The sequence below is a fragment of the Opisthorchis viverrini genome (assembly GCF_000715545.1).
Source record: "Opisthorchis viverrini unplaced genomic scaffold opera_v5_61, whole genome shotgun sequence".
Lineage (NCBI taxonomy): Eukaryota > Metazoa > Platyhelminthes > Trematoda > Opisthorchiida > Opisthorchiidae > Opisthorchis > Opisthorchis viverrini.
Genome location: NW_008751717.1, coordinates 1,553,381 through 1,625,469, shown reverse-complemented (window position 1 = coordinate 1,625,469; position 72,089 = coordinate 1,553,381). Strand labels below are relative to the sequence as shown.

At 41.2% G+C, this 72,089-nt stretch overlaps 3 protein-coding genes across 3 annotated transcripts; all 3 read right to left on the bottom strand.

Annotated features, from left to right (window-relative positions):
* Positions 1 to 228: 228 nt before the first annotated feature.
* On the bottom strand, positions 229 to 17,571 carry T265_13373 (hypothetical protein; the record flags this gene model as incomplete). Its single annotated transcript, XM_009168607.1, has 8 exons — positions 229 to 443; positions 1,534 to 1,601; positions 1,695 to 1,888; positions 7,586 to 7,682; positions 10,956 to 11,039; positions 13,647 to 13,801; positions 17,105 to 17,207; positions 17,483 to 17,571. 8 exons carry the CDS (start codon positions 17,551 to 17,553, stop codon positions 229 to 231), a joined length of 987 nt encoding a protein of 328 aa, XP_009166871.1.
* Positions 17,572 to 34,094: 16,523 nt separating this feature from the next.
* T265_03985 (hypothetical protein) lies at positions 34,095 to 48,335 on the bottom strand (the record flags this gene model as incomplete). Its single annotated transcript, XM_009168592.1, has 3 exons — positions 34,095 to 35,154; positions 47,066 to 48,225; positions 48,255 to 48,335. 3 exons carry the CDS (start codon positions 48,333 to 48,335, stop codon positions 34,095 to 34,097), a joined length of 2,301 nt encoding a protein of 766 aa, XP_009166856.1.
* Positions 48,336 to 59,467: 11,132 nt separating this feature from the next.
* Positions 59,468 to 68,234, bottom strand: T265_03984 (hypothetical protein; the record flags this gene model as incomplete). The annotated part of the gene is made up of 2 exons (XM_009168591.1): positions 59,468 to 59,624; positions 67,414 to 68,234. The coding sequence occupies 2 exons, from the start codon at positions 68,232 to 68,234 to the stop codon at positions 59,468 to 59,470; spliced, it is 978 nt and encodes a 325-aa protein (XP_009166855.1).
* Between the last annotated feature and the right edge of the window lie 3,855 nt (positions 68,235 to 72,089).

Genomic DNA, 72,089 nt, shown 5'->3' with positions numbered 1-72,089 from the left:
GCGAAAGCAGTAACAGGAAAGACATGAACAGCAGCTCTGGACTCGATTTAATGGATTTGGCGTTTCGAAACCGGGGTGTTCGTGTTTTTCCTAGCAAGCTACACATTAATCCTGTCCAGGTCTTTTGTGTTCGTTGTAAAGCCTCATCATCAAATTTCCAGATTTTTATAAAATTTTTACCTGTAAGATTCAGCTCCTTGGTCACAAGTGAATCAGTTGCACCAGATATCAAAGATAACATGGGACCTTCACAGTGTCAGCAAGATGTGACTCTTTCCCAGCCAGCTCCCAGGCCGCTTGGGCGTTTGCAGTCAGAGGTTTACACAAGGAAGTCATGATATAATTTGGCATACCGAAGGTATTAGGTAAGAAGTCAAAGATGAGTTTGTGAACCAGCACAATCAGGAGATAAATTAAAATTCGCATCGGAAAGTGAATACTCCCTATGAGAAGATTTATAGCACATCAGTTGCGTTTAGAAAAGGATTTAGTTCACAATAATATCCCCCTTTGAAGAACCATTTTTCGAAGTTCTTGGCTTGATGCAATAAAACTGTTTGAGTAATAATATGAATAGGACAATGGTGTTGATAACTGATCTGTTGTTTCAAAAGCAAGCCGGAATAAAGATGAACATGATGTCGGACGATTACGAATTGCAAAGCTTTCGTAGAACACTGGGTCATCACGTCATTTGTTGACGTTTTAGAGACAGTGAGAGTGATGGGAAGTGAAAATTTACACACCGTAGGATTCACAGGAGCGCTTTATTCTGACCTCGTCAGTGAGACCTCTTACATGTGCAAAATGACGTATTACACCAGTTTAAGTGCTTTTTCATTTCAGGGGTACTTCAAAAGAAGTAATCCACAGCAGAATGCTCTTTTGACCGTTAGAACCAGATCAAACTGGATTAACTTTTAAGGATTATGGTTTGGTTTAAAAACGCAAGAGCTGGGAAGTGTGAATTAAATCAAATCAGGAGAGCGACACTCTTGTTAGATGCAGGTAGATTTCAATTCTAAGTTCTCGCTCTGATATTCCCCCAAGACTTCTGTTGGCAAGCATTCTCTCTTAAGGCCGTATAAACTTCTATCACAAGCCTTACCGTTTAGAAACAGAAGTATTCTGAATACAAGATGGGATACTCCGAAAGCTGAACTCTTTCGTCCACACTACCCAAAAAGTCAAGCTTAAATTTGAACCGGTTCCCACCCAGACAGGTTGCTGTTTTGAAAGGTTAAGGACAGCAATCAAACCAGTTATTTTTCACAAGTTTGCCTCCATGTAATAATTCTTCTAAAAGCTTACATGGATGAAATTACTAATTATCTCTTCGTAAGCTTTCCATATCGTTTCGTGCTCACAACTAAGGCAACAATATTTGCAACTTACTGAAAATATGTAAATGCCTGTTTCGCTCCCAATTACGACCTTCTTTCGTCCAGCTCCTCTCTTAGTTGCTTTATTTCATCCTCGTACGCCTGAACAAGGTCCTTCTGTGACAAAGATTATCGAATTGGTAGGTCTAACTCACCAGGAGTGTTTGCCACGTTTTGGAGAAGTTTTCAAGGGTATTTTTAACTCTTGTAGATTCTACCCTGAAACGGACAAAATTGTGTGCCGATGATTCTGATTGTGTCGAAATAACGAGAGATGTCAGAAGTAAGCAAAAATATTGGGTCTCTACTCACTGAGATATCAAGTCTGATATGTTAGCCTCAAGGTGTGACTGACGTTCACTTGTCCGGAACCCAATTTCCACCTTCCTCGTTTCTTGTGTAGAGGTTGAAGGTCCCTGATACTGAGATGCTGATGAGCTTCGCGAAGGCCTAGGACCTCCACCAGAACCATATAAACGTCGTCTGGCGGCGTCTTTCATGAACATCTAAAAAAAGCGAGGATACTGACGTTAGGTTAGCAACATTGTAACTTAATGATCGTAATCCTTGAATGGATTTTCGATCACTATATATGGTAACCTAGTCACACAACAGAATTAGTTTTTCGACGGGTTTCAGGAGTTATTGGTCATCAATATCAAAATAACTTTATGACAATCTACGCATCTTTGCGGTCCCATTGATTACAGTTTTCATGAAAGAATGAACTTGTGAGCGAGCTTTTCATGTGCTTCATCCTGCCATGCAAGTTTTGTTAACAGGTCTGGGGTGGCAGTTGGAAAATTCGTGTTTTTGCTGGGGAAGTTTACTTTTAAATTCGGAGTGAAAAAAAATGAATGTATGGTAACTAACCAAGCATAGCACTTGTCCGGAACCCAATTTCCACCTTCCTCGTTTCTTGTGTAGAGGTTGAAGGTCCCTGATACTGAGATGCTGATGAGCTTCGCGAAGGCCTAGGACCTCCACCAGAACCATATAAACGTCGTCTGGCGGCGTCTTTCATGAACATCTAAAAAAAGCGAGGATACTGACGTTAGGTTAGCAACATTGTAACTTAATGATCGTAATCCTTGAATGGATTTTCGATCACTATATATGGTAACCTAGTCACACAACAGAATTAGTTTTTCGACGGGTTTCAGGAGTTATTGGTCATCAATATCAAAATAACTTTATGACAATCTACGCATCTTTGCGGTCCCATTGATTACAGTTTTCATGAAAGAATGAACTTGTGAGCGAGCTTTTCATGTGCTTCATCCTGCCATGCAAGTTTTGTTAACAGGGCTGGGGTGGCAGTTGGAAAATTCATGCTTTTACTCGGGAAGTTTACTTTTAAATCCGGAGTGAAAAAACTGAAGGCATGGTAACTAAACCAAGCATAGCGTCTAAACTGTATCCCATCATACAGAGGGTCACGCATAGGAGTAGAGACTAGTTTTTTCTATTGGCATCTGATCTGAAGTTTCCGCTTCCATCTTGAACCAACTTCAAACGTGTACGAACTAGTTCAAACAAGTGATCATCTTTGTAGGGGGTTTTTAAGACAAAAATTACACCCTATTACAAAATGATTGAGCTTTCTGAGATTACACAAAGTTTCAACTAGTAAGAAGGTCCTTCTAAAAATAAACGACGGACTAAAGTAGACCATAAAAGAACAAAAAAATGCTCGACAGGCTTTGACAGTCTTTTGAGCCTATTTGAATGCACTGCATGCTCGTGTGTTCCTCAGTCAGTGGACAGATAAGCATGGCAGCTCCGCAGTTAAGTTACCCAATCCCGTGTAGTTTTTGCCTTTTTATGTGCCAAAACAACTCGGAGCGAGATTGCGGGTAATCCAAATCCGTCAGACATATTTTAAGTAGCAAGGCCACCTGAAGAATCTTTTCTTCCATTTCTGACTTATTCAGTGAACAAGTGGTCTATCAGCTGCAAAGCAGCCTGGATCTGGAGTGGCCATACACAACCGTATGGTTGTAGAAGAGGGCGAGTTTTTAAGCCAAAAAATCGCAATTATTTGAAGCATAGTGACAATCCTACATATTTTCTTACTGACTTGAGTAAACCGTTCGAAACCAGACATTAGGCCTGCGTTTAATGCGCACCTTATTTATCTGCTGAACAAGGCATCTCTACGATTAAAATGTAAAGACATACTGCTTTTGATCGTAAAGGAACGCCACCTATGAGATTACTAAAAACAGTTCAACAATGCACGATCGCTTTATCCTTTCTCAGAACTCATTATGTAGAAAAATTCTCTGGTTTTCCATTGATTTTATGTTTGGCTCAAAAGCACTCGTACAAAGATCGTAGAATACACTTTTTTTTAACACCAATTAGGTCACGACAGAATACTAAGCTGAATCCCTCTTTTACAATCACGTCCATATTGTAGAACGTTTTAAAACCGCAAAATTTTCTCAATCAGCCGTGTAAATCATGTATGCATAATATGGCAAGTTACTGGTCGACCATTTTTACCCACGCTCACAGAATGGTGAAAGTTATGTCTATGTGGCTAATCGACCTCACAGATTTTACCTTAGCCATCTAAACTTCAGCATGCTCTTCTTGCTCATGGCTCCCAAAAATGTCTCGACTTTGGTGGTTTTGATACAAAACCTTCGGTTTCTAGAATCCAGGAACCACAATTTTTGCTAAGTGTGGTATGTATCAAGATCATGTTTCCTTGGAAGGTGCTCATGGCTCCCAAAAATGTCTCGACTTCGGTGGTTTTGACACAAAACCTTTGGCTTCATTTTTTAATCAATCTATGATCAGTCTAGAATCCAGGAACCACAATTTTTTGCTACGTGTGGTATGTAACAAGATCATGCTTCCTTGGAAGAGCAACGGTCTCATCATCCAAATGCATACATGGTAGCATGTGGCATTGTACCAGCAGCTCATCATAGATAGCTGAAAGGACAGCTGCAGACTGAGGTCTACAGGAAGGCGACCCAAGTGAACCAACTCCTGAGCCATGACAGCAACAATCTAAATTGTCATAAACAGAGCTACATACGGACACTTTTCAAGAGGATTGTAAGCACTGAGGCACAGTAGAATCCAAGAATTAAAAAGAAAAAACAAAAATTGTCCCACGGGATTTTATCTCGATATCACCCAGGAAGCCAAATACGACCGATTCAATAGCGCAGAATGAAAGCAAACAAGATACACCCTGATATATTAAGAAATGGTTGGGCCATTTATCTCAATATAAAACAAAAAACACAGTCATGATGTACTCATACTCATCCCCGTCTCATCGGTATAATGGCAATAACTCAGTGAATCCGTGTTCGCAAAGCTGGGTATTTTTATAGTTGAAGTTTCTTTAGTCTATCGAAGGTGTCACTAGCAACGTCAGTGTTTACTCTGATTAGCAACTAGTAAAGTTTCGCTTCGCTTCATTCCCTGTTTTTGCCAAAAGACGCAGTTAAGTTGTATCTCTGATAAGTTGCTGCAAAATTCAATAAAAACCATTGCTTTTCTGAGTGTCTGATTGATAAAAGATTTACCATCCTGTGCAGGAAATTAGATGACTTGTTTATCTGTGTGTAGATGTATCCAGCGGAAGCATTTCCTCATATGAAAGCATTTTCACTCGCTCACTGATAACGGATTCGTCTGTTATGTCTGTGTGAACCATAGTTTTGAGTTTACTGAGTAAAACCCACGTAAATAGTGTTCCCATACGTGGCATCCTACAGACTTTGAACTAAAACATTTCCAAAAGTATTGGCCATGCAGCTGAGGGACAGACATATAGTTGGGTATTTTTACCGGATACTATGGACTATTCCTGACCTCAGTCATGTAGCTTTTAACGTATAAATGCAGTACAGCTTTTTATCTATAGTGGATAGGGCTTAAACCAGCGTGGAATATCACAGCTCACATAAAAACGTTGCCATACCAAGATACTAGTGTCCACAAAATGCCATCATGTGGCGTCGATAATCAAGAGGTAGGCTTTTCCAGGTTAGATTATGAACTCACGAAAGAAGGTTTATTCGTATGAGCGGCAGCGGAAGGCGGATTTTTCTTGTATTTTTGCTTCACGCTGCAAGTCACGAAGAGATTTTACGCTACATCTGGTGCAAATAACCCCGAAGCTCGAAAGGCTGCTTTAGACTAGTTTTGTGGAATTCCCATCATATCGACAACATTTGAGGGAGACAGAATCCCCAGGGGAACTTGTTGGAAGCTGCACTTCTATCGACTATTCCTAAGTTTGTTCTAGGAAAAAAATCTGGTCCGTATTATCTGTATATTGATTCCTGGACCGACCAGTGCATCATTTAGACGGTTCGCTTTGCAGAATAATCGTGTATGAAGAATCATCACAAAGTATTTGGTGGATTGCCGAAACACAGATATCCGCAAATAAGTCACTCGCCTTTTGTAAAAAAAACTGTCGCGCATTTAAGTTCGACATGACGTTTTTCATTTTATCTGATTTCCTTTTTTTCTGTGGGATGGGGGGTTTTATCTCACTTTCTAGGCTGTGTTACTCTGGTTATTAGAGCCGGTTTTCCATCTGACGTCCTGATTTCCCGTTGAAAAGTTACTTTGTTATCCTAGAAAGTGTATGGAAGCGTGCGAGTAGGACAATTCGGCAAGTGATTTAATGACTGTTATTCAACTTCGGGACGCCTAAGGTGTTTTGTCTGTAAACTTGAGGGGCTATTTTAGGTTTTTACACCATGTAGATTCCGAGGACCCAAAATTATGGATCTACATTGTGCAGGTGAACCCAAATTTACAAAATGAGAAAGTGCTAATTTCTACAAGTGCAAAACTTCCCGACGTAATTTTCACTGAAATCATAAATAACGAAATAAGGTTTTCAACGCTGCTAAATATAGGTGATTAAAAATATAACAGATCTATTTATAATCAAAACAATGACAGTCATCTCTGGACCCATAATCTACACCGAGTTACTCAATCTGAGAATTTATATGTGTCATCTTTCTGTGCAATCACTTTTCGCACGATGTCGTTTTCATGTACCCTGTATGCCGTCTGTCTGGAGGTTTGTGAAAATGTAAAAGCTGTTTATCCAACTATCATAAACTTGTCAACCCTGACATTTTCAGCTTTACAGTTTGTTTGAGAGACTCTTAGAATGTCCTTGTATTTTAGTATGCTTCTCACCGTTTTACCGGGCCAACAATATTATTCGCATAACAGATTGGCTGTATAACCAATCACTCGTCACCCAAAGACTAAATCATCCCCGTTGTCAGATATTTCTCTTGGGGATACAGCCTGATGGATGTTGGTCCAGTTAAACAGAGCTTGCCAGAGAGGTTTTAACCTAAACGTTATTTTAGTTGAATTTTTCTAGATTTTAGCATTGTACCGATTGGCGGGAGTTGCAGATCGGTCACAACTGAATCGGGGGACTGACAGGAACTAGTGTTACCATGCCTACAGGAACACGTGGCACGAAACGGTTGGTTTGATGGTACGCACTGGTGATGGCCAAGGTGGTAGCTTGACATTCCAAATCATACCTCTGGTGTCTTAGATGGTAAGCAAACACGAGTTAATTTGCCGTTCAGGGCGCGAACCCAATGACTTGAAGGCCCAAACCCGAGCAACTCTGTCGCTCTATTCTGGCCCTGGTCATTCTGGCAGTACATCTCTTCTCGTGAGCCTCTTGGGTATCACGGAAGCTAGGCACCAAAAATGTGTTACAGATGATTGATTATTATCATTATTATTGATTTAAGGGGCGCGCGCAGACTACCGTTACTGTCAGGATGGAAGATTGTTTAGTGGTAAGTATTGACTATTTGAACGCGTCCGATTACTTTGACCAGCCACTCTGCGAAAGGTGATAAGTCAATGCATCACAGACATGTCTGCACCTGTCTTCAGTCCGTTGTACGTAGAGTGGCAAGCAATCAGCATAAACATAAGGTTTACTTTCACAAAACACGAATACCGACTGTTTTACATCCGTCCAGAGAAGGCAGATCACTAAACTTTTATAACTGTGGATATTACATCAACAGAGACATGCAAGGCAAGAGTAGTAGGTTGCGATCCACAAGCATTGAAAGTTGTGTAGGTGTGCTGTTATACAAATCCCCAAGGGAATAAAAGCTTTCCGTGTGACGGTGTCGGTTGTGGCATGCATAGAGACGCATAAAACTGACCTCGGCTTCTGGATGGTCCTCCAGCGCCTCCATTATATCGTCCCTTGATAGCACATATAACTCCGTATAACCAACTGCACGCACATCAGCAGTCCGCCTTAGAAACGTAATAAAACAAAATGACCATTAGGTTGAGCATTATTGGTGCAAAAGAGCCAAAATATCGCTCACTAGGTTCAACATTTCGTGTCATGTTTCAGTCAGGCTAACAGAGCTCACCTGAATCGGTTGATTTTGAAGATTATAGAAGCACAGTGGCTGAATACCGTAAAGGCTGATTAGTCAACAGCCTTCACACACAGCGTTCTTGGCTTGTGTGTGCAAGGATAGTCACAGCAAATGGAGTCACAATGGGTGTACGCCAGGATTACCCTCAGCAAGTTTGAAAGCCCGGTTGCCTGATGCAGACAGAGTGGGGTCAAGCTCTTGAGAAGCTTCACAGTGGGCCTGCAAAGTAATTGCCGCAGCACCCAAACCATTGGGTGTTTGGAGTGGTGATAAATTGAACTAGAGTTGACTACAAGACACCATTCAGATATGAACTGATTCCAACCTATCGCTGACGGTAGCTGCCCAAGCGGAAAACATAGCTGAGGCTTCTCAGTTATCCGAGCATTGGCCTGAAAGTGACAACCCTACAAATTTGTCAGAGGTGTTTTTCGTGATCAGTGCACGGAAAAAGCGCGTCTTGGCCTGTTGCCTATTTTCAGTTGTTTCTGGACAGACTTATTGCCGTCAAATGATAGCTTGGTATTTTAGATTTTTTAAAACTGCCTCCCCTACGGTGTGGCTACTTTGGATTTACAAAGTAGGAAGTTGTATATGTGGCCGCTACTCGCATGTTTCACTACCAGTTGTCCAAGTCTTATCTGATGTGACAGGCCGTTTTTGGAAACGGATGGTTGCTCATTCTCTACGGCTGGTCACAACAGTCTTCGAAAAAATGCGTCTATTACTTGTTGGAGTCAGCCCCATCCGGATGGGGTAAAACTCAACAACGTTATACATTCCTAATATAGTCCGAGTCGAAACTGAGAGACCTGAGACCCATTTTCTTTATTCAATCTGTTATCCACATATATATCTGCGGTGTTTCTCATTACATCTATCGAAATACTTTGCACAATATCTGCATTTTTTAAGGTGATCATCATCGGCAGTAAAGAGTATTTGAACCGCATCTGAAACGGCATACAACAGCATCTAAAACAACCTTTGTTGACACTGTCTCCGATTTGAGTAAGAGTGTGAGTGCCATCCATTGGTCACTTTCCAGACAGTGAGAGTCCAATGGATGACGCAATTTGCACACGGTAAACCACTATATGACTTAAGTTTAGGGCTTGATGGATCACGTACCCAAGTAGTATAAGCTGGACAGGTAACCGGGGATGCGGTGATTGTTGCAACACTGAGGCACTTTATCTTACTACGGCTTGTTTGTGCTGACTTCACGTGATCTACCACACTTTGCTACCACGAAATCTGTTGCCTAACCGAACAAGATGATGATACTTTTGGCCACAGGAGAAATATCACTTCAGCGGGGCCGTACTACCATCCTTTTAAGTATCATTCCATCCAACATCAGTGCCATTGAAAAAACAGAACTCCTTAGTGTTATCATTGTAACCTCAAGTTTCGAGTATGGGCGTTCCTATGCATATAAAAACCACTTTCGGTCACCTTTTTTCAGAGTTTTCATCACTACTGATTGCGTCTTCGCCTTACTAGCTGTAGGCACCGAAATACATAGATATTAATCTACATGACAAGAAAAGCTTGTATCTGAGTTTCAATCGTCCAGGGAGCGGATCATAGTTTGGCTTAGTTAAAATCAAAAGTAACAAAGTAGGTTTCCTTGATGCTATACTAGTGACGTTGGAGTAAACACATTCAAAGATCTGATACCACTTCAATACCTCTCGGAGTTTATTAGATTGACACGCTTCTCAGATTTCTATCGGTCCTAATTGATGTCTTCCACTTTTTAAATTGTGGTGTACCACTTGAAAGTATTCTGAAATTTTGAGAATCAACCCAGATGAACCACGAAATGGTCTTCGATCTGTTCTTTCGCCTTCAACCGAGAGATTCGCCTAATTCTCGCACAAAGCTATTTCTATCGTTCCTTATTTCCACTACCGGTAGTGATAATTTCCTCAGTAGCATCAGCTTTGCGTTTCTTTCGTTTTATAAACAACAATTAACTTGGAAGTATGGGGGTACCGTTTTCTCTGCATGCGTACCATTAGGATACAAGCAATATTCAGCGACAGGAAACCTCCTAGGGTCTCAGTGCAAACTGATTAGTGCTGAACATATGGCTCTTATATTCTAGCTCACTAAGAGTCCTAAGCATTCTCCTAAAAACATTCACAGATATTCCCTGAGGAGACGTAATAAGTTAGATCAGCGACAAAATTCTGCATTAGTGACCTGAGTTGCATACACTCAATTAATGTGGATTCGTCTTTAAAAAAAACCGATTTCGTGATCTTTGGACACCTGTATCTTCCTGACCAAACTTCGTGGGTAAAAATCCAGCCATAAAGATTTTTTAAAAATATTTTAATTGGAAGCAGTCCTCGTCGTCCGTAGAAGTTGTATTACTGATCTATGTGAGGCAAAATTTTTAGTCGAAATGGATTTTATCTCTTTTATACAGGACTTGATATCACACAGTAACAACCAGATAGTGCTACTAGTCAAAGACTGATTCAAGTATCATCGTACAACTTTATGGAGTGATAGAATTGTTCTGAGACCTTTTCTCATTGCAACAATGCTGCGCGGCTCGATAAAGAACTGGTGCGTTTTGAAGAATCCTTTTTCGCACACAATAATTAGATTGCAGTAGGTACTTGTTAGGACGGGTTAACCGCAAAGGATGCTCGTATGGGTATGGTTAAGCTTAGATGAGTAGAGTCGTTCGTTTTAGAACTATTTAACTGGCGTACATTCTATTGTTCCTAACATACCTGTGGATGATCCGCCAGCACTCTAACCAAGAGAAAAACACCAACGCCTAGTGGTCTTGCCTCATTCTAACAGACGTTCCCTTTTCAGACGCATGTTCTTACGTAAAGTGCTGTGTATAATAATCGGTACCCAGCGAAGAAGCAGTTATGATGGGTTTTTCAGCTACAGGCTTGTTTAGAAAACAANAACAGAACGCAACAACAAAATTCACAACTTCCAGTGTTGCCACCATATCTCCCTCCAAATACATCATAATTAAATTGGATTGGATCCTCCTGAATTTACCAGCCAGTGGGTCGAGTGATTAGGATATAACTGTGGACTTCAAATGACAAAAATACAGTTTGTTAGGTTATCCTCAAGATCGATCAAACGGTCACATACTTACTTGTTTTGTCCTTCAATACGAAGTACACCAATTTCACCAAACATATCCCCGCTCGCCATCATCGCCAATACCTCATTGTTGGGGCTGTTCAAACAAAAATAAGAAATAATACACTGCATTGTCAAGCACTGTATTGGTGAATAACTTTGGATAAATGTTCTGGAAGATCTCAGTTTTGGTCGATAAGTCGGTCATCAGTGGATAATCTACGAGCACGAATTTTATGTTTACTGTTCGATATTTTGTCCGGTCACTCTATACCTGGGCTACCGTAGACACTGTAATATTGATAGTATGAGGGATTTGGGAAATCTCGGCAGAAATTTTGCTCTTTAAGTGCGACTAATCCATGCTGAAAGACCAAGGATCATTGCACAGTTGTTCCATCCTTGCTGGAAACCAGAAGCAATGCACAGTGCACAAAATTCGATGAACTTTTGAACCCGAGGCCTCTCAGTTAATAGTATGAACAGGCGGCTGGTCAGTGGCGTGATTAGTTCGCAGTCAGAGAGGATATGCTGCCACTCATCACACTGACCAGTTCCACCAAATACGGGCTAATCACCTTGACAGTCAGCCGCGGGTGGCCTAACCGTTATTTGTTCAAATTTCTGGCCCAGCGGGTTCAAAAATCCTTGCAGAGATTCCCAGTAAGGATAAAACAGATATAGTTATCTAAGTATTCTTCGATTTCTCCATCCTTGGGTCAATCTATTTACATTTAACACAAAGTATTCTGTTTACAACCAATACTTAATTGCAGTTACTTCCTTATGATGGATACATATAGGCAGGATATGATATGGTGGCAGGTTAATCCAAGCACTGTCTACTTCTGTGAGTGAAGGTTTACAAACTGAGATGCATAGTATCTACGAAAAAATATGTAGCAGGAAGAAAGTTGAGGGACACCAATGATCCTCAAAATCATAAAAATAGCAGGGCCGCGTTCTGGGACGCCTTTTTGAATGGAAAAATGATCTTTGTCTCATCGTCAAAGAACAGAATCATTTAAAGTCTATTGACGCCATAGATCGAGGACCCGGTTTGATCATCTCTATATTGTGTGGAGAGTCAAAGTACCAAACGCATTGGTTAGGAATGGAGAGCGGTTGAGCTAAATGTAGATTTGAACATCCTGGTTCACTATAGATGAACGGAAGTATACTATCATAACAAACATTACTCTTATTTCCAAATTTCCGAAAGAGGTAGTCCTAGTGGGGGCTGGCAGCGCCAAAAACAGGCAAAATTCTCTCCTCCGTTTCCGAGGAATCGCACTCAGTCCGCAACTTTAACGTCAAGTTTTGCGAATCCTGGAAGGCTTGGCTCCTAGGTGACAATATCGCAATTGGTTTACTTCTGACGGGTTGTAACTTTCATCAATTTACATTCTTACCGATCTGGTATGAATGACTTTCCTGTTGTTCCGGTACACTTGTTTCATTTGATAACCGGAACTGGGGAAATAAATCGGATCAATTAAAACCCATCCGCTGTGAAGACTTTTGACCGAATTTTGGGTGGTGTTGGTGTCTCACAAGTAATTCACCAGGTCCCCAGCCTCCAAAGACTGATTCAGTAAATGTGTTGGTTGTACCAAACAATTGGTTTGGGTTTGTGGAGTAACTCAGTTAGTCAGGACAAGCCGGCAGTATCCAAATGGATGGTTGGATGCAAGTTCTCAAGCTACTCAGAAGTAGTTTAATGAGATTTTTAAAACAAGTTTCAGTCCACTTTACCTAGACTCTGATAGTGGGGTTGACTGGTCAGCACATATGGGACGGTGACGGGCGGTGCAGGATGTGGCTTTTGGTCATGTAGCTCGAAGTTTGCACACTTTTACTGTCTTGGGTTGCACAGCATGCACTGGTGTGGATTCCAGATCGCGAAATGGCATAAGAATAGCATCACTAACAGGATCTGTAGCAGGGAAGTTGCAGACTCGGACCCCCCCCCACAATAACTGAGACAGAAGGCACACTGTTTAAACGAGAAAATGATATTAATTACCAGTTGACAAAACTGGTTGAGTTTTGATGATCCTGAGTTGCTTTGAGATTCATGTCAACTCAGTGGAATCCACTACGCCCGAAAAGCATCTTTTGGACATTCAGGTCCAGTCCTTTGTTTTTGGCACTCGCATGAAATCCTGGTCTAGTTAGCAAGCATCAGCAAGCAGCTTATTGATGAGTGGTCATACGGCCTAGGTAGGTCGACAGCCTACCACAATATGACATAAATATTCTGGAAAGTTAGATTATTTCCAGTCTTTCAGGTTGATTGTTGACACTCTGAACCATCTTTACGATAGTTCATACTCGCCTGAGTGACACAAGGTTTTAAAACTGCTTATTGTGGCATTGACCTTTACGATCCAAGTGGTCAATTGGGTCACTTAGAGAGGTCTTTTTACAGCCCTGGGAGGGCCTCTTCAAGTGTTGTGCTTTCAAAGGGTGTAATTTGTGACACAGCAAGCCATACAAATGCTGTGTTGTAAGAACTGGCCTTCAACTTGTTTTCCAACTTTGACTGCCTTTTGTTCATTGGCATCACCTGTCTAATCTTGTTCTCACCAAGCAGTCGTAAATGGTGTGAACGAGTCATCCACTTCAACCGATCTGATTGCAACCTAGTAACCAGAAATTGCTGCATGTTATCGTTAAGCAGAAGTGAATTCATCCCACTTACCCCAAGACTTCGAGCACACCGTCAGCAATGATGAACATTTCACGCGCGATTTCTCCTTTGCGGCACACATAATCTCCAGGGGTAAATAAAATAGGCCGCATTTTCAGTACCAAATCATGTAGAAATTCTGGACGGCACTCCTTGAAAATGGCGATCTGTCAAGTGTAGAAGAATGTAACAACTGAGTGAATATAATTGTTTACGTGACAAGATTCACTCGGTTTTCCTCTCCTGCGAATACGAAGTTTATTTGACTAATGACGGGAATCAATCTGGCTTGAGACAAAAACGGCACCAGAAGCAGGACACTGATGTGGTACTTTTTCGAGACAGTCCCTGAGACATGTTGGTCACAACTATCTTAAGCTTAATGAAACAATGAATGCACTTCCAGATTTAGTATATTCTTCTAAGCAAAACATCTAGCGAGATTGCTAGATTAGTTTTTGTAGTTCTGGCTGGATCTGTGAAAGTTACTATGTTTGTTTAACCTTGGAAACGAAGTCATCATTTCTCAGCAGATGCCATGGATATAACCGATTCTGCTAATGCTGTTCAGTTGGTGATTAGTGAGCAGCTGTCACACGAATTTCACTGCTTACAGATGCTGTGTTGGTATCCAGTTGGGTGTGCGCACCCGGATATTTGTGCACCAAGGAAATCCGCGTGGGCGTTGACACCTAACTTCAGACAGCGATTACGAATCAGAGCAGACTTCTATGAATGCCGGCCCTAGATGTGAACGTGCGTGCAGTGTAATGTCATCCATGCACCTTTCTCTCATTCTATCCTTTCAATGATACATTATCCTCCGCAGTAATTTTATAGACACCTCAGGATGACGCTGCGTGTTGAGGCTTGTTTGGTGTTCTTTTATTTTATTTATTCTAACGAAAGTAGCCGTGTTTATGCGGGTTGTAAAACCTGTTGATGATTGCGGTATACTGAAATGGGAAAGACTGGTTGGTAGATTGTGGATCGGTTTGTCTACCCAAACTCAATGCACACGGCTGTCCCGAAGGTCACCTGCAGATCTGTTATGTTATTGTGTAGAGCGAAAGTTCACACGAACTAACTCTCTGCCATTGGATGGCGTAGAGTACTTCAGATGGTAAAAGGTCTGCCTCTCAGGTTCACCGCTAATCAAGGGTGTTTGAACTGACTGAAGACTATTTACTGCTTGCACGGATCAAACCAGGCAGGACATTTCTACACAATAACTATATAATCATAGTGAGTAACAATGAATAATCGCGATTCCCGTTTGCAGCTGCTTCCTCCAAATTTCGGATCCGCCTTTTCCCACTTTCCATCAGACACTATGGTAGCAAATCGTATGCCCCTTTTATTATTTTTACTAACTATCTCACAGTTTTCATCCTTGGATATGATGTCCTTTTCGAAGATTCATGAGGTCCCCGGTGCATAAAACGACCTGGCTGAATGTATCATATATTCGTTGAGCTTGCACAACTGGTGACGGCACTTTTGTCTCTCAAGCGTTGGGAGGAAGCGTTGTATACGTTATATTACTTGAAAACCCATTGCATCGCTTCAGGCTGAAGGCATATAAAAGATATATTCGGACAGCAGTGTTGGAAATACCCTACCGACAATTTAACTAGCAACTTCTGGTATTAATAAGACCATGTTCTATCAGTAATACCTAAAACGTATTAAAAACAATAAAAGGCCAGTCGATTGTCAAACCATTCTTGAAACAAGATATTGTTACTGTAAAAAGCATCTTCTGAGGTATCTGATTGAAATGGAGACGATGCGAAAACACAAATGCATGAGCATTGTAAGTGTTGGGACTTGGGTTTGAAGCACTCGTAACAATTCTGTCACAAAGGACTTATCGGCTCATCCAATTTCAAAGGACTGGTGCTGTTAACCCGGAGTAATTAATGTGAGCAATTTGGGATATGCATTGAATCCGTATGAACATCGAACTGTCCTCTATCTACCCTAGTACGCTTGTTGCCGCGTTTTTCTTTATTAGCTTGCAGCAGTGAAAAGTGTGTGGAAGTCCACGGAATTAGAACTTTGGATGTCCCACACGCGATGCGATCCGCTTATTTCTGCCCTACCAACGAACAACTGACAAAGTTTTTCTCTTCTAAATTGGCAGGCAGTTGTATCTGATAGAGGAACACAGGGCAGTTTTCCTTTCGGGTGATTCAGCAATCAATCAAACCTTTCAAATCAAACGGAGGGTGTTATGCTTTCCACGGTAGTGTCAACACTGCCGTTGCTGTCTTTGATGACGATGACGATGACGATGATGATGATGATGATGATGATGATGATGATGATGATGATGATGATGATGATGATGATGATGATGATGATGATGATGATGATGATGATGATATGCCTTTCTCCCCAGACTCACCCCACAGAAAAGTGAGTTGAAATTTCTACATTATGGTCATTTATGTGAAAAGCAAAGCGATGCTTAGCTGCTCGTAAGGAGCGAACAGGGAAATCAACAGAATGAAGCTGGATTGCTCTGGATAATGATTTTGGCTGTACGGCTTACATCCGTTCAGGCAAATAACAGTTTTGAAAAATTCACCCCATTTGTGAGCAGACGTGACACGATTGCTTCAAAAATATCAACTTTTTGAAGCCAACATAAGCCTCTCCTCCATCCAGTTTCGTGTAGCACATTTCTGCTGATGATGCGCCGAACCGTCAACTAATCGGTACACTTTAGGCCATAAAACGTGGTATTTATTTTGGTAAAAATCCTATATTGTGCTGGATACTGCTTGGCCAGTTTAGTGCTTCACATATGAAAAAAACAATCCATCTCATTGGTGTTTGCCCGGTTGCAGACACTCGGATAATTTTGCAGGACGACCGTAAGTTATTACACTTCCAATTTTTGCTGCATTCATTATGGAGCTGTTTTAGTTTCCCTAATAATAATAACAAATGGTTTACAGGACGTTTAGGTACCTGTGGATTCAACACTAGAGTGAATATGTTATTTTCCTTGGCTTATTTAGCAATGATTTACTTTTAACCCAACGGTGAAAGGCGTATGGCAAGCACACGAAAATATGAACAAATATCTTAATATGATGCATGTCAATCTCGGTCCGGTATATGCTTAGTGAGTTATGGTGATCTCCGTTTCAAGTATCTAGTAAAATTTGATTTTCAGTGACTTTTGTGTCAGGCTCTAATGGGTTTTATTTCCTGTTATCTGATAAAAGAGGCCGTCAGTGTCTGACGGATCCCAAAAGTGTCCAGCAATTGGGCATATCAATTTTGCGTTTAAAGGACAGGCTAGTTTCTTTTACTTCAGATCTAAATATCGGATCTGGCAAGGAAGAGCGCTGTAAGAGCAAGGAATGGATCGGGTCAAATTACTAAAATTCTAGCCGCAATTAATAGTCTACGAAAAAACAAGGTGGTTGAAAAATAGAAAAGTGGTCTTAGCGCACCTTCCTTAGCGTCTCGTAATTGACATCCATAACCAGTTCGGTTTTGAGCTTTTCCGGGAGCATCTCGAGGGAGGCGACATCCAGTACTCCATTCATGCTTTTTCTAGAGAAACGAAAGTAGAGAAGAAAGTTTAACAGTTAAACATAAGAACACAAAAACTCCCGGACTATTCTACTGGTCCCTGGGAAAGTCGTAGTTGTGGGGAAAGGAAACAGCGACTGTCAAAATTGAGGTAAGTTTGAAGGATGAATTCTGGCTGTTCGCTAGAATGGGTTTCCGGAAATAATCACAAGACTTGGTTTATCTCTATTGGATGAACCCATTAAGTAGGTATCATTTCTGATACATTGTTTATGGAAACAGGTACAGTGACTTACTTCTGCCACGCATAATCGTACCACCGGAGAATGCGGCTTTGGAGGTCATCTCTCACAGAATGCAATCGCATATAGTTCTTTACGTTATCCTGTCATTAGGATAGTGGAAAAAATGGCCGTTCACGTGACACTGCGAGGGGCGTGCATATCTTGCTCAAACCAAAGAGAGGAAACATACATTATACTACTGAGTATGTATTCAGCAACATTCCCCAAGATGAGTGAACAGCAGCTATGTCCACTGATTTGCTGCGGAATGTATTTTTTTGCAAAAACCTTTGAAGATGTCCAGTGTGGATGCCAAAATATTAATGATAGTACCAGCTTGGTAGAGTTGTCAAAAGATGGTGAGAGCCTTAATAAGGAGAGCAACTAACTTGATCCGCTGTAAGGCAACTTGGTGCCAGTTGTAGCTTAGAGTATGGGTGATTTTATCGACGCCCAACAAAACAAATGTCTGTGTGAGCAGGAAAATTAAGATTGTTGTGTTATGGTTGTTGTAGAACACGAGACTGAAGCCGGAATTTGACGGTGCTTGCGCCTCTGCTAATGCAATAGAGGAAAAGCGCATAATCATGTATCATCATCACGGATGATTCAAGACCTAAACACAACTGATCGTGGAAGGCCAACACGAGTCATCTCTGGACTAAAATGTTGCACAACAAGCAGCAGAATTAGATTTAGATGTGTCGAAACTGTGTGTGGATACCTGATGCCAATACCAGCATATACGTACTTTCCATCTTGGAAATCTAACTCACATAATGTGGTAACAGGATTTAGAAGATGAGGCAACAAATCTTCGAATGATATCAGTGGAGTTAAAAAATTCAGGGAAGTGACAATTTTGACGAACAACGTGCTATATTCTACCATTAAATCTGTCATAGACTTCATCCTTCTTAGACTTCGTAAGCGGCGCGGCATAGTAGCACGCTGTCCACAGACTTGACAACCGGTACTTAACTAACCCTTTGAGTTCTTAAGTCCTGAATTGTCTTCAGGTTACTATTTTAAAGTGCTTGAAGAAATCAGAACCTGCTGTTAGGCAGTAATGTAACAGTGCATTTGCTGTTGAACTGCCCTTACTATCGTGCAATAGGGGAACGTGCGCACTGCACCGACAGCACAGTAGGCTGCTTGGAAGGTTTGCAACGCCTGCACATAGCACTGCTAGATCAAATCCGGAATACTGAAATTCTCAGCCGAGGAAAATTGACTTAAATCGGCATTTATGGATGATGCCATGACCACATTCGGATACGTGTGAAAAACTGTTGTCATGATTGCAATTCCTGGGAAAATCTGGGACTTTATGGAGTAGCCCGAAGAACTCCCGCGTACTCAAGCTTAAGGATCTTTGAGGCGTAATGCTTCTCAATTCCTGGAAGCAATCCCATTATTGAAAAAGATTCAAATTATGGAGAACAAACACAAACTTCTTGCTCAGTGTAAATTGTGTCGTACGTATCCGATAAGAATCGAAATCACAGTTCACCAACGCATCACATGAAAACTATAGACAAAAAGCAGCCAGTGGCATAAGGAAGCTTGCTGTCATTTCCATGGTATATTTTCCAAGGGTAAAACATCCTTAGTCTCACAGCAAAACCTGTTCGACTTTGGCACCGCGCTACAAAACGCCAGCACCAGTAGTAATATGAGGGCTGGATCGCCATATTACGATCCGTTTCTTCTCAAGTGACACTCATCGAGCGTTTTGGATAGAGTTATATTAAGGTGATTTGTAACAGTGGAATCGCCTGGTACCACTTGCATTTGAAGGAATTAATGTGAGATCATTGAGTTCATTTCGGAGAACCATCGCTAGTGCTCATTCTTTGCCATCATTGTGCTGGTGGATGACTAGTTTGGCATCCACGATTTTACCCGGGTTTATATCGGCATTAGCAGCTTGGAAGTAGTACTATTTTCGGCTTCAAGGAAACCTATTATAATTCAATAATGTGGGCAGACGTTTAATCTATTATCCATTCCTGGCCCGTGGATTCCCCTAGAATTTCAGCGAACCAAAATGCATCAAAAGCAGATTTGACAAGAATAAGCAGGAATACGTCGAAGTAAGTTTCGGTTGTTAATACTTACCAACACTTCCTCAAAAGCCACGCGTGCTGCATTTTGACTGTTGATGATGCTTCCAACCTGACCTGCGGAGGGATTGTGAAGAGTTCGTGATACACAGTTTCGATAAACTGACATTTGATTCAGTTGCGGAACTACTGCTTAGGAATAAGTAGTTTGCTTTTTTGCCGTAATCCGGAAGAGCTAGGAGTCTACAGAATGAAATTAAATGCACTCGTGAACATTCGGAACAAAATTCCATATACTGCTACGAATCTACTCGGGACACATCCGAATAATTAAGTACAAACAGTCGATGTGAAGGCAACCACGACGCTTTCCTCACGTCATCTTCAATCTCAGTACTAAATCCAACCACGTCTGACCAATATTCCACGTCACTTTATTTTAGGATGTGAAAGTGGTCTACTGTCGACCCTTAGGGAAGGAGAGAAACCTCAGTGCATCTGCTCTAGAAATTCTCTCATTGCAATCCAAAAGACAAGTGCTTATCAATATTTAAGGGTGGATGAATCACTGAAGGAATAATAATACCGGTGAAAGCAGGAAACTAAAAAATAGATGGCGTTCTAATTAACATTTCTCCAGGTAAATTATCCTGAAACTCATAAAAGATACTTTACCTCCTTTACTAGTGTCTATAAGCAGAGGGTGCTTCCAAAAACGGATCAAAATTGCTCAGTCAAACATTTTACTATACTATGAGGAATGTATTTCAAGAAAATATTTTAAAAGTATCTTCTGGCATCTGCCAACATTCATTCAATACTGTGATCTTGGTTCATTATGTTATCTGAAACTAACGGATATACACTGTTGATTTGGATGTCGGTACTGCAAATGGTATCGTGAAAACAAGTGGGGGAGCATTTTAGAGACAAATTTCCGTATGATGACCATTAGAGATCGAATCTCAATTTTTAATAAATATACGTATGCCAAGAAATGCAATAACATATGTACAAGGTTATTCCGTTTGGTAAACCCTGTACTATATTTTTATGGCCCCAACCTTAAGTAAGCCATTTCATACGAGTTGTTTTACCCAAGTCTTCCCACGTTTTCCCAAGTCCTATAAAATCCCTCTACGTACGACCTCGATCCAGGAACTGAGTTCCTCATGTTTGAGAAAAAAATATTCTTTAAAATGTGCAAAGCGAGAGCAGCTTTTCAGGTTGTGAACTTCCAGCATTTTCAGAGTAACAATCTATTCTTTGTTCTAAAACACCGGTTTTTGTTCGTACCGGAAAGCAAAATCTTTAAGTCCCAAATATTATCTATTTTCCTCCGTGGTGTCTCATTTGTCTTACGGGTATTTATAAAACAAACCGATTGGGTGCTTCTTTCTAATCTACAATCTTGCAGATTAGAGGCCGAAAGTGATATCTTTTCTCATCACCTAAAGTCCCAATCAATAATTGCGACCTACTCCCAAGTTTCAGCTTGCAAATTATGTGCATGTGGTTTGAAGGTGACAGTGTTGATAGTGCGGCATACCGATTTACTCGGCTCATTAGGAATTTTGTTTTTCGTAAAGTTCGTCGACATGATTAAAGTTGACAAGAGCGGTGAAACTCTACCATGAATCAAAACGTTGCACTTTATCAACATCGTCAACCAATCGACATCAGGTCAGCTGTCTACAATTTGCCCGTGCACAAGGGTTTCGTAAGCCAGCGCTTTGTAAAGCGAAAGGGTGTCCAAAACAGTGTACAAAGCTAATCAAAATAAAGTGTCATCGCGTCTACTAAGCAAATGATTCCAACTCATCACTAGGATAAGTTTCTCGGGGAAAATTACAGTGGGACAGCGAAGCAAAAGTTGCATATGATACCAAGATATAGAATAAAATAAAAATCAGAGTAGACGAAGTTGATATGTCTACATGCCAATCAAAGAAATTCAAATCAAGGTTCAAAGTCGTGTGCCTGGCAGATTGCATGTTTATAGTAGGATTCCTAGGATTCCCGTTTTTTGCTGGCTTTGCGTTTTGACATTCTGAACTTTGTAGAGTCGCATTGGAACAACTGTGACAGATACATACCAAAACAATGAAGGGTGACAGAATATAGATGGTTGAAAGTCCGAAAAATTCATTTCCAGCTATGGAAATTATTCGGTGGCTAAGACCTTTTAATTCAGGAGAAACTCGGCACCTATCCCTATAGCGCATCCCTAAAAAAGGGATTGCAAAAGCTATCCCCGGCGAAATCGTGAAACTCATTCGCGGAGAGGTAAAAATTGAGACTTGGGTCAAACTTGAGGAACCTGACCTCAAATATGGTCTTTCTTCTGCGCCAAACAAACAAACATTTCGATAAGCCATCAAAAACATACAGATTTTATCAAACCTTGGATGGAATAACATATTGCAATACTAGAACCGGGAAAGAATTTTAGAGCTGTGATTTGAAACTCAGTGCATTAGGCGTCAAACAGGATATAACTCCATCAGATGCCTATGAATTTCGGTCTTCATACAAATGGAAAAATGACGTTGGGGAACAAAGTCTTTTGCTGATTTGGGGTGCCTAAACCAAGTAGATTGTACACCACCATTGTAGGGTTTATAAACGACCTGCTAATAAGATTTTCCAAATAGCCCTATTTTTTATACTGTGAAGGGCCGCTTAGCAGCATTTCATGAACCTGTAAAAACTGTCCTCACGGAGGTACTTCTGTCCTTCGAGTTACTACAGTTTTCCTCATCAAGATATAGGGGCATGGTGGTTTTTCGCCACTTGATAGAACGAATGCAGGGCTCATCCTTTGTATTCTTCAGAGAACATTACTTTTAGGTTTGATACTCATACTCTCCTTTGTGATAAAGATGCTCATCAGGTACTACCCGGCAGAACATTCAGCTTATCAATTCACAAAGCTGGCCGAAGCCAGCGATATAGCTGATTTTCGTTTTGGATTCCATGAAAGATGCATAAAAAGATGTCATAAAAACTGGAGTTTTAAGACTCATCACTGATTTGGTAGGCTGAGCCCGTGTTAAAAGCTTAGTTAGATACAAGTGTTTAACATTGAACCAAACACCTAATATTGGACGGCTGAACTTAGGAGACTAACAATTGAAGAGTAATTGCCAACATGTATCCTCATACATAATACCGTACCTCAGAGTTCCCTAAATCGGCTATTGTTTTCATCTGTCAGCTGGACCATTTTTGGTGCATTTTTGTCATCGGTCGAGGTGAAGTCATTGATTCATAGTAGCTTAGGACAGAGGTACTTTGGTATGCAGGCTTACGTACATTTAGCTGTCCCCTGATGGACGCAAAATTCAAATTTACTGCTCTTTGCGTGAAAACCTGGGGCTTTGTTTCAATACCTTGATATAAACACAGCAAAGACGAAGCTCGCACACATTCCAAAAAGAATGCGGAGAAAAATTGTGGTAGACAGATGAAATGGAATGAATTTGCTTTACCACGATTCGGAAGTTGTACGCTGACATGAGTTAGAATATGAGGCCAAATTGATGAGGAGGTCTATAAGGATACATCAAAGTCCTGTCCAGGAAAAGCGTGCACGTTTCTCTACATTGTAGACACGATTGGAAACCTGTTCTTGTACTCTTTCTCTCGTTCAAAGTGACCATCAGCTGCCCTTTAAGTAACAGCCAAACCAGATGTCATAGCAGCATTTATGATGGAAGGAGCTGACCCCGGATAGTCCTGATAATCTGGGTCGTTTCTAAAGGCATGTATGCAATATGGCGTGTATCAAATAATCGTTGAGATATGGGGTTGGTTTTTTCCCCAAATGAGACGAAAAAATGCATTTTTGGGTTCAAATTTCAACAACTGCTGTCTGACTAAGCAAACTTAATCCTCTTCTACTGGTTTAAAAACGTTACAAACGGTTAGCTTTTGATGTCCCGAAAAACATTGCCTTTTAGATCCGCTTTAGGTGCTGTGTCAGTCAAGCGTTGTTTTTTGTCTTCTACAACTCTGTCCCTTGATGAAACATTTTGAGCAAAAATTCAAGACGCAGAATTGGTGTCAGGTTGTAAACTAAGACCCTGAGCTTCATTAGAACTGCTGAAAGTTATGTACAGGTAGAGTTAGGAGGTGGTAACACTGCAATATTGATCGCAGAATGCCACTCAGACTTTTGTTCCAAAAATGGAGATTAACAAGGCATCTGTGGAGTCGGTGGCTTGTTCGGTAAGCTGGGTAATCTGACTGCGCAACATTTTTTCCAATAGCATAAGATGCACACATTACTACTTCTGAACTAAAACCCGGCGATCTGTATCAACACAAGAATTCTGCGCCTTATTTCAAACACATTTTGAACATCACTTTTTGGTTAACTAGAATCAGATTGACGAAAAATATGGTTGACCTCGCTTCCTAAAAAAAGGAGTGACTGAGTTCATTATTTTTGGTCACATTCAATGCAAACTTAAAATGGATTAGGTTTTCCAATAATTTCAACTCACCGACGACTGTTGCAAACACAAACAGTCCAAACAAGTAAGCCAGACATGTGAAGATGAACCTGGAATGTAAGTAAAACGTAACGTCAGTATGCAAAAGCTACTACTTGAATCTGAAGTGTGACAAAAAGATGGTCAAATATTATACCAGTAATTAGCCTTGAGTCATCCAGCAAGTGAAACTTTGATCTGAAAAGTCGTCACTGAAGAAGTCAATCACCGTTTGTGACCACATTATGTCGATCCAGTGATCCAAAGGTGCACATCGCTATACCCTGTCTGATTACTAGCTTATCACAATACTAATCAGCCGCCTGTGGCCGAACGGTTAGGTGTTCAAATAGTCATCCCTGGCATTTCGCGGGTTCAAAAATCCATTGAGTTTCGTGAGATGCACACTGCTGACAATGATGAAACAGCTCCTCGGTTCATCAGCATAGATTGATTTTAAATACAGCGCGCGAAACCGATTGAGAACGTGATTCTACTGAGGAATTCTACTTATTTTATTGATATTTGGCACATTTATCTTTGTTTTCGAGCCAATAAACCTTGACGGGCGAATAATGAATACTCATCAGCGTAGTCTGTCGGTAGCGAATTAAGGGCAGCATGCAGGCTTTAGCGCTTTATCATGAAGGATTTAAAGCAGGGATGTGTTCGGTGAATGCACCGTGGGCTATTCAGTTTCGCTTATCAATGTTTTTCAATAAAATGACACTAAATCTTCCTCTTGGTTCAGCCAGGTCGTTTGACTGCTTTATACTGGAATAAATTAGTTGCTGAAAGTATTGGTACACGGAAAATAAGTGATTTGGGTGCCTGTTAAGCAGGTACAACACGGAAATTCGGATTAGCATTCTCCCTTACACTGTCGAAATTTCTGAGCGTATCAGATATCAATTGAAATTATGTTTCTTTACCGTGGCCTCACCGCACTGCACACTTTACATCCAGTCCTCAGAACCAGTGACTAGGAAAAGCATTAGGACCAAATCCGTTCAATTCTTCCTGGAAATCGTTGTTCTTGGGCAGCCTACACATAAGCTGTTTGTCAACGCTGCCTATAAAGATAATCGAAACCCTAAAACTGCGACCAAAATGTTGCCCAGTGGGTTTCAGGCGTTTCTCGCTACCTGACTGGAAAATCCTGACTGACGGGTCAATCGATCGTCAAAACAGTTACTGGGTCGTCGTTCAATGAGTCGGGCACACCGATCACATCGCTCAAGTGTAAACAGGTTCGCCTGTTCAGAAGTAAAAATTCAGATGCGTTCAACGGGCGTTGGTGGGGTAGTGATTACACGCTCGGCTCGCATGCCAGATGTCCGTGGCCATTAGATATGCACCACTGATGAGGTTGAATAAGAGCGAAACTCGAATCCAGTGCTTCCCTTTGGTGTGGAATCGCCGGAATAATTACGCCAGAATAGGAGGATGGTCGTTGAGGCGAGAGTGGTGTGACATAATCAGATTAAATTTAACCAAAATGCGCTATGGTATTGCGGGTCTTTTATTTTGGTGGTGAAGATGGTTCCGTATTCTATTCGGTTGGTGTAAGTTTAGCCACGCATTGGGAGGCCAGTTTAACCTAAACTGTGTAACACAGGTTACCTGGGTGTTTCGTAAACACCGTTATGCTTTTAAAAATTTAGTCACTTAATTGCAATTTGATGTTCGATAAGAGCATAAAATTGATGAAAACTCGAGGAGTTCAACTACCTGGTGGGCCTCACGAGAAACGAAACCAGTAGTGGGCAGACGATTTTTATTTCAGAAATATCAGTAAAAGTGCGTACTGTCAAGATACTATACGGTGTTGTGTTTAAAAAATTATTTGGCGGAACAAAAGTAACATCTTAAGAACGTGAATGTAGTACTCTTAAAAGGCTGATGTTACCCAGATCGCTCGGCATTGTACCATCTGCGCTACAAGAATACCAAACGTTTTTCAGCAAAGCGCAGTTCCTCGGTTTGATAATCCCAGCAAAAGTTTATATGGAGAAGCATCCGTCTGTAGCTCCTAGGAGATTTTGTGAGTCACACGATCTGATTACGGATTGTAACTCTTGAATTAAGGAGCTGTAATACACAGTACAGATTTAGGAAACTACTGTGATCTCAAATTAAAAAGGGCACTCTGCGTCGGATACTAAATAATATTTTATAGGCCGTAAAATACCAACACATAGTCGCCTCTGATTCATCGACACTTATAAATTAATATTCCAGTCATGGAAGCATTCAACCAACTGGTTATAGTTCCAGGTGCGGGTCAATTTGTCGGCAAACTGGGGTACATAATCCCAACCATCGCATGAAAGGGTGGCACGCTAATAATACAGCAACTTGTTTTGATTACAGCAAAGTCCTTGTAAGAACCCACTACCACTCTTGTTTTATTGAGGGAATTAATTTGTTTCAGATACAGCCGTTGCTGCGTTTGAGGCAGAAATTATGACAACAGACTGGTTGGCGAATCCATCATGCATCAGAATTAGTTTAACACCCATGGGCCTGCTAGGATTTTTGAAGATAGTAAGAACTTACAAATGCATACCGCACGAATAGTGGATCAGTTAAACAGATTAATGATTCCACAGGCTATAGGATTCAGAATATTCAAGTTTGATATCAGTAGAAAGACATGTGAATAAACATATTTTTGGAAATGTGTTTGCGATTTATAGTGTAAAGTTCCACATCGTATAAGTACACAGGAGAGTGCCAAACCCCCAGTTAACAGGGGTGTTTATACTTAAGGACGGAAAAAGTGGAAACTCTTCGGCAGTCCAAGACCCGTTTTGTAAATCTTAGGGCTCATCAGATAGGCACAACCCTCGGGTTTTTACGTTCTAATTCGAAGCTGACTCGTCTTTCTTATTCTTTGGTGTGGCCAAAGAACACCTTATTATCCTAGCCCTATTTTGATCTCAACAGATAATGCAACGGAGTCAAGGAAAACGGTAGATGGCGCTATTGTAAGCAAATGAATTACAGATTCCAACTTTCCTTATGTTGGATTTACTGACTTTATGAATGCAGACATGATGGTCAAAAGGGCTGCTCACCACACTGGCTTTCACGGCAAAATCAACACCAAGAATTTTCCCATTGTCTTGCTCTTGGTACAGTTACTCGAAATTTTTTATGGGTGTTTTTTGTTAGCATTCCAGACGTGGTTTTCTCACGAGTAAAATAGTGTGGAGCTAGGACCCGACGGAGTTTTGAAGCCCGACCATTGGATATGCACTGCTGCTGAGCTTCAATAAGAGCAAAACTCGAGTCCAGTGCTTTCCTTTGGTGTGGACTCACCGGAATAACTACCCCAAAACAAGAGGACGACCGTTCAAATGAGTGATGTGACCATGAACAAAAATACCTATCACGCAAAACCCCAAAACTGCAATAATAAAAAGGTGAGAGTCTAATTCTGCAGAATATGAATATTTTTTTACCAAGGAGGCTGTTGCATAGAATTAGCGCAACATCTTAAAAGTGGGAGCACTTATACATTTCGACACATCTTCGTTTGCTTTGCTGGTACACAGGACTGGCTTGGTAAAAAAAATCGTCCAACTTTGAAAACTCATCGTGATAGTCAATTAGTTCATTTACAAAACAAGATCTCGACATCACCAGGGACAGGTAACAACTAGTTTTATTGTGCCAGATCTTTACTAGTTGATGCTCTATTGATAAACATATTTAAACCCTACATATCAGAACGGTTGATTAACGGCAATCTTTCTTTGGAGTGTATGAGGTCTGAGCTGATTATTTGGGTTAATTTACTGATCAACTCCATAGGAGCAGACTTGGAGCAAAAATGCCCCATATGTTATGTCATATGTTTATGCCTCAGAATTTCCACTTTGATAGAGAATAGGGTTTAGAGAGAGGACATGGCCTAACTCAAACGGATGCAAGTAAAAGTTTATACTTACAATTTTGTGGGCACGGAAGTTTGGCCCACGATTGTTTTACGTTGATGAAGGATTCCATAAAAATCACATGCCTCTTCTAATGTTCTGTCAAGCACCTCGCGAGTTTTCATTTATTCCTCAAACGAGGCTACTGCAGTTGCTTGTAGGGGAAGCTTATCACAGCTCACGACAGGATGAAACTCTTATTGGATGCTTACGATCTAAGCCCTAAACAGCTTCGCTGATGTTTCTCTTCATGTTACCCATAGTTCTTGTGAAGTAAGGTCAATTTTTATAGGTTGCGATCGGTACTAGCTTAATTGTGATAGACAAGTGAGGCAACATATTTTCTAAGGCATATAAAATAAGGGCATCGGAATTAAAGTTCTTGCGAGGGTCAGAAAATTCGCCCATGCAGAATACATTATCTGAAGTCACACAATCGTATTAGTGCTTCACATTTCAACCGCTAGCAACTCAAAAGTTAACAGTACAGTGAGTTTCGAAAGAGAAAAATAAACAATCTGAGTAAACTGAGGCCCAGAGCAGCTAACACTAATGGTGATGACAGCAGTGAGCCTATGAAGATGATATCCATATGTCCAAAATAATCGGCACAGACATAGCCAAAGTATACGTGAATTTTAAACGAAATTATACTGTTAGTGTATAGCTGCGGAAATGTGAATATAATGTCCGCCTGTACCAAGTCTCATAGGTTTTCACTTGCTCGACGTGTTCTGTATCTAACAGAAAAAAGGTCTGGGGCGTAATCAGTCATTATTAGTTGTGTTGAAAGTGTACCCAAAGTGAATGTTCGGATCCATGAGCCTTAGAATACAGCCGCATTGATTTCCAAGGAGTCAAAACTACACCCTAGAAACAATCTATTTAATGCGGGCTAAAGGTGATTGCTCACAGCGACAAGAGAACATCACACTTTATGTTTAACTGAGGCTTCACTGAAAAATCAAACCACAACTGTTTAATTTTCCAGGGATTGTAGATGAGTTTCGGAAGATTTTGTGAAGGTTAATTTGATTCACTTTCCTCTCACGATCAAAACCTTGGTTGAACAAAACTCGAGGAATGATGGTGATGAAATGCTGGTTGCAGCCTGACCATTGTGCGGATTTGGATTATCCGAGATAGCATGAAATGTGTGCTTTTACATCAAAGTTTGAAACGTTTCTATTTCTCAGTTCAACAAACGTAGTTTCGTGAGCATTATTTGCCGACAAAAGCCCTAAAATTATCCAATGATTAGTGATTCTCGATACGTGAAAAAAATCTGGTTCGGTGAATTTGACTTATTTTTTAAATTATCAATGGCTTTTTGATACGCCTGACTTTCAAATATTGGTTGCAAAAATAGCCGCGTCAATTGCCACGCCAATATTGTAAGCTGTTTACTTTTTACAAGGTTAATTTTCTTTAAAGACGGGTACGATAATCGCAGTCCACCTATCATCTACACATTGGCAGGAGGCAGCTGACAAGTATACAGTGGAGGTAATTGGTCTGAATTACGCCAATTTCTTAGGAAGCGCCACGTTCTGCTTCTACTTTACAGACACTACACAAAGCTTACTGATATCCAAACACCATATTCTTCGCAAGGTTCATAGACCTTTAGGAAGTCACATGTATATGCATGTATAGTCAGTTTCTTAACGAATCAATCACATCAGAGAATGTGTGGGGATGAAGTGTACGTTGAAAAGGGAGTATGAAGAAGGCAGTTGAGAATTAGGTCTCTGGTTATGCTTTTTGACTTTTATTTGCTGATCAATTTTACGCCTAGCTGGATAGCAGGGCTGAATGAGGGCTTGATGATATAAGCATGGTTTCTGCTTATGTTTTTGGGGCTTTGATTTGCTGATCTGCTTTCCGCCCAGCTGGATAGCATGAATGATAGTTGTCATGGCTACCATAGTTTCAAATCCCGTGTTGTTTGAATGAGGGCTTGAAGACCTAAGCACCTCAAGATTTTATCGTGGGCTGTCAATAACTCTCTTCTGTCTAATGATTTTGCTTTTAGGCTTTTCAAACTCAAGTTTATTGTCCGACGGTTTTAACACTAATTTTGCTGTCCATAGTGACGATGACTGATATAAATACCGTTGCGGGGGTGGACAAATTATTACGTGACGGATTCATTCTAATATCCCTCGTTCTGTCACAACCAAGGACAAATTTCTGCAATATATTTAAGTAAAGTTATTAAAGCTCTATCGTTAACTCAATGCGTTTTCTTTGGCTTGGAAACATTTGAGTGGTAAAAACAGCTGCGTGTTGCTGATATATCTCAGCGGGAGGCCTGATCCAGAGGTTTGCCAATCTACTTTCCCACGACCGAGGGAACTATTGTATTCATACTTTTGAACTACGTCACTGGTTAATCAGAATCTGTACACCTCAGACTACATAATATTGTAACATGATTTTCAGGGTTACAGCATATCCATTCTGTGGCGTTGAAATTGAAATTAAAACTTTAGGTAATGGATGAAGTTTTATGGATACTTTTAGCTGGTAACTGAAACTAAGCATGGTAAACTTTTGAAGTAAATGAGCATTAAAGCACTATGCAGGATAGGCTCATGTGCGCTAAAAACACAATAGGTGATTTATGACAGATCTTTATTGAAAAAAACACAAGTGTTCATCATCCGTAGCCCAAAAGCAGCGACGTAGCGTGACTGAGGCATACCTGTCATTCTGGATAGAGTTGTTATAAACTCCGCCTCACTGGCCCACAGATATATTGCGTTTCATTTTGTGATCATGAATGAACACACACATCTCCTTAGCCAAACCTCTCTAAGATGCATAATGCTTCACAGCACCATCTATGCATACGACAATCAAACATAGCGTTCGTGCGACCATGCAAATGAGGCCCTCAATAGGCAAGCGAGGTTTTCCAGATTTCTGAGCCCATTTACATATCTTTACGTCTTACGGCACTTGCGAACAAAACTCATACTCACCACCACCATTGTTGCAAACTGTGGAACAACATCGTTTATTTCGAAAGTCACACTGTTGTCATACGTGGCCCCTGCTGAGGCATCCGTAGTTCACAAGTCTTTGATGTTACTGCTCTTGCATACTCCAAACACTTGGTGATTCTTTTAAAAAATATCGACATTCTTCAACAATATTATTAAGCATGTTTGTGAGACACTTCTTTTCTCCATCGATGTCAACTGGTCGCCAGCAACTTCGTGTTTATCACAGATGATCACTTTATTACTGCGACACATCTGAATCTGTGTACATGACTACCAAGATCATTCCACAGAAATGTAGACTGGTAAAATCACGTGCCCAATTTTTACCACTGCGTACATCTGAGATACCACGAAGACAATCTATGGAATGCTTTGTGAACTTCTGGTTAAGGAACATGGAGAACGTTTAGGCGAAAAGCACCGCGACCTCTTTTCTGGCTATAGTCTGTAAGGGAGTACCAGTCTATAAGTTTTGTGAACCCCTGGCTATTTACTGCCATGTTTTTTCACAGACCCGAATAACACATGTTAGTAAATATTTGCTCTCACAAAAGTAATTCGTGAACTAGGTTAGTTTAGGCGGCGAAAAATGCCTGTGGTGTCCAGTTCGTTTGAGAAAATGTTTATGATATTCATTTAGCACAGCTGGCGACCGTCGGCTGAAGAAAGAGTTATGGTAGACCTTGGAATTCTGCTACGTTTTCTCAATATCAGTCCAAACGGATGATCTGTAAAATGCATTGAATTTCTGGGGATGCTCTGTGACGCTTCCTATCAACCGAGTTTGACTTCGCGGAATGTTAGATGATTGTTATTCCCCTGAAAATTTAAGCAGAACGAGTACGCAATTCACATCAGTGTAACTAAATGGGGTAATTTGTTTCAAGACGACATGTCAATTAAAACCTAAAATTCACGAAATCTGCGGTGAGAAACCAACAACTGAAGGTTAAGTGACATAAAACAATGCTAATCTACTCACGGGTCATTCGGTTGCAAGACTCATGAACCATTCGAATCTCATTCAACACCAGAAAATTCTTTCATGGTGCTTCCGTCAGGTATCTGAATCATAACCCGAATGATGACACCACTAGGTTTTCCGCAACCAACACTATTGAAGTCATGAGTGTTTTGCATTCTTTTGCATCCGGTTTAGTAGCAGGCCACACAAGTCCCATCTTTGCCCATGAGCTTTAGGGTAATCTAGAGTATATCTCACAACTGAGGCCTTATATTAGAACTGCTGTGTCCTGAAGCCAATAACTATTACGCGGTTGTCCACCAATGAACCGAGTTAACACTATGGGAAGACCATTTTTCACTGGGGTGGTGCTTACATTCCCTGAATTTTCCTTGGATATAGATTGGGATATCTCCCCGTAGATAGAAACAACCCAACTCTGCTGTATGTTCCGTTCTTTGCATCGACCAGAATATTTTTAACACCATCCGCAACATCTTGTGTAATTGTTTTACTCTACTGTTTATTCTATTTGCTCCAGCCACTGTTCTATACTTCTGTTACTGCCTGCTTAAAATCTATCGATTCTATGATTGCATTTCATTAGTTACGGTGTTAGTAAGGTCGAGCTTTCATGGTTCTGTACTAACACTGAAAACAATCTGGCTCACAGCGACTGATGCCGATGAGTTATGGTTTGAATGAAAACGAAAAACAGCTAGTCTTTTGGCTTAAAATATTGATCTCATGAAACAGTACACCGGAGTCAAAGAGTTGAGGGTTGTAGGCTTTTTTCGGCGTGGCGTAACTAATCGTTTCCTTGAAAAGCAAACTGAATGTCAGTGAGGTGAATAAAACATGGAAGCTGGTTAGAAGTTCATCATCCTGTGCGTAAATTCGACTCATACTGAAGCACTAGGGAGTTATTTATTCTTTTTAGGGATTACCATTAGAGCGCATCTCACGAGTCTTCAGGCAGGCTGATCAGGAATACAATTAACTCACAGTCAGGTAATTTGCAGCGTAACGCGTCCTTTAGTTTAAGATTATTTTGTCACGTAGCAAGGCTTAGGCTAGTTTTTTTCGACGAATTACTTCTTAGATAGAAGTTTCAAGCTTTGTGCGAATCCTTCTTCAACCACAGCTCTTAGGTGACTCCAGTTCCAATGGTCCAAGGTGCTGGGTTTGCCCAAAATGAAGATAGCTAAAACATAGGGATGTAAATAAGCCGTTAGTATCGAGGCGCAGTCCAAATAGGGGTCTCAAGGGGCCTTTTTTGTACGAATATCGTCCTGTTTTTATTAGTTTCCAGAGGGACAAATTTAAAAGTAGAACGGCAAACGTTTTCGCAATTTCAATGAGCACCATTTTATACCAGTCATGTGGAAAAGTTTTGTGAGCTTTTTTCTGTGACAACTAATGCATCTACGTTGATCTAGCTTCATTTATTTTCTCCGTATATTATGAGGGGCGAAAAATCCTTAGCAATAACAGTGAAGTGATTATTGCGTGCGCCTATATCACGACAACCCGTTATTATATATATATACCCCAGTTCTCTTGCAGCCGAAAAGCCTAAAACTTGGATCACGTAGATGTTGGATGCATGGAGGCTTTCAGATAAACTGAACAAACATGTCTTTGCAGCACTCCATGTCACATGAACATATGAAAACTGTTGCTGTTAACTCAGCTTGTGTTTGTTGCGCTTCTCATGCGAGCAAGTGCCAAAAAGTAGAACTCATGCAGAAGCAGCAGTAGCCGTTAACAAACAACTTGGTCATTTGCTGAAAATCATGGCGAATTGCTGTTTATAAATGTAGAGTGGTTTAATTTTAATACTAGATTTAGTTTTTCCTTACTAACTTTCCACACTCCTATTGCATGCTGTATGATTTTTCTACCACGGAATTTCGTGCATATGTGGTAGGCTAGCTTTGTTTGGAATTAGAAGATTCTGGTAAAGAAAGGGCAGATGTGTGTTCGCCTTATTACCATGGAGCTGCAGCTGGTTCAATCCAAACGGCAAGACGAGTGAGTCGTTTCTCCACAAAACCTGCGTTTTCTTCAGCAATCTTCGATAATCCATTTTCTTCAGGACAAATTTTAAGTTTGGAAGAATTGAGAGAAAATACTTTCTAATAACTTACTCGAGAGTAGTAGTTGGTGGTTCATCAATTCCAATTGTGGCGAGCGCTAAGGTGGCCCAGTAGAAGGACACCAAATAAACACGAAAAAGCGTGGTGTTCGAACCGTCTTGGGGAACGAATCCCCACGTACTTTTAAACTGCTCGAAAGCGGACACGTCAAAATAGAGGCAAGCACACCAATGACAACCCAGGAACAACAAATGAAACAAGTGAAACAGGCGCCATATGCATGGAATTCTGCACAAGTGCCCAATTGACATTTTCCACTCCAGGAAACGATAGAACTTGATAAACCGTGGAAAGCGAAGCATAGGCTGTGTTCCAACCTTGATTTGTATTAGATCCAACGGAAGCAACGATAGAAGGTCTAAGCGAAACCCAAAGGTTTTCATGTAATGTTTTACGATTTTACGTCGTTTGAGCACTGGAATTCCGAATTCCAAATAGGTCGTTCCCATTTGCACAAATATGTCCAATAGATAAATAAAGTCCGCTACTGCGTCTAGTACCAGCCAGAATAGGAAATACCTGGTTTGTATTTGGTAGAATGATTGTCGAGCTATTGGTAACCACAAATTGTACAACACTGCGAGGGACACCAATGAAAGCCAGATACGCAAAACTTTGCTGTACGCTGTGAACAGACAAAATTCGCCACACAGGGACTTTTGATTCACCAGCTGTTGAATTTTGATTAGTGTGGGCGAGGGCGGGCTTGCGTCAGCTGGTACCCATTCATCAGCCTGCAGTTCCGGATTGACAGCGGCGATATTCTCGTTCAAGTATGAATCATTTGTTACACTCATTTGCGCAATATCTGATTCTGCCACTCTCCATCCGATTGCCTGTGTAGGAGAGCAGATACATTCCGAATATTCGGTCCCCGGTAAGTGTGATGTTAACGAAACCGAGGTAGTTGTCAAACGGGCTCGAGGATAATAGTTGATCGCCTGTTGATCTGAGTTATGAATAGTTGCAGCTCCATCAAATTGACCATGAGTGCCATCGTGAAGTAAATCAATACACCTCTGTTGAGCAACTCGTTGCTCTACGACACTGTTGCTGTCTGGCATGGCGTGCATGGAATGCGGCTTTGTTTTTCATCTCAGCATTAAACATTTTGCTGGTTTCACCACTACAGAATAAAATCACCCATAGGTTTGTTGTCGATGAAACATACTAAAAGACCTGATTGGTTTGGCGGATTTTGGCTTGTTTTTGGAAACATGGTGTCAACTTGAGAGTCACGTAAGTTGTTTTTCGCATATGGCAAGCTAATGGTTTGGGACAAATTTCGCAGTTTGTTTACACTTTGGAGTGGATAAAAGGGCACAAGTGAACACATTCTTTTGCAAAAAGTCTTTGAAAGCTGGTTTTCAGGGCAAAATAATAGCTTCCAGAGTTTGGAAGTGATGAGATTGGTAATTCATAAGGCTACTTATCACAACGAATCGGAGCTGCGACGAATCGCAGAAAAAGCCTTGAGCAACTGCCAAATGTAATAAGAGCCGGATATTTTTTCACGAAAACATAATTTAGTCCCTCCATGTAGCAAAGCAAATTTACCTCATGTACATAATTTACTGGGTTTATTTCTAGTGATCGTTTACTTCGGGAGCTATTAGAAATGCATTCAGTAGAGATTTCCGTCAACAGTTGCGTTCGTTCGCCCACAAAATCCTTCTGTCAAGAAACAGGCGATATTTGGACACTTCGAACTGCTTAACTGGACCATCACAGCTCACAGGACATTTAATGGAGAAAAAACAACTTGCACAAAGCTTAAACGCACAGGTTTTCTTTGTTACAGAGGAGAAAAAGGTAGAAATGGATAAAATTATCAGTTCCGCAATTGATAAACTCGAATTCATATCTCTTTTCACCTCGATGAGAACCTAGGTTACTTAGTGGTCCTGTAGAATAAGGTAGGTGAGTTTGGATAACAGACCTGATTTAGCCTGATTAGCCTGATTTAGAATTACTAAGTGGATAATGGTAGTTTCCAATCCGAATGTGAACTGAGATTGCTGTAAGTTTTCGGAACATCACGTCATCTTTGATGAGGTTGTGTAAAAATCCGGTCTTGTTTACACGTGACAGCATATGCTGTTACACGATATGGGTGAATGGACTAAAAAAATGCGATTTGGAATGATCCACACGATATATATTAGCATACTATTGTTTTTTTGCCAAAAACATATATTCTCCTAATATTTGTTATTTGGGTTTGGGTTCTGAGAGAGAGAGAGGCAACCGAGACCACCGTCAGTAAGAGAACAAAAACGTCCTTAAAGTCACCAAAGGAAACATTCAGCCGTTTGTTGAAGAAATATTGACCCTGAAAGATTCTAAAATAATATTTAATCTGGGAAATTTAATAATTACCGTATGCTTGGTCATCTGTTCACAGTTCTGCAACTTTTGTGAAATCATTTTCGTCAAAGGATATTCTTATACGACGTTTTAATGTGTGTAATGTGTTTTGGCATAAAAAAGAATGTGCACTTATGAAACTGTTCGAAGAAGGGACAATAATGAGGTGTTGCTAAGTTGCTTCAACCTATACGGGTGCGCTCAGACAGCAGGAGCTGAGTTCAAAGCTTGGATCTTCCGTCTGGGCTATCTGGATTACGGTATTTCTTCCCCAATATGAGATGATGACGGAAAAGTTTCACAGTATTACAGCGACTGACGTCGGGAACGTCTGGTCCGCTGCCACTCCATATAGAAGTTCAGTCACAGTTACTTGCTAAATACTTTCTAATAAATTGGTAATAAATTCCTATGTAATTCCAGAGAGCAACAAAGCTTGATTTCGAGGCAACAGCACCCATTAATGGTCGCATAATAAACCTGCATGCACAACTGCATCCATTATGCAGGTGGCAAGCACAATCATGCCGAATGGAGCACGGTTTTTTGGGTAAGAAAAAATAAGCAGAAGAGATCTTGTAGAGTAATTTGGCTTCCAGAATATTGTCTCACATTTGCCTATGATATAAAAAGAAGCAGAAATTCACAATTGTGGAATTTCAGGGACTCTTTTATTTTAGGGCTAAACCAAGTCAAACAGCCCTTCTACGTGGTTTTTTAAAATGACTTCTATGAAAAAGGTATGCCTTCGCATTCCGTTTCTGTGCCCCATAGACTTGAAAAATTGAAACAGGCATTCTTATTGTATATATGGCTGAAAAGTTTGTATCCATATGGGAGGCACAAAGCAATCTGTAGGATAAATCAAAGCTGGAAAATAATTTTGATTTGTGTATCAGGCGGCATGCTTGTGTTAACCTCAGATAATAAAGGGGTGTTAGAACGGAAATCAAGTCGTGCTTTCTTGATTGAATATCCTTTTTGAATAAAAAGCCTTCTCTGATAGCAGCAGCCTTAGAACACCGTCAAAAGTTGTACGAAGACTCCGTTTACGGGGAATCTTGTACCTGACGAAGCTCTATCAGCGGATCAGTGTGTATTTTATCCAAATTGGTCAGCTGGATTTTAAGCATCACAAGACTTGAAGAATTGAAACAGGCATTCTTAATGTATATATGGCTGAAATTTTTGTATCCACATGGGAGGCACAAAGCAATCTGTAGGATAAATCAAAGCCGGAAAATAATTTTGATTTGTGTATCAGGCGGCATGCTTGTGTTAACCTCAGATAATAAAGGGGTGTTAGAACGGAAATCAAGTCGTGCTTTCTTGATTGAATATCCTTTTTGAATAAAAAGCCTTCTCTGATAGCAGCAGCCTTAGAACACCGTCAAAAGTTGTACGAAGACCCCGTTTACGGGGAATCTTGTACCTGACGAAGCTCTATCAGCGGATCAGTGTGTATTTTATCCAAATTGGTCAGCTGGATTTTAAGCATCACAAATAAGCCTGGATGAAAAACGTCATAGGACTTCTTTCCGTCTTCTTTATATACCCCGCCTTTCTCCCCGGCTTCGTTTTCAGCCCTATACTAGTGGAAATGTATTCAATTACCAAACGGTAGCGAAGCGTACAATTACGATATGAAATCAACCTGTCTGTAGCTCATCAAACGGTTGATTAGGGTTTCATTAATTTTGCATTGTACGTCTGTGTAACGTTGGGGAATCGATTATTTGTCGAAATGGTTCACCTGGTGGGCAAACTTGTGGTTGTGGCAACGTAAGCCCGTGGACAAAATGATAAATGCGTCTTACTGGACTTTTAGTAACCAGCTTGCTGACATTAAACGTGGGGATAGTAAGGACACGGTATGATATAGTAAGCATACAAGGGAACTGTGGCTCATATGTCAACTGGGCCAACGTAGCTTGCTACAAATATCCTTGCGTAGGTGCACGTCTCACCCAGGTAGAGACTACATGAAAAGAAATACATACGTAGCTAGGATACCAGTAATTTCCTAAGTGGAGTTTTCTCACTGTTCCTAATATTGTTCGTAGTGCGCGCAGCAATCGCGCTCTGTGAAGAGTACAGTTAAATATTTTATTTTTCATTCATCAATGTTAAATCAACTATTTCTGTAAGCAGTCATTTCACCCTCTAAAAAGCCAACCGTGTTTTCAAAATCATACATCCATGTACGAAAACTAATACAGTCGTTGCTTCATTATTTTGGTTACCACTCTATTCGTAAAGGTCTACAGTACTGAGAAGGCAAACAGCTACTTGTAAGTTCGCCAGTCATTAACAAACGATCCTCTTGAGTCTGTTGTGTGTCGTGAGCCAGGTTGATTCTTGGAACACTTTCCATTCATCGGTCTTGTGAATTTAGATTGAACTACCCGTCCATCACACTCACTACGATGTTTTTTTACGTTTAGAAAACAGAGCCCCAAAGCCACTTCTCGACGTCTTGAAATTGCATAAGGTTATTTTAAGGGCTGATAACCGATGACTTGATAATTCTCTTTATACTGTAATTGTAAAAACTCACTTGCTACATTGATAAGAAGCGCCAACTCTGCTACGACTACTGCAATCTCAACCTGAAGAGCGACACCCCAGAAATGAAAACTAATCTGTTTAGATTATCAGTCATTTTCAACGATACAAGGTGTGGTGGTATATCAAGTCATTTGAGCCGCAAACTAACTGATGTGCAATTTTTCCACATTCAGCCGCAGACTAGAATGGTTTTTACTAGTTTTCCTCAGATTGGCCCATTCGCACTTCCTTCTCAAGGGAAACTACGTAACTGACTGTCCAAAAATATACCAAGTACCCTCAAAATGGCTTATTGTGCTCAGATGTATTTTCAGTACTTTTTTGTAGAAAACATGTGGGTTTACAAGTATCCATAACGAAAGACCATGGACATAATTTGATTGAACAACTCGGTAGCACCGACAAACTGATGATGATGAATCTTGCTATGCACTGAATAAACTGCAACAAATAAAGAGTGCTCATTATGTCTTCACCCAGTAGGCTTCCTTCAAGTTGAAAAGATGGCACGGCAAGATAGTAGCCAGCTTGTCATTTGTATGCCTGTATCAATCAGTCTGTGCTGTACAAGTCTATTGTATCAACAAAGTGCACGTGGAGACGTAAGCCCGTCACATGCAATCACATGGACCACGAATGTCGTTGCCACCCGCCGCTGGATGCTCGGCGTCGTATCAGTCCTATTTAATAGTTCGCGGCCATTTATTAGCTCTGAATAATTGAATAAATGATCTAGTGGTTACATAAAAGTGTTTTACTTTAGTACAAACAATTTGTTGAATCCAGCTCCCAGTTTCCAAAATAAGCCAGCGCATACAGCATGACCTGACCGGCAATTGGTCGACCAAACGAACGTAACATAGAAAATGCTCTCTTCAAATGTTCGGCTGTTCTTCACGTTTCCCATTTGTTTTTGTATATCTCGCAACTCCGAAATTCGGACGTTGTTTTGCTTATAAAACACGCTTTGTAAATCTCCGTTTTAACGGAAATATTTCGACTGGCCTCATGTGCATTTTTTTCATCTGTTTATATTCTTTAATTCAACAAGTTAATAAAGGAATTAATCACCTTGTGTTGTGTAGTATAAAAAGCTTAGAGTCACAACATGGTGACTGAAGTAGGATTTAGATCCGATCGCTTCCATTGTCGAGTGCAATGCATTTTAAGAACGTTTTCACTTAAATAAATATAGAGTGCACAGCTTCATTAGATTTGGCCATCATTCCTTCTGATTAGTGCATTTGTACTCTCGCATACATGACAAATATTAGATGTACGTTATGTCCTTACCTAATGAACTTTTTTCAAAGTGACTAACAAAACATCACGAGGAGGAGTAACTGCAGTGCTACATATATTCTACTCGAAATTTGAGGTATAAAATCACCGTTATTAGAGCGCGAAATCCGCTGAAGAAACGCTGCGTAGACAAGTTAGCTCCTTACTTGAATCATGCCAAGGGATCGCAGAAGACAATTTTACTGTATGCGCTTAATATTTGCGTAGTTTTTGCCGGAAAAATTCACTTAATTGTGCTAATAGATTGTGTTCAGGTTCAGTAGATTTAAAGAATCTACTGAGTTTCTGGGGACCTGAGTGCGAAGTTCCTAGATAGCTTGACATACTTGAAAAGTATGCTCACAAACCAGAAATACTCACATCCCATTTCTGAAGTTACTTCTAAACGTTCAGTTCACCACTAGGTGTGGGAAACTTCTGCATTTCTCATTGGTTACACAGTCCGCCTTGTATCATTTCAAGGAACCCAACAAAGAGTTACCGTCAGCAGCTTATTATCGGCAATGCTAAGGTAAAGTTTGTAAATGTAGGTAGTTGTAAATCGACCGTCAAACACTCGGCAAATGCCAAACATACTTACAAAGTTGGGTTCCCTAATTTTTTGACCAATTCTCTAGATTCACGATTAGATATTCATGTGACTGAGTCACTTTCCTCGCAAATTATTTTTTTTAATTGAGTTAAAAATTTATATATGGAGCGGTTCTGGTCAATTCAGAGCTATTATTTCTTTGTCATTAATAGGTTATTATCGGATGGGCGCATTCAGACACCACATTCATGCAATTTTTCGTGACTCTGGACAATTATCAACAACCTGTAAGTAGATGCGTGGAGGAAGAAAATTTGCCGCATGAGTGAACTTTCATCTGAGAAGCCGCTAATCGTAGAGCCAGTCAAAAAGTGACCACATGACGTGGATTCAGTAGTAAGTAGATGCGTGGAGGAAGAAAATTTGCCCCATGAGTGAACTTTCATCTGAGAAGCCGCCAATCGTAGAGCCAGTGACCACAAGACGTGGATTCCGTAATAGGGGGATAATGTTGTTACATTCTGGCTAAGTGCAAGATGATGGGCCGATCGTGGCCGAAGGGTTAAGTTGTCAGCCCACTATACTGTGGATTGCGAGCTAGGATTTTTCCTGACTTTCGTGAGGTGCACGCTTACGATGATCCCCAATTGGGATTAAACAGCTTAAAGTGCTTTTCGGCTAGTCAGCAAAGATAGGACAAAATGGATAAAATTAAATGCGATTCAAGAAATACAGGAGTGTGTACTGGTTATAAGAAACTAATGGCAACATGAAGTGTAGAAAATTATTAAAGTGAAAAAATGTTCATGGCACTATCCACTGCAGGTTAAATTATACGTCGTTATAGGCGCTGGCACTTCAACTACTGGGAAGATAATCTTCTAGCCAGGTTCTGTCCACCGTTATTTAAAAACGGCAGCTTCAATATTTTTTAATTTAATTGGATATTTCAGGGCTTATTGAAATGCGGTACACTGTGAAACCTTGATAATTGGTTGCGCACCGTAAATAAGCGTTGAAAAAGTAGTTCAGTAAAGTGGTGACAACATAGCTGTCTCCCAGTCATGTAAGTTTCTCAATTTCCTTCTAGTTTTACATGGAGGTGGTGCTCTGTGAACAGCACTTATCAGTATAGCGATAACCTAGCTGAGTGTTAGAGAGTGGAATTAGATAAGGGCTAAAGATATGAGACACAGTGGAGTAAGGTAAAAATGTGTCGACCAGTAGTAAAAGAATTGAGTCAGTCAAGCAGCACGAGGAATAAAGCACTAAATGTGATCCAAATTTCTGTCATTTAAACTTTGCGCATGTACGACACAGCACCCATTTCGTTATCCATACTGTTATATTAGGTGGCGTGATTGGGAATGTAGTTGTTCTCCGTTGCTAGTTGTTTTACTAGAATTCATGAAACATAGATGACCCAAACTCAAATAAACAAACATATTCAGATAAGGGCTTTACTCTGTCACCACTAACTTATATGTACGTGCACGCAATAAGTCTTTCGTTCCTTCGAACCTTGCAGCCAACACTTATCTATACAGGCCAAGGATTGATCTCCCGTACGAGGATAGTTCTCTTCAAGTACCATTTATGACAATAGGTTACAACTGTCTCGTTGCAAAACGTTACAACGGTCTCGTTGCAAAACCTCTGAGGCCCGACTACTACTTTTTTCGCCAAAATTAAAGAACCACCGATAATTTTGTAATGGAATGTCCGGGACTTAATATTCCTTCAATCAGCCAGGGTAATAGATTGGGGAAATTCCAACAGTAAAGGTATTTTCAGCTGTAGACAATTTATGAGTACTCATATTCTATATTGATTGAATTTCATTTTTTCTCGGGTTGCAACAGATGCCTTCTGGTTTTAGTATATCGCCTATTAAGAACCTTATAACTGACCTTTGCATTTTGCAGTTAGTTTAGGGTAGCCTCGTTGGGCAAGTGAGCTGAACTCTTTACCTGGTGTACCATGGGTCAAAATACGGAAGCCTATGAAACATTTAGGATATGCACAACTTAGCGTTGCGTGTCAGTAAGAGAGAATAGGAGAATAGTTGGGATAAACGACGCACCGTAAGTGAGGGTTTTTCTCCCGATGATGAGCTTGATGCTCGTTAGCAGTAGGCGGTAACGACCTAAGAAGTGTTGCGTCTGGAACAGCAACATTTTTTTTACATGCGGATGGGTTTCCGAGGTAAGTACTCACGCGAACCGCCGACATATTTTGCGGCAAATGACGCCGATTTTTCTAGGTGCTCGAGTCATCCACTGTACACCTTTATAATAAGTGGTAAGGCTTAAAAACAGGGGATATCCATTTGGCTGTCGTGAAAAGACCTTGGGACAGAAAAATTTAACCACCAACAGTAGTTGCAGAAGGGAGTGCCCGGATAGTGCGCATTTCGCCGTTTTGCAGTCTGTTCCGAATTTTGAAATCGTCCCTATTTTTGCGATATGCTTGCTTAACCGACATCTAACAAAATAGCGGACGGCAATCCCTGTTAAGGCGGCCAGGGTCTTCTTCGCTGCGAATTCGTAGCGAGGTAGTTGGAGACCAAATGAACGTTCGTGCGACAAGAGCTCCACTCCAGTGTGTCCATTAACAAAAGATACAACGATGGGCCCTGTGTTTTACATGTTTATTCATTATTTTCCGGAGAGAGTGCTGTTCTCCAAGCCCAATTCAGTGTAGTGTAGGATGGTGGTAAAACCTGGACAGGGCACAAGTCTATACTGGGGATTGCAATAAATCTAGGTACTGTTGGTGCCTTCTAGAATGAGGTCCACGCCATCCCCCAGGTGCATGGTTGGAGACGCTGAAAGATGCGGTTGCTAAGTGAACTCAGTAATGGATTTGTGGTATTCGAACACTGCTATTGCCGACGATGATGACTTCGTTTGGTTGGTAATGCACAACAATTCGCATGGATGTCACGAGCGAATTTGAAAATCATGAGTTCAGGTCAATCGGAGCCTATTGAAATAACCCCCACCCTCCGTCGGAAATCATGAATAGGTATTTGGTCAGTATATAACTTACTTGTTCGTTTTTACTTGAGCAAAGGAAACGGTCCCAGATAAGTAAGGTTGTTATGCAACTCAAAAGGCATCATATTTATCCGTCTGTTGCAACCCCATCTCTTGCTCGTTGTCACGTTACGACTGTATCAGAAGATAACAACAAGCAGGATTGCGGCCGGGATGGATTTCTTTATACGGCAAAAGCTTAAAATATCAACTCCTTTTAAACGTTCCATAATCCCGGTTTGCTTTCATTTCAAGACTCTTTTGAATCCTGCTACCGTACGCAGCAGTTCATGTCATATTTTGGCAAATATCATGAGATTACGGACTGCCAGATGCATGACAATCAAAGTTTGCGGGGAGCTTCACAAGAGTTTTGCTGGAACACTGTTCGACAGAAAATGCATTGTTTGTTATTATCCACCAAAATGATTAATTGGATGGGGACTCTACAGATGGAGAAAATCCTAGACATCAACGCTATACTAGTAAAGAAGAAGGCGCAAGCAACTCTGGAAATTCTTAGCATCCCAATGTATACAATCATGAAGCAAGAATAAAACGTTTTGATGCCCCATTTTTTAATTCAAGAAGATACATTAGAGGTCAGGATATGCCTTCAATGTATCTCATGTTGCACTGGTTTTGATGATAGATTGCAAAACAGTTCTGCATATGAGTCTCAAAGGTCAGTATTGCGTTTGAGGAATCACGTCATTTGTAGGATCAACGTTATCTTTTTCCGCGATTTAAAGTTGTGTAGATAGCACATAAAACAGGTGTTGGTCGTTGGCTTGTTCGCTGAGCTGGGCAATTTGATTGCAAACATTTCATCACCAGTCGAGGTGACATCATCAGTGAGTTATTGTGGAGCGTAGTAGCGCGTAGCGGTGGGTTGGTGGTGTATTCATTACTTTCTAACTACATTTGCCTAGTTGCGGACAGAGAACAAATGATTGCCCGTAATAATAGGCAGGGGTAATACTGTCCTACATTTTCGTCGTATCTGTATTGTCAAGCTTCATTCCTTGAACCTCCGTCGAAAGATGTCTTATTGAGTACCGTCACCTTTGGTGCCGGACGGACCTCTCGTAACCACGGGTTCTGCTTTTGCGTTAGTCGATAGGATAAAATTGTTGGTTGTCTCTTCTTTTCATTTGTTTATACTGGCACCTGCAACACTGGTTGTTCTACTGTTGCGGTCGATTCAAGTAAAGCAGAAGGTTAACAAACTGCAAACCATGTCCTGTTTCTGTGTTGGGCGGATAAACGACAACACCACTGGCAGAGTTTGCAAAACTGCATGGTTTCGCAGCCTAATCTGATTTACTGGATGTTTTGGAGTGCACTGTAAATGACTCAAACTCTGACATCCAAAAATAACAGGTCTCACATAGTGAATTTGCCGGCCGAACTTGCCCCACAGGCCGTAGTACTCGGGCAAACACAGTGTGAAAATAGTCCATCAAGTTTGGTCACCTGAACAAGCTTTTGACAGGGAATGAACATGGTGATTTGCATGCTAAGAGGCCTAAAGGAACCTTTAGTTCGAAAGCATGGTTAACGGGAAAACGGATTTATTTTCACTAGTTTATGAAATGGACGAGGGTATATGGATTCACACAACATCAAGAACCCAAGTTGCGGTTTTAATGCGCCAGTGAAATGCAGAGAGTGTAAAACGTTTGTTTCTTACAGGACAATACCAAGACGAACATGCTGCTGCGGTGTGAGTCCGAAACTACACTGGTTCAGGTCAACTTTCAACAGACTAAACTTGCTTCACATGGAGCATCAAAATGTGTTTCTGAAAATTTCGAAACCCCCTAACTCTAACCTTAGTTGTACTAAAGTGGTATGAACGACCACCTCCAATACATAAGTAACAAGATTATGTAAGCCGTGAAAACTTTAGGAAGGTGCTTACTTTTCCTCTTTTGGACTAGCCAAATCCTCGGGCTGCCGTTCGAACGGGGAGCCATTCTTTTACCAAGCATCAGTGTATCCAGCTCCGAAAATTATGCTAAATCTGTTGTTCGGACATAACTGGCTTGAAAATATTAGCTTCATTTTTATGAACGGTCTTGACTGACAGTGTTTTCCAACAAAAATTTCATTAGTTTACCCGTTACGTAAAAACCCTCTTGCATTCTTCTGACGCATATTTTTTGGAAAAAAGGGTAATTTAAGGAATTGGTATCTTCAGTTTCGCCTTATGCATACCAATCAATCAGTAGAGATAGCAGAGCTATATTTTTCATTTCGCAAAAATAAGGTTTAATTGATGGTTTTTAACCTAGAAATTTGATTTGCCCACTACGCAGTTCCTCTCTCCGATGCATACTGTTGTGCCTTTTTCAATCACAACAAATGATGCGGTTATAATGCTCATACGCACATCAGAGGAACAACAATAGTCCCGGTGGTATGATCAGCCAAAATTTATCAAAAACCTTGTAGACTTACGCTTATTCTGTCCTGTTTAATGAATATTGTGTATGCGGATTTTGCTTTGTCAACTTATAGACGGAAAGTTCTGATGTACCGCTCGTTCTAGATAAACTTAAACTGTTGGCACCCGTCACACAAAACTCGTTCGTTGAGAGTAGTGTTACTTTGGTGGCAGTTATACAGCTGCTGACAATTGTATGCCGCTACTGTACTTCCAGTTGTTCGCCGCGCGAAATTTAAATGGGTCCCTTCGGTGTACTCTGTGTCTAGCTGATAATTCGTAGCATGAATTGGATGAAGTGCGGGCTATGTCTTTCGATATAGAAGATCGCCTGATCAGCCTAAACGGTTTCACTACAGTGACACACAAATATACCATTGTGTCACTGCCGGAGGCAATTAAACATAATTACGACGAAATTAATTAAAAAACGCCAAAACACAGCCAGTTGTCGCCTTATGCTTGTAAGTTTAGTATACTTCAAAAAACGGTTTCTCTAAGGAGAATTATTGCCCACCTCCTGCCCAGAATTATGCATGTTTGATTCAAGTCTTTATGGTTATTAATCGTCATTTTCTATGAGAGGCTCGTCTTCAAGCTAACGCGCAAAATTAACCATTGTTTCTGAGCGAGTTTTAGAACAGAAATGTCATCTGGGTCATTCAAAAATTACATAACCTTTGGTTGGGTAAGCAAACTCACTCAATGTTGGTTTCAGGTGCCTCATGAATACCAATCGTAGCAAGTGCAAGGTTCGCCCAGTAGAATGATTGCAGATAAATTTGAGCAAGGCTGGTGGTGTTATCAGACTTTTGGGTGTAACCCCACTTGCCACGAAATCCTTGGTAGGCTGATATAGCGTAGTAGGCACATGCACACCAGTTACATCCCAAAAACATGACATGCATAAGATTGACCACCCGCCAGGTGTTCGGAAACGGTGTTAGATTGGCTACCATATTTTTCCATTCTAGGGCACGGTATACCTTCAGGAACCGTGGAAACCGAAGGAGCGGTTGCATACCAATTTTGATTTGAATCAAATCCAGAGGAAGCAATGAAATAACGTCCAACCGGAAATTTCGGGACTTTGTATAATGTTTAATCATCTTACGTCCATTGACAACCACCAAGCCGTAATCCAGATAAGGTGATCTCATCTGAACCACAATATCCAGTAAGTAGACGAGATCTGCCATGATGTCTAACAAAGTCCACATGACCACATATTCCTCCTGGAGGCGATAGAACGCCTGTCTGGCTACTGGAAGCCACAAGTTATATAGTACTGTCGCAGACAGCAGCGTCAACCACATCAGTAGAATCCGATTGTGTGTCTGAAAGACACAACAAACACTGCATTCGCTTTGACCAAAGCGACGATGGTCTTCAATCAGCTCTGTAGGTAGTGGACTTTTTTTTTCCTCAGGTTCCTTTTGTGGCAAGATGGTTTCTTCAGATGCTACTGGGAAGTCAACTGTTTTAAATGGTTCCGGGAAATCGGTCGGTGATTTGTCATCGGCCACTTCCGGATCATTTGGATTATCTAATGTGGTCAAAGGCGGGTATGTGTGTCCTCCGAATCCAAGAGTACATTTTTCGTGTCCTTTTGATGGCAGAGATTGTGTAGGCCACTGCTGATAGACCGGCATCAGTACGTGCATTTTCCTGGGTGAATTTGTTTGAATCATTCGATAGCGTGTACTGTCACCTCTGTAGTCAAGGTTATTGAGCCTGTGAGCATCCAGCTTGTTTATCAATTTGTCTTGATGTAGGTGTCCATTGATTAACTTGCCATTATGGGACGAGTGCGCTAATTCCAGCATTGTGCACCCGGTAGCCCCGACTAATACGCCAAGAATCTTAAATAACAGAAATGCCCTGGACTTACCTCCTGTGAGTTTTGATTGGTTGGTCCAACCATCTGATCTGATTGGTTTGCTTGGGCTGTGCACATTAATTTGGGAATCATTCAGGCCTGAGTGCTTGAATTGTGATTGACTACGGATGATGCATTTAGGTGCGTAACATTTAGCCTCAGTTTTTACTGGCAGTAACACCGTTATTTCAACAAACTTTCAACATATTTTTGGGGGAGTTAAAGGGTCGTAAAGTCATATAACAACCACCCTTATAAAGCGCAGCATCAGCTTACCGCATGTAAGCCCATTTTTTCCTTACTTATATGTCATTTTTCGGCGAAACAAAATTTGGTGACGGTCGGTTTCGGTTACCAACTTTCAGTAGACATTCTACTCTTCCTTCGAGATGATGAAGATAGGTTAATGGAGGCTCGCTGAATAATATGGTGTTGCTTCACTGTTTCATGAAATTTACGGGGGCAAACCTCTTCGCCCAGTTAGACCAGATCTACGGATATCTTCACTTTTAACCGGTCGTAAAGTATTTACTGGATACGGGTGATTCACGTGATACATGAAGCGGACCGCTAACCATTTACCAGAGTATTATCAGGCATTGTGTTTACAAAAAACTTAGTCTTATCTGCTTTGATCGTGTTGTTAGGTAGACTGTGCTCTGTCCCCGTACAGCTAGAATTATGGAAGGCAATAATGTCGCGAATTTTTATCGCTTTGATATTCCATATAAGAAGAAACACGCCTGTTTTTCATTCTGTTGAACGGTTGGGTAGATTACTTTCCATCACTATTCACAGAGAGACAGTGCAGTTGGAAATGCCTAAGGTAGTTGATGGTAGTGTGTGGGGATTTTGAGATTAAATAGAGATCTCTTCCTGTGGGTGAAGCAAGTCTATGTTGAAAACCTGATCATCTTCATTAAAGATCATCAGTTGAGCGCATTTCCATTGGAGTGAAGACTTCTAGGATAAAAATTTAACTGATTGAGTTAATTATATTTTTCTTGTGAGTTGCTTAAAGGCTGTTGTTAGCGTGATGCGGTCTAAGCTTAGTAGAGAGTTCATCCTTTTCGTCAGAAGCTACTCAATACCTGTTACCAAATGATGCCGTTTCACTGGTTGCAGTTTGGATGAAGTCCTATTTCGTCTAAGTGCGAATGAATCACTGTCATCCGTGGCCGAACGGTTGAATGTTCAGTCTACTGACCGGGTGGTCACTGGATCGAAAATCGCTGAGGTCTCGTGAGATATGCATTGCTGATGATTCCCAATGAAGACGAAACGGTCATAGAGTGGTTCTCAGCTCTTCATCATAGATCAAGCTTACTTTCTGGATGAAATCTAAGTTCGTATTTCTCCAAAACACACATGAGTTTTGGTGAGAAACAAGTTACTTCGTTCCAGCAGAAATGGAATAGTCACAGGGCTGACTTCAAGACTGCTGAGTCCCGTATTCAATTCCTATTCTCATGAACTACCCACCGGGTGAAGATCTTACCGCAATGACATTTGGTAAATGACAGGTAAGATGTGTGTTTCGTGAAACTAGTCAGGTTAAGAAATAAATGGCTGCAGCCGGTTACGTTGCAAAAACCACATCTAAGCTCTTCTCAATAAACGTCAACCCTTGACACGGAAGACGTTTAGTTCTGTTCTGATTTAGCACCAAATGTGACAACCACACTGAAGACCAAAACAGCGAACATGACAAGTTGTTCTCACTGACACAGGATGTTTGACCTGGCTCCGTTTTTCCTGTGGCTTTCTGTTGTATCAGGTCCCAGTCTGTCAGCATTTGACACGAGTAAAGCATATGTGAAACCACTTCGAAGAAGGCGACACTAACCGAAGAAGTTTGGTGACAAATGTAGTCATCGTATGCTGCTTCCAGTGCAGTCAGTAGATAACAACGCAAAATCTGTTCTTGGGAATATCAACAGACTTTCCCAGAAAGACAAACGAACAATGCAAGCCACATATGCCCGTACCCACATCGAAGTTTTCCCACCGATTTACAAAACTTTCATAATTCCCGAATAACTGATCTCATTTCAGCTATCACACCGGAAAATTATTTCGATTTTTTGAACCGTTTACGATTTGGACGAAATGTACTTTTTAGTGTTTCACATTTAAAGTGGGATACCTGCAGAATTAAGCGGCTCGGATGTGATTCGAACTAGTCTGCGCTACCTTTTGACCGACCGGGCATTATTAGAGCTGCATTGCAAAATATGAGCTCATTTTTAGGACGATTGTGTCACCACACCACAGAGAAACGGGCTGTTGCACGGCTATTTTGTTGTACATTTTTGAACACATAAAACAGAAGAGTCGTCGGTGGGTAGATGGAACAGATTCAGAATCTTTACCACCGAGATATCACAGCAAGCTAATAGTTAGGGTACTTACAGCGGTACGACTGATTCATTCCGTGTAGGAGCAAGAATTCGGTTTGGCAGTATCGTACATCCGTCAGATCATTGATGTCATTGCACCCGAATACGAAAAGCTAATAGTTAGGGTACTTACAGCGGTATGACTGATTCATTCCGTGTAAGAGCAAGAATTCGGTTTGGCAGTGTCGTACATCCGTCATATCATTGATGTCATTGCATCCGAATACGACTGTTGTACATTTTTGAACACATAAAACAGAAGAGTCGTCGGTGGGTAGATGGAACAGAACCAGAATCTTTACCACCGAGATATCAAAGCAAGCTAATAGTTAGGGTACTTACAGCGGTACGACTGATTCATTCCGTGTAGGAGCAAGAATTCGGTTTGGCAGTATCGTACATCCGTCAGATCATTGATGTCATTGCACCCGAATACGAAATTCAATTGAACTTTGCTCTTATAACCGAACGGGCCAAACGCAGAGTGGGTATCTTTACAATTTCTAGTGGATATCCGCTTGTTTTAGCTATCTCCTCCAGATTATTCGGTTTTTATGTAGATTTTTCCTGATCTTTAGTGCGAAGTAACTCAAACTTGTTAAATCTCGGGCATTGCGAATGCTCCGGGCCCAAGTGTCTGGAGTGTGCTAGAATTCTGGACTGTCGAATGAGCAATGTTCAGCGCCTAGGATAACTTCGTTGTTATTTGTGTTGATCTCGTTGACACCAAGTGGTTGCTTGGGTACATTTTGCACATTTAAAGCCGTCAGTTTAGTAGAACGGACGACTGACCTTAAATAAGAAGGATTAAATCCAATGTCGAGTGATTGGTTCACGACATGGCCCCCCAAGCACCTCTATTGTGAACTGTTTCAATTTCATATGCTACTCATGAGTAGCTCAGAAGCGATGTGAAACATTGGCAGCGGGAGTTTTGCCTCTACACACTGGATGGTGAAAGGTACATTCAAAATGGTCCAGGTTTGAGATATATGCAGAATTTTACTCTCAGTCGAAGAGTAATAAAGTGTACCCGTGTGCCCCAGAAACAATAATGCTCTTCCCGTATATGATGTGACGGGACAGGAACACGCGTGGACAGGTAAGTCAGTGACGCACTCACATGCTAATATACCAGTGTTGAAAGCGAAGACCTTTGAGGCAAGATGAGAAGCGTGTACGAAGGTGCGAACATATGGTTATCAAAGGTACAGGGGCGGAGTAACAGTTAGATTCATTAAATCCCATACCCCATGAAATCTTACCAGATGAATGCACCAGGCCTAGGTACGACTTTCAGAATGAATTACCAAAGTGTTTCACCTCTTTCTATTTCTTGAAAGAAAAAATAAGTTTAATCGTGTGGGCATAACCAACCTCCTCAATCTATTCATCTGTAAACATCTTCGGTCGCTTCAAAATGGCCTCAATTGTTCAAGGTCAAAGCGTGGTCACTAGTTTTCTGGCAGTTATAGGAAAGTGAGAATGGCGAGTGGCTCTGCAATCAACCCACTAGACTACCATTCATTAGGTATATTCATTAGCAGGGTCATCAGAAGTGACTACGAAATCAGTGCAGTACCAACGGTTTATTTCATATCAAGCCATTGGCTCGAGATAACAGTTTCTCTTATGGCAGTCCTAGCAGTTGATACATAAGATCCATGCAAACTTCTGAATCATTGTTAGGTCTTTTGTAGATGTCACCAATGCAAGACACTGGAAAAAGCTGAAGCCAAACCCATATGGATAAACGATATGGATTCAGTCCAGCCATTCTTTGTCTTTCAATATCTTCATGAACACAGGCAAGCTTCTTTACCGTTAGGAAAAATTCAGCACACGGTCCACAAGCTTTTCAAAACTGGCCTGTTCCCTCTGACGCGTCAGATTAAAAGAATAAATTTCACATATATGTAACACTGGTGTATCCACGTCAGGTGGCACAAGCTTAAACATTTTGGGATGCTGATTGATTCAAGAGCTGGTAAACCCATAAAAATAAGTAAAAAGTCGTTCAACTTGGGCACCTTCCGGTGCCTAACTGCCAAGCTGCCCGAAGGCTGCATGAGGGCAGGGATACTGCCAGGTTAGCCAAGCCTAGAGAGAAGTCGAGAGGCAGAGGTCGGGTTTGAACCACAGACCTTCCGGTCTGTAAACTCGCGCTCTAAACACTTGAGCCACCTTGCCCAAAACCACGAAAGTACCAGTCTGTATGGGTAAGAAGTACAGATATCTCTGACAGAGTGCCCAATCTGATCTAGGACGAAGAAAACATCATAAACGAGTGATTCAGCTGGGTTCCAGGTTAGTTTTTTTGGAAACGTGTGCATTTTGCCAACAGTCTGGGGTCAAGTGCAACCAGAAGGAGGCATTTTTGTCACAATATTTATGCGTATGACAGTTATAATCTTAAAAAAATCATTCACGATAAGCGAGACCATGGTATTTTCAGGGGGTCTATCGCGAGTAATGTCTTGGTCTAGTAACCCTTATATGAGGCACGGTTATCTTGTTGTAAAATCGCTCAAAAAGACTGGAGAAAACGATGAAAGGACATTGAAATTCGTGGAAGAGGAGACACTTGCTGTGGTAAATTTTCTAACAGTAAAAAATAAATCCTTTGATTTTTAAAAGGCAACTGTACAATTCGTGATAAGCTTAGAATATTTATAGTCGATATTTCACATCGGTGTGTATTTCAAAATCAACCTCACAATACGGGCGATGGCGAACACTGAACAATACTGGTCACGCTAACTTGAAATGTATGAGAAATGACATCTTGTTAATGTGAAACCCCAAGTGGAACGAAATATTCTCAGGATCACATAGCAAGGTTGTTCGTTTCAGTGTTAAAACTATACTCACGCCAGTAAATTTATCAGAAGTAGGTAGGTTGTGCGTCTACGAAGCTTGAGCTATTGTAAAACAAATTGTCTATAATCTTCCAACTTGTACCGATGCGTTCTCCTCGAGAATCACGACGTCTATGATTGTGATCATTCGCCACCTACAGGTAACACGTATATGTATGTACGCACATATAATTAATGCGTTTTCTGAAAGACCTTATCATTTTATGTTAAATCTCAGCAGGAAAAATTCTCATCATAACGCGTTGTTGGTACCGCCATGAAGTGATCGATCGCACTCTATTTATGGTGTTCTTAGGATTGGTAGGCCGACCACCAGTGAGGTTAACTTCCATGAAACATTTACCGTACTACACACGAATGGTGAGTTTGGACTCTGTGTCCGCTTAATAGTATCAGCAAGGTGGTTGAGGGAGATAAATCAGCATTCGGTGATTATATCTAGAGGCTTGTTACAAATAGTGGTGGTTCCATTTTTGGTTCATTATTTTCTAGGATTTCTGCAAGAACATCTTATCCTGAGTGTTTTTGAAAGAGGTACCGTTTTTGAACCTATTCAGAGGTAGATTTCAGAGATTCGAAGCGGACTGAAACACACATGAAGGAGCTTATTGCATAAAGGTGACAAGAGCAGTGAGACCTTATACTACCAGAAATCGTGCTTTGACGGAGTAAAGGCCTAGTGTTCTTTACGATGCCAGTAGTAAGGCAGTAAGTTGTTCCCCCAGAGGAACAGTGTGTTCACATTCTTGAATGCAGCGATGCTACTTTCTACCGAGAATCAACGGGTAAGAAAGGGTTTGTCTTAAAAACCGGTTACCTCGATCGCCGAGTGGTTGACCTTGAGCACTAGGACCAAGGAATCTACTACTGCTTAAAAGGTACCTGCTGTGCGCAGCCGCATCAGGAGTCAGACAGTAACGCATAACTCCCTACATCCTCGGGCCAAGCCGGCCTCTGCAACAAAGTGATTCAGACTACTGGGTCCCTCAAGAAAACCCTAATTACTGCTTCCTTGCGGTTCGAACTTTTCAGCTGGAGGCCGGAGGAATGCTCCCACAACAAGGTCCTACCTCCTCCCGCTGTCTTTTGGGTCAGGCGTTTGAATCAGAGGCTCATGGTGGGGTAAATTAACCTCGGCCTGGGCAACTTGTACGTAACACTTATCCACACAGGTGTTTGTCGATCGATGCCCATGCCCAACCCTTCCCACCATAAAAGCAAACGTTGCTGGGTCATGGAACTGTCAGGTATCTGACCGATGGACCTTATCCACCCACCTGCCTATTAACAACAAAGCAACGCCCTGCTAGGTCCACAAGTTCCTTTTTACATAGAAGCTTTTAACGTCCATAAGCTATGTCAAATTGGCTCTCCGAGACCTTATACTCCCTTAGAATTCTTGTATACTTTATCTATAAAACACGCGCACAAGTCCCAAACTTGGTCATGCACCCCAAGATGCCAAGGACGAAGAAGTTTCAGTGCTGAAAGCGCTTTGCTAGACTGGATCCCAGTGAAAACGGTCTTCCTTGCTTCCAGAGTTATCCGGGCTCATTCGTCAAGCAAGAAGCGCTAACAGTGTGATTCTTGCGGCCGATATGAATGCCAGATCCGGTCGTCTGAGCTGCATGCAATCACATCTAGGCAGTTGAATCTGAGTCGTTGTTCGTCACACAGACAGCGGACAGTCGTGTTCTGATCATCAACTGTTTTTTGCCAGTACGGATTTTCATCAAGAACATCTACACCGCATAACCTGGCAGACGCCAGCTGCAAATTTACCGTGGATTGAGTTGGATCATGTGAGCATTAGCCACCGGTGGAGAGCCAAACTTCGTGACTGCAGCTAATTCTGGGGCACACAAATTCTATACGGTCACTCCAACGTGCAAGCAAGCAGACAGGTCTTCGCAATTCAGCAATAATCATGTCACTCCACCATCTTTGGAGAACTAACACAGCTCAGTAGTATAGAGCTGCGCTAGCTCAACAACTCTCTGCACTAAACAAGTACTATACTGGTTGTCGAAACGCGGATGGGGCATTAGAAGACGTGAAAGGAGCTATGCTAGATGGGCTCAGTGCTGTCTGCTTAACTTCTTCAATATGATCAAGTGACCACTGGCTATCATCAAAGTCACCGGCACTGACTTGTGCTAGGAAATACATACCAGGAGGCAATGAATACGACGATGCTCGCAAAGCTCTCTAATGCCAACCAGTGAGGAGTCTACCGGTAGTTCCGGCAGACACTGAAAGCCCGGAAATAGCCATCACTTATACCAACTGATGCGATCAACTGACCCTGAGAAAGCTTCGGTCAGAGAAATGCTAAGTGAAATGTCAGATCATCATTTCATCCACAAAAACATCGACTTGAAAGATGGGCCGAACCCTTCGGAGAACGGTTCAGCCGGCCCCGTGTAACACAGCTTTTGGAGAGAGTGCATACAGGCGGAGCGGATATAAACTTTAATCGATCGTCAGAAGAAGAAATACGGTAAAAACTACCCGTACCAAAAAGGGGAAAGGACACCAGACCCGGATGTCTGTATCCGTTCTTCTTTAAGGAATTTGAAGTGTCCTTCGTGACCTATCTGACAAAACTCAATGAAGCAGAACGGAGTGAAGACTTAGTGCTTGCAGAATGGAGAACATCGACAGTCATCTCTTCTTCAAAGGAGGGGAGCTGACGTTGTGCAAAAACCAACTTTGTATTAGCCCAGTTGATGCAGTATCAAAGGTGCCCCCTGGCTTTTTCTCACCAAGGTTGACTGAACACAGGGAGGTGCACATCTGCAAAAACCAAGCTGAGTCCTGTGCTGCAAGAGAACCTATCGATCAAATTTTTGTGCTCCGACAGATTATGGAACAGCAACAGTGCTTTTAGCAGCCAAAAGTGGTTGTATTCCTTGAATTGAAGGCTGCCTTTGGGTTTGTGGACCATCAGGCACTGTAAGAATGTCACTGGAGCACCCCCCGTAACTTCTTGATCCTCTTTAACGCGCTCCATGCCGACTCTCGCGGACATGTGAAGGTCCACGGAAAGCTATCGACTCAGTTCATTTAGCGTCAGGCAAGACTGTCCTCTTTGGTGTTTCCTCTTCAAGACTGAATACCAGTCTCTATTGTCAAAACTCCTGTTTGCTCATAGGTGCCGAGTATACCGACGATAATGTTTTTCTTGGATGTGGCACATTTTTAATACAGGCAGCACTGTGTAGTCTAAATGACTTTGTACCACAGTTTGGCATGCGCTTCACATCTGAAAAGTGCGACGTGCTGCCGCAAGCTTTGGTGGGCTCAAACCGTAAACTCATCATTCCGGATGAGCCGAGTGAGTTTGTAGACTAATTTGTCTACCTGTATCATTCGCGGTCGTATAGCTAGGGGCAATATTTCTATCCGGATTGGGAAGGCTAAAGGAGGTTTCGTTAGCTTCCGTCACGTGTGGCGTAGGTGTGACACCAGCTTATACATCATGTCGAGTTTACAATGGTGCGGTGCTCTCCACATTATTACGCGGGTCAGAAACCTGGCCACTGTTCTCCGAAGACACCTGAAATCTTTCAATATTTGATCACCAATTACTTCGGGGCGTTTTCCTTGTCTGGTGGGAATAGTGGATCACTAGTGCTAAGGTGTATCGGCCGAATGGTTTTCAGAAGAAATAACGTGCACATGACGGGTTAATTGATTAATCTCCATAGGTTGAGCTGGATGGGTCACGTGCTTAATATGTTGACCGACTTCCTCGAAGTTCCCTTTTCGCACAACCAGGCGAAGGGTGGAATCCAACCAACGGAGGTCAAAAGATAAAATTGTAGTGAAAGCCATAACCGGCAAACGCAGTCGCGCTGATGACCCCGAGACGGATATGTCAATGGTTGGAGACATTGTTACACATGACCCAGCTGTGCTCCGAGTGATGCTCATGCATTCAAACATGAGCACCCGAGTTCACCAGTGAAAATTTCATTTCCATGAATTCATTTATCGACTAAATCAGCCACCTATCCTGCCTCCCCAAATAATCGGCGAACGAAACTTTGGCAGCCGTGAGTTTTCACTAATAATGCATTGTTGAATTCCACTTCCAGAAGATATTGATTTCTGACATCTGCAGTGGTGGACTGAACTCAGTTGTAAACGTTTGCTCTTATGAATTTTAGCGACACGAATAGCTACTGATGCGCTGCCCACGCACTACAAAAATTTTTTCCGTTGTGCAACTTTACTGTTATCTCATTGTTTTAAAGTGCGAGCACAAGCTAATAGACTCTCAAAAAGCACCATGTGAAATCCTTGACGGTGAATCTAAACCCATTTTTCATAATTATACTCATGAGAGTGCAAGGTAGTGAGTACTGTTTCTTCTAGGTTAATACCCTTACTCTCAAACTGCAACGCTGAGGTAACTTAATTGTTTACTTGGAAGCACTGCACATATCAGTTCAACCCTGGAATGACCTCTCAGGTTATGATCGGATGTTTTCCATTGGATATTAAAGTACATCTGCTGAATAACACATGAGAAACTAGCTAACACCGTGGTCTTGTGACAGTTATTCAGCTAATCGATAAGCACCTTCCCTGGACTCAATTTTTGTTACACCATTTGTTATAGCATCCAAAGCTTTTAAAGGTGACCTATTTTGCAAACAGATTAGATCAAGGAAGCCCAAGTAAAATATTTGTCATTCACAAAACGCAGTGCGGAATGATTTATCAAGCACTTTTTTGTCTATCCCATTAGTTAACTGGAAATGTATGAAAATGATGAAAAGAATTTCATTTCAAACAAACAACACAGACGCTGCTGATCTCAGTTCATTATAAAAAATTTACGAGACCCCATTTGTCTGAACCAGACTAATTTATCTGTCGCTTGGAGAGCGACCTTCATAGTCTATCCAGAAAAATTCGTGTTATATTTTGTTCCTGTGCAGTTTTGCCGTGTCAAAAGCTTTGTAGCTTCGTTGGATTGCATACGACTGTCTTGGCAAAGCTTTGGAGCCGTTTTACTGATTGCTAAATTTAGCGCCTAACTTTCATTTTCCCTCAAACGTTTATTAATTCCTCTCAACTCAATTAAATTTGAATCACCCAAATTATTCTATACGTGGTAGATAATCAAGATAACCAAGCTGAGCCCATCCAGTTAAGTTTCCCAGGCTGTCACATTCATCTGGTCAGTGGGTTCACACGATCTGAGTTAAAGGCTAGCATCCTTACCAAAGAGTTTTCTTGGAAACATTTATTATGAAATGCCTTCTGACAATCGTATTGAGAGCAGTACATTCAAGTCTTTCAGTGCAATGATAATTATTTACAGAGTTCAAATCCCCCAATAAATTCTCACTTTCCCCACACTGTGTAAATTTCGGCTACAGATTCGCGAATGGTTGTTATCTTCTTCCGTGATTCTGAGGTAACTGCGCTTGATGGATTTAGCATGACTGAGAGAGTTTTTGTGATGAAAAGTTCCAGGAAAAAACGAATGCTTGTCTGCTGGTTTTTAATCAACGATTGAGACTCTTTGTGATTATTGCAACACAAAACAATGTCGCCTATCGAGAGCGTTAGCCTTGAGCTCTTTCACCAAGTGGTACAGTGCAGTCAACGAGTGCGCTGGCATTCTTCATAAGATACTCCCGGTTATACCTTCACACGCCGAGTGAAACTTCTATCTGAGAAGTCAGCACTCAAAAAGCCAATCAACATTAGTTCATGTAATATTGATCACACCGCTGAAGAATGAGTGACGTTATATCGTGCTTGCGGACAGGTTAGCTAAATGCTGACCAGCAGCGAATGATTGAAAGTTAAAGAAGAATTGAATCTACTAATAGGAAGGTTGCAGGTGGAAAAGTTGATGGATTTTGTGAGATGCTCACGGATGATGATTCCCAGATCTTCCCAACTTTTAAGCACAGTCTAGCTTCAGTTAAACGACGGAATCTAGTGTGACATGCCAAACTAGCATGCAAATTCCCCCCTCAATCTTCAAGAGATGGCAGTTAGGTTCCCGGGGAGGTCCGGAATGTGAAAAATCAAAGATGTGGAACACACAGCGTTGTGCGTGGAGAAATCCATTGGCATCACTGAATCATTTAAAGCTAACATGACGTTATGAAGCAAACATAATCCATATAAGCTTATCAGTCGAATGCCCTAAAGGCATGACAACGCTGTAAATGTTGTCTCCTCTATGTGAAGATTGTATAGTTTAGTAAGATCAAATCCTTATTCTGTAAATCGTGCACGACGAAACACTTGGTTCATCTAAATGCACCACAATAACAACACGTATGTACGATCCTGTGCTAAGGCCGTGATCTCAAAGCAAGGAATTGGTTAATTGGCCTAAACCCACAATCTAAGTATTCTATCTGACAGGTAACGTGTAGTCCCATTCATCGGTTGGTAATAACTGTGGAAAAACCGAATTCTACGAACTTCACCCGCGTTTCTTCAGTAGTCGCAAGTGGGCAGTGAACAATATTTTGAATCGGACGTGGGCCGACAGTATTGATAGGTAGACCGTGGAAATTGACAGTAAATCGTGTGGAGAATTAAAGAAAGGCTTACGTCTAGGTTGACCCTTGGGCAGTTAGCAACACAGGATGGCACACGAAGGGCAGTGTGCTATCGGACAAATTAAATGGGAAAAATGTTGTTCAGTTCAAAGTGGGACAAATTTTCAACAACAAGCCCAGAAATAAACGTAAACAAGTTGTCTATAGAAAAACGGTTGAGGTAGAGTCAATTTTGTATAAAATAGAACAGTTCAGTCTTACAACTTGAGCAGTCACCGAAAGGGTGATGAATTAGCCTGAGGGAAACAAATAATTACGTCACGTAATTAACAACGTATGAACTAGGACCTAATTGATGGAAATGAGCTTCGTGATGCCATCTTGCAATTTATCGGACATCTATGCTAAGATTGTGGCATCCACAGATAACAGACACAGGGACATTTATTGCGTAAGAAGTACATGACTTATACACAATTCTATATTCAGGCTTCACGGTAGTCTGCATCAGCCAAAATGTGGACAAATAGAACGCTATTCAGCGAACACGCAGATGCGTGCCAATTGCTGCGAAAGTAGCAGAAGGACTCGGATATTCCTAATCCTGATCTTCATAGGCTTGGAATGTTTCAGTCGGGCTGACGTCAACTGTGGAGCTCCTGTGTGTTGAGGCTTTTGCCAATGAACTATACTCTGAATGCCAACAGTAGCAACAGAAAACACGTGACAATCATTTGGTCAGCACTGAAGGTCACGTCCGCTTTTTAACAATCATTTGGCAACAGTCGGTGACATCATTGCCTGATTTCTTCACCAAAGTGTGCGGTCAGGCCAACCATACGGGTTTGCTCATTGTCTTTTCATCAGCTATTGACTGCACTTCACCGCTAAACGCATCACCAAGAACAATAACATAACACGCCCGCCGTCTTCGTAACACCGCTGCCAAGCCTGTTTTAGCTAGACTGTTCCCACCCAGTAACAATCGTCATTGTGCAGAAAATAACCGGGATCATTCGCAGGTCAAATAATTTTTCTTACCTAATGTGCCTGTCTGCCTGGTCTGGAATGTTATACGTCTAACCGGGTAAAGATTTCCACTCCTAGAGCACAAGTGCTACAGCGAAAGAATAATTCCAAATTTTAGATTATCAAATTCTCCTCAGTTGCAGTCATAAGTTTTGGCTCCATGTAAAATGCATGGTATGGCGAATGAACAAGAGAATGTGTTTTCAAAATATGTATTATCCCACAATAAATAACCCTAATCAAATAACTATTACCTTCCTATAACAACCTGAATGATCCACGCTCCATCAACACACACATGCTGGCGTTCTTGACTCGACGAACTTCCTTTCTGTTGGGCAAGTGAAACTGCCGACGGTCACGTTATTTGGAAGCTCGGGAATTCCGTCATGTAAGCATTTGTGACAATCGAAATGATCCGTTGGGTCATTTTTCTATGGAAATCCAACTATCACGGCAGATTCTTGAAACTTTCTCGCCAGTGTTTCCTAATTTATGTCCCTTCGAGTCGGTTTCTTTCAACGTGAAAACCAAATACAGGTAAAAACAATGTAATGGTCTTACTGAAAGATGAACCGCTAAATTTATTGCACAGTTCGTTCAAAAACGGCGCCCCTTCGGGTATAGACGAATAACCTGATGGTGACAAGCTAAGAATTCCTGCTAAATTACAAGTAGGACAGCCATGCTTGGCACCAAGAGGGATGCCTCTAAGCTGAAAGATCACTTTATTCAAGCAGTCGATTCAGTCACTAGGAGGATTACCGAAAATACTTGTGGGTGCATATCCACTACTGCCAGCGGTAATAGATCTTCGAGTCAGACGAATATCTAAAGAAACGGATCAAATGAAAACTGGTAAAATTAAAAAGCTGAAGACAGAACCATTTTGAAAAATGGTGCATCTGTTTGCTGGTAAAAAGTAAATTGAAAACATACAGAACCCTTCTGAGGATCTCAGAGCTGATGAATATAACGACAGAAGCATCGATCACCGGAAGAATGAGAACGAATGGAAATCACTTGTGACCCTAAATGTGAGAATTTGACACAAAATTTCCTCTCGGTTTTAATAACAACGAAAACCGAAGTAATCTGCGTACAGACGATTGTTTCAGTGGAATCTTATCAGGATGACACCGATAAACATGAGAAAACAGTAATTTTCCTGGAAAGGTGAATCTGATAGAAGGGTTTTTGTTAGAGATATCTGAAGGAAAAACGGTGTGAAAACTCTGCCTGTTAGAGAATTCAGCGCATCTGAAGGATGAAACAAATCACCTGCTTGATTACAGTTAGTTATGTTCACCCTGGATGATAATCACGTGTCTCTTGTTTCGAAAATTGTGTCTGCAAAGCCAATCTTTTGTTTATTTTATCAATCTTCTGCTCAAAATTCTTTTATGTAAGTTCTATTCGTGCAGACGGACCCAGGCCAAGTAAATGGGATGTTAAGAGTGGAACAACTCCGATTAACGTAAATAAAATAATACAAATAAACGGAAAAAGATCGACGATTGGATAAAACAACTAATTTCCCAAAAGTTTTGATTCAAAGCTGCAGGAAAGTGGAAGTTGGGATACTCGAATCGTATTAGTGTACATTGTTTTTGTGACCCAAATTTTATTTTTGAGACAATTCGACTGATTTCCGGCAATCCTCGAATACATACCAACTGTGCAGCCAGCTTTTCAACCAGATATTACCTGACCGTCTAAAGCGTGCAGCCAGCTTTTCAACCAGATATTACCACCTGACCGTCCAAAGTGTCTAATCAGGATTCCAGTCATTCATTTAGACCGAAAAATGATCATGTAACCTCATAAATGATATTACCATGTAGAAAGAATCGTTCCCATGATGTTTATCAAATAAATCTGAGTGTTATATTGACTTGGATAAATTCTGGCCCAGAAAGGTCGGAGGGCTCACGTGCTACACACAAAAAGCCTTTTCAAACAGAATAAAAGCTCCATAAGATACCATTTTGAATATCAGTTGAAAAACAGCTTGGTAAGCTAACCTATTCGGCCTCGATTCTGGACCGAAACGTTCTCAATTAAGAACTGACGGACAAATGTACTGTAGCATTATGATCTCGTTTGAGCGTTCGTTCAGCAGACCAGGCGTCCTAGCATTATAGTGGGCACCAAAGTATTTTGGAGGAATTTACCTGGATAAATACTTTGTGCATTTGGTATTTAGATTAACCAGTATTTCTTGAAGAAATTCAAGGAACTCTTCTGCTAAGCGTCACACCAATGATAGCAATCCAGAAGCAGAGACATAAAGTACCCCAGTTTTGAATGGCTGTGGTATAACTCGACAGAAGCACGAGGTTCAGGATTGGCAGTTCCGAGTTTTACAACCCGAAATATGTCCGGCTTAATCTTGATGGGAATAGCAGTCAACGAATTGAGGTCGCTCAGTTTCCTTATTAACGTGGGGAGATATTTGGAACAAAAGTGAAAATAAACCAACAAGATCGAACAAAAAACATTATTTGGGACCGGGGTTAACAATAACGTGATAAATACATTTGCTCTGTATTCAGACACAAAAACCAAAACGTCAAACGACGGATAAAAGTTTTCAAATTCGCTCGCCTTCAACATGGGTGGCATTTGCTAGTAGACAAGTGTGTCGGCTTTACGGTGGCTGTATGAATGGAACATGAATGAGGCGCCCTGAAATTTCAGATACGTTATACTACGCTTTCAAGACTGTGATACCGCAACCGTGGTAAAACAGCGGGGTATGATATCACCGAACCCATCGCACGCAGCCTGCCTTGAAACCTGACTTTGATGGGCGATGCAAACAAGACGCGCGCGCACATGGGAAATTACTACTGAGATGTCGGTTGAGTCGAACTTACAAACGGTCATTTAAAAAAACCTGCTTGGCTTCAAATTGCGATTACATTTCGGGTGACTTTCTGTAACAACACACACTGTATTACGCTGCGCTTCGTATCTCGTAAAGTGATCTGTCCTTCAGCGAACGGGCCATTGAAGACTTTACGTGAACGTTTGCTGGGTGTGTTTTGTCAGTAGAAAATGGACGCAGAAAATGGTTTGGAGGAATACTTCTTGAAGCAACTATTTATTCGCGCAAGCTTGGCTAGTGCTACGTGAGGATAACTCCTCACTCACAAGCAGGTCGAATGAGCTAATGCAGCTTAGGAGAACGGGCAGGGACGTTGCAGTTTCCGTATATGACTTTTGTAAACTGTGTGCCTAACCATTAGTGAGATTCGTTATTTCGTCAATCTTGTCTGTAGGTTAATGTTCGTAATTTTTCGCCTCTCTGACTCCGGAAAACAGTACTCCCTTATGAACTCATCTACTGCCCCCAAGACTTTCCTCCAGGCTGTTGAAAGGGAAGGGTTTTGGTGAATGGCGGTGCATTGTGCGGAAGTTTTCAGCCTCTGCTAAACGTTGCATATCACGTAGTTACCCCGGGACAAGGCTTTCAGAAAGCTAGTCTTTTTGCTATCTACCCCGCTAAGCGCAAGCGACTTGCTAGATTCCCGAGGAACTTGACTCTTGGTGAACCTGGTTACCTTAAAATGGCGTTTCTGATGAAGCGCTTTAGGTGGACATGCCACTGATTGGAGCAGTTTCCGCATACTCTATGCGAGGAACTTGACTCTTGGTGAACCTGGTTTCACCTTAAAATGGCGTTTCTGATGAAGAAGCGCTTTAGGTGGACATGCAACTGATTGGAGCAGTTTTCGCATACTCTATATTCAACTGCTGAGTTTGTGTACAACAGCACACTAGATTTGTTTGGTAGGTGCTTATTCCTGTAGCTGCAGTGGTTGGCTACCTCCATCTAGGTTTTGCTAATCCCGTTAGGTAAAAACGCATGAAGCACTTGAAAAGATGTCAAAGCTTAGCTTCATAAATTCCGTAATGACTAATCCAAACAAATATGTACTAAGTTCACAAAGGAAACTGCTTACAAAGTTGCTGAAAATTCTTCAGCAGCCCAACTTATTTTCAGCAATCTTGTGATTAGTTTCCTCTATGAGAATATACTGCGATATCTGGAATATCGTACCAACTGAGACATGGGGCTGCCTGTGTGTAACATTCAGTTGAAGAACAGCATAAACGACAGATCCACTTGAGTCTCCCGCGAAAACCAAATTGCAAATGAATGTATTTGTCACAAATGTGGAATATCCTCTTTTTTCAAGAATCATGAGTCAGCTCTCAAACTAATTAAAACTCCCTATTGTAAACGGTTAACACAGTGCCAATCCCATCCATGAAAGTGACTTACAGAGGTGCCGACTGAGGTATCTAGTGCATTATACGAAAGATGTTCCCAACTCCCTGCTGTTTTCCAAAGATTCTCTCTTTCACTGCGTTACGGAAACCGCATTAAAGTCATACGACTGTTTAGCTTAGTCCCCAACGCTGAGTGCATAGCGAGGAAGCATATGTAGGCGCGGCTTTACTGGATGTATATTGATACGGAAATTCCGTTTGTTTTGCGAACAAGAATATGCTGCCTCGGAAAACGTCCTTCGATTTCAGCTTTTATTTGATAAATGGTACGACCATGGACAGTGATATCGTGCCGATCACAGACTTATTAGATAAACATTGGAAGTCATTTATAAAAAATAATACTTGACCAGTCAGTAATTCAGACCAAATCTATTTGGAATTCTCCGTTGCGTGATGTAATAGAACCCTGTCCGCCCTCACCAAACGTGAGCCGCTAGCGCAGATATGGATTTAAAAACTCCAATCTTTAGGGGGAGTGCACCAATAAGCTCGATTTTGGCTAGCACTAATTGTTGGTTCTTTAGGAGATGACCTGAAAGCTCAATGCTGTACGGCTGAAACAAACATGTGAAGTCTTATGTACGCTGTATATATTAGTATGGATAATGTTTTTGAAGTGCTGTGTCAAGAGCATGGGTTGTAAAATTCATCATCAGGCTATCTAGTCCTCCTGTGTTCAGCATATGAGGACAGAAGGCGCAGTAAATCACGTTTATTGGGTCATTCGCGATTGCAAAGGATTACTAGTAGTAAATCTCACGAAATTATCACCAATAAAACTGACTAATTTTTTTGGATGTTATAAGGTTGGGAATAGGATCCGGCTACTTGTGAAACCAGCCGGGCCCTGATGATGAAAGTGGACTGCTTAAGTAAACAGAGTAAACCGCCTGAGTCAGAGACTTGTTTTTACTGAAATTCGTGTTTGAAAAGCAACTGAAACTTTGATGTATTAATTAAAATAATATTTCTCTAGTTTGGAGCGGTAATCACTGCTGAAAACTGTGATTATATGTATACTGAGCCAACTGATTATAAATTTGTTTCAAAGCCTGTGATGAAGCGATAAATTCGGAGGCAGTGAACGCCACAAACACTTTGCTATTCAAAAAGTCCGGTTATCAAATACTTATATAGTTGTGCTCTCAAAAAATTACATCAGAGACACTGGACTTTATTGGAGCTAGTGAAGTAGTTACGCATGACCATGACCATGTTTCACGGTTTCTAATAATGCAAAGCAAACAAAATATCGAACTGTCGGTCTGGGACAGAGTGGACAGGAACCTATTTAGTTCACCAGCTTATTACCTCTGCCGATCGGTCTTATTCAAAAGCTGGGCTCACCCAACGTAGTCGTATAATTCTACAAATATTTGAAGTTTTTAACAAGATTTGCTTCTTAAATGCTTCAGCTTAATTAGTTAAGGAAGTCCATAGGTTTGTTTCGGGGGAGGACTGCAACCTTCATCCACATGCGCTTAACAATTGCTCCGTATGTTTTCTAACCTGCGGTTTTGTGGACATTTGTATAGGCATACAGAGGAGTGGCCAAATACCCTTAGAATAATACAACAATGACCTCAGCGGCATTACAGTCAGTCACCTAAGATCAAGGTCTTTCCGTGGCAAATCAGGACGGGAATATGGGCCAATTTGTTCATTGTTGGTCCTGCTATGTGATATAATCCAGAGTGTTCAGTATCCTATTAAAATGATCCCCATGGTAACCAGACGGGGGATGCAGACGGGAATATTCGTTGTCATTATCTATAAGAAAACCCGTTGTTTAAAGTTGCTGTCCTTCGGTAGAAAAGCTGCTTTTCGGTCCACGACCAATACAGTCAAATAATAAGTTTTTCTCCACAATCCTTGTCATTATAATATCCTGAGCAAATACTTCTAATATATACTGCTTTGGCAACGCTGTTGGCAGAGGAAGCATATAAGGCTAAGCGGTCTAGAACTTCCAGTTGGCAGAATCAATGGACACGAATTAGCGCATCGCAAAACTGAAACTTACTCAACAGCGTTTGTTGGCGCCTCATGTATTCCGATGCACGTGAGCGCTAATGTAGCCCAGTAGAAACTCTCCAAATAACTTTGTCCAAGGGAGTAGTTCAGCGATGGATTTGGGGAATAACACCACCTTGTGCTGAACTCTTCGTACACTGATATGTCATAGTAGATACAGGCAAACCAGTGACAACCAAGGAACAGCAGGTGTATCAAACCCACTACACGCCAAGCATTCGGTATCTTCGAGAGAGTTCTTATTTTGGTTCTCCACTGCAGGGCGCGATAGACTTTCAGAAATCTTGGGAATCGAATCATTGGATGCATGCCAATTTTGAACTGGAGAAAGTCCGTGGGAAGTAGAGAGAGGACGTCCAAAAGAAATAGACGAGTCTTTATATAGTGGTCTGTCGTTCTTTTTCGATCGCTCACAATCAAGCCTGTATCGAGATATGTGCAACGGGTTCGGACTAAAATATCCAATATGTAGATCACATCGGCGAGCAGATCCAACACTATCCATAACCACAAATACGTGCGTTGGACACCACCGAAAGACTGTCGCAAAATAGGTAACCACAGGTTGTAAATGATGGCCCCGGAGACAACGGTCGTCCACAGTAACAACACCTTACTATGCGACTCAAATATGCAAGGTATTGAGCATTCTCTATGCTCGAGCATGCGGCGGTGATTTTCCAAAAGTTGTGGCATAACTTTATTTTTGAAGGTCGAATGCGTCCGACGGAGTTTTGTTTTCCTTGGCTGTGTTTCAGCCGGTTTTGCGGGCTCCTCATTTTGAGGTGAGAACGTGACTCTTTTGTTCATGGGCAAATTAAAATAAGGAAGAAATGCTTCAAGAACGTAGTTCTACCGAATTGTAGGTTCACTTGAGATCTTCTACCTTCCTCCTTGTGTTCTCAAGTCCACTCAGTCAATGAGAATACATGTGTTGGCTAGACTGTCCACTTTGTGAGGAAGAAATGCTTCAAGAACGTAGTTCTATCGAATTGCAGGTTCACCTGAGATCAACTACCTTCCTTCTTGTGTTCTCAAGTCCACCCAGTCAATGAGAATACATATGTTGGCTAGACTGTCCGCTTTGTCGCACACTAAGACCTGATGCTAATATTATCGCACACTGTGGGTAATAGTAGAGCAACAAATGTGCTGCATACAATATTGTTATTGGTGATTGGGTGAACGGACACAGATTTCACATTGGTCGATAATCAGAAGGTGGAGCCGATTCTTGAAACTGTGTATATCGGAAATTCCAAGGAAATTTTTGCAATAAAGGTTATCTGTGACCCGCTCCTTACTTAAAATTCAATTCAAAGACAAAGAGTTTGTCCTCTTGAGTACAATAAAAAGTTGAACTGAAATAATGAGTCCTGTAGTTCAGGATAACATGTTGCTTTCTGGTTTGAGTTGTTCTGACAGAGGAACCAAATTTTGGTGCACTTTTGGGCAGTATATACTGACTAAAGCTCCATGGTATAAGGCATTTTCAAAGTGATGGATTGGTGCTTAACTTCTAGAACTCCGGGTTAGCTGACAGCCACTCCTCCAAAACAAACTTAAATGGTGTGTTTGAGAATAAAACAATTAGAAAATATCATTTTTGAAGACACCATTATTTTTTCGTTTGATGCTGCCATCAGAATTACAGATCTTACCCGAGCAGCACGTGCTCCTGGTCAGTTTCACCACGCCATCTTGAACGGGATTCAAGCACACACGTGAGTAAAATCTGCCTGGAATTGTCATTATAGGTTTTGACATTTCATCCTACCAAGTAGGGTCATTCGAGAGCTTCCAGTGCAGCAACTGCTTGAAATGTCATTATTATTCACAGTAAACAAGTTAGAAGTGGATATACCTTTCGTTACAATATTGTCTTACGACGGCCTATTCACCACTCTACGATACCAGTGGTCAAACGTCTCGAAACCAAATCAGTCCGGGGTTCAGATAACTTTATTTATACCAGCCGAAGGGCCGTTCCGTTTTCGTAAGTACTTACAGCGCTGTCAATGTCTGAGCTTTCCCACCGGGCACTACAGTCAGCTGTATCGACAGTAGTAGTATAAGTAATGGATAACACAATATCATCGTACAAGCAATTCATTCTGTTCCTATTAGTTGCTTGCCAGTTCCTGATTTTAAATGGATCGATCACAATCAGCTTGTCACATTTCGATGGCTGTTACGCTTACCCTGGTCTCCTTTAGTTAAGAATATTCAATAACTTTACTTGTGAGAGCCACAACCTTCAAAAATATTCCGAAAACGTGCCCCGCTGATGTTGTCAACAAAAAAGCTTAGGTACGAGATACTTGTGAATGACCCAGAGAGCATTTCAAAATAAAAAATTTAATATCTATCCTCTACCCAGAAAATAGATTTTTGATCTAATTGTGTATGATCCGCCGACTACCAAATAAGTAAATGTACTTTGCAAACCTTATCGATATCATCTGTTTCTTTCATTTCTGCCTCGTTTCTGTACTATAAAGTAATCAGATATTTACATCACTCTTTGCATAATATGATTAAATTTACGATTGGATTTTCTTCGTCACTCACTTAGATTCTCAAAGATTATTTTGTTCGCTGATAAGACAAAGAATACTGTCAAATGCAGTCAGGGCGAGGCTCAAAAATCACATTCCAGAATGCACGTAAATCTACATTCCTCACCTCTGTGAAGTTGGCTGAGGGCTACACTACAGCGAAACTCAAGGCGTCTATACTCAATTCTGGAAAGCGAACAGTGCCTAATTTTGCATGTGTTTTTGCCCGCCACTCTATCCATGGCTGTCAACATGAGAATTCAGGACTTTCGTACGCATGAGTTTCCACGTGATCTCAAGACAAATGATAACCCGGCTTGGAGGACGAGCTTTGATTGATCAAAAGTAAACAGAAAATGAGGAAAAAACACCTCCCAGTTGAAATATGCTGATGAGATTTCTCTTTAAAGTTACCTTTGGGCGGTGCCAATTTCCGCTGAGCTGTGGTCTCCGTATGTATGTGCCACGGTATTCATTGGATAGCGTCTTTAAAACGCACGAAATATTTTGTGCTCCAACGGACAGACAAACCCACGAGTAATGCAATAAGTTGATATGCGTCATCTGCAGACTTAAATATGATGCAGTTGCTTTTAGATTGTTGTGCTTGGAAAGCAAACTAGGCAGTTAGAGTTGGATGCACAGAGGCCTGCACGATAACACTTCTTACACTGATTGTTAATGCATTAGGCAAAAATTCAAAAAAAAGCTCATACTATTTACGGTCTACGTCAACTGACCCACCTGATATTTGCAAACACCTCTGGGTCCTGTAAGTTTACACAGGATCTGAACAAATTCCGTGAAAAAAATAAGTAGATCTGTATTTAGTTGTATAACATCCGAATACAGTTTATTAGCCCAACCTGTGTATCAGGTCGGATTGTCATCACTTTTTAGTAGGGTGCCCTTTCACTAAACGGTTCCCCAAAGTAGCTTGATAAAGCATCGTTCCGCTTTTTCAGTTTCACGGAGAACCGTAGCCAGAGTAGTCTGTTTACATTCCACTTTACCTCCACTGGTGATTCCAGTACACTTTGTTAATGACGTGACTGAATTCATTCCCAATTACTAAACCAGCAACTCAAAGGAAAGCAGCTATGTCTACAAGACATCATCCTGAAGTCATTGTGTTACACCTAAATCCAATGACTTAATTTGAAGCGAGCATTATATAATTTTTCCTTTATTTCTATTTCACTGAAACTGTAACATAAAAACTAAACATTTCATGATCCAGCGGCCAGTTTTGAGCCACAAAACCACCAGCGCCAGTGCGTTTTGTAACTTATTGGCTCAAGACTGGTATCATGACCCCACTTGACCAGGTGACTGCTCTGATTGCTCTGCTCAAGGAAGTGGACCAGACTACCGACTGCCAGTTGCTGCATATGACCAAACTGGTAAACTGAACTTCTATGCATTTCCATCTTCACATAGAAACTTACTAGCTTCTCCAAAAGCTCTTACTGGATGAGGGTTGAGGATGAGCTCAACGGAGTACCAACTGCAGAAGGACCGACGAGATTATGAAAGGATATGTAATAGTTATCCGATCGCATCAACTGCTCTCAGATGTTCAACGAAACCCACATAAACGCGTATAAGTAAGGAAAAACCAAATTTGTTTGCAAAAGAGTGTATTTCGTTAATTTCGTGCGATTTAAATTCAGGTAGAACATGAGGTTGATGGAAACTCGGGGACTGTGCCTGCTTAATGAACCCCAAGAAGAGCGAAACCGGTCGTGGGCTGTCAAAGAATGTTCAACAACCTTATGAGGAGTGCATTATCCCTCCTTCCCTTATGCGCAACTGGGTACCAGTGGGTTGTGTGAAACATAAGGCCTAGTTTCTACTTCCGTTCACCTGCTCCGGAAAGGCATCCACTCTTTCAGCTTTCGTCGGCCATCACAGCCATTTTGGATGTACATTAATAATTTTTACCTTTTTTCTCGGGATGCACCCTGACCAGTGGGGCTAGCTGGTTGGTGATTCACCCACCGTTCTCATCGCCATTTATGGATGCGGTACGGTAAACGTACACAGCTTGAATGTGGATGTCCACTGGTAGGACGGCAGCTCATTCCGTTTGACTGCGATCTATCAT